This window comes from Accipiter gentilis, chromosome 9, assembly GCF_929443795.1.
Source record: "Accipiter gentilis chromosome 9, bAccGen1.1, whole genome shotgun sequence".
NCBI classification, from domain to species: Eukaryota; Metazoa; Chordata; class Aves; order Accipitriformes; family Accipitridae; genus Astur; species Astur gentilis.
The window spans coordinates 19,731,230-19,799,828 of record NC_064888.1 but is presented as its reverse complement, the minus strand read 5'-3'; positions in this window follow the sequence as shown (position 1 = coordinate 19,799,828).

Below are 68,599 nucleotides of genomic sequence, written 5' to 3'. Positions count from 1 at the left end.
TAGGCTGCAGAGGGATAGTGAAAAACTGCATTAGTTTTCAGGGCTGGCACCTTCCCTGTGGGAGAAGGAGCCGTAAGTTTGCCTTTTCAGAAAAAAGCTTCTGCCGAGAGCGAGCACCGTGACATGCTGAGTCTCTGGGAAAGCAGAGATCCCCAAAGCTGTTGTGCCTGTGGATAGGCTGCAGAGGGATAGTGAATACCAGCAAGATCTTTCAGGGCTAGCGCCTTCCTTGTGGGAGAAGGAGCCAGACGTTTGCCTTCTCAGAAAAAGCTTCTGCCGAGAACGAGCACCGTGACATGCTGAGTCTCTGGGAAAGCAGAGATCCCCAAAGCTGTTGTGCCTGTGGATAGGCTGCAGAGGGATAGTGAAAAACTGCATTAGTTTTCAGGGCTGGCACCTTCCCTGTGGGAGAAGGAGCCAGACGTTTGCCTTTTCAGAAAAAAGCTTCTGCCGAGAGCGAGCACCGTGACATGCTGAGTCTCTGGGAAAGCAGAGATCCCCAAAGCTGTTGTGCCTGTGGATAGGCTGCAGAGGGATAGTGAATACCAGCAAGATCTTTCAGGGCTAGCACCTTCCTTGTGGGAGAAGGAGCCAGACGTTTGCCTTCTCAGAAAAAGCTTCTGCCGAGAACGAGCACCGTGACATGCTGAGTCTCTGGGAAAGCAGAGATCCCCAAAGCTGTTGTGCCTGTGGATAGGCTGCAGAGGGATAGTGAAAAACTGCATTAGTTTTCAGGGCTGGCACCTTCCCTGTGGGAGAAGGAGCCGTAAGTTTGCCTTTTCAGAAAAAAGCTTCTGCCGAGAGCGAGCACCGTGACATGCTGAGTCTCTGGGAAAGCAGAGATCCCCAAAGCTGTTGTGCCTGTGGATAGGCTGCAGAGGGATAGTGAAAAACTGCATTAGTTTTCAGGGCTGGCACCTTCCTTGTGGGAGAAGGAGCCAGACGTTTGCCTTCTCAGAAAAAGCTTCTGCCGAGAACGAGCACCGTGACATGCTGAGTCTCTGGGAAAGCAGAGATCCCCAAAGCTGTTGTGCCTGTGGATAGGCTGCAGAGGGATAGTGAATACCAGCAAGATCGTTCAGGGCTAGCACCTTCCTTGTGGGAGAAGGAGCCAGACGTTTGCCTTCTCAGAAAAAGCTTCTGCCGAGAACGAGCACCGTGACATGCTGAGTCTCTGGGAAAGCAGAGATCCCCAAAGCTGTTGTGCCTGTGGATAGGCTGCAGAGGGATAGTGAAAAACTGCATTAGTTTTCAGGGCTGGCACCTTCCCTGTGGGAGAAGGAGCCAGACGTTTGCCTTTTCAGAAAAAAGCTTCTGCCGAGAGCGAGCACCGTGACATGCTGAGTCTCTGGGAAAGCAGAGATCCCCAAAGCTGTTGTGCCTGTGGATAGGCTGCAGAGGGATAGTGAATACCAGCAAGATCTTTCAGGGCTAGCACCTTCCTTGTGGGAGAAGGAGCCAGACGTTTGCCTTCTCAGAAAAAGCTTCTGCCGAGAACGAGCACCGTGGACATGCTGAGTCTCTGGGAAAGCAGAGGATCCCCCAAAGGCTGGTTGTGCCTTGTGGAGTAGGCTGCAGAGGGGATAGTGAAAAACTGCATTAGTTTTCAGGGCTGGCACCTTCCCTGTGGGAGAAGGAGCCGTAAGTTTGCCTTTTCAGAAAAAAGCTTCTGCCGAGAGCGAGCACCGTGACATGCTGAGTCTCTGGGAAAGCAGAGATCCCCAAAGCTGTTGTGCCTGTGGATAGGCTGCAGAGGGATAGTGAAAAACTGCATTAGTTTTCAGGCTGGCACCTTCCCTGTGGGAGAAGGAGCCCTACGTTTGCCTTTTCAGAAAAAAGCTTCTGCCGAGAGCGAGCACCGTGACATGCTGAGTCTCTGGGAAAGCAGAGATCCCCAAGCTGTTGTGCCTGTGGATAGGCTGCAGAGGGATAGTGAATACCAGCAAGATCGTTCAGGGCTAGCACCTTCCTTGTGGGAGAAGGAGCCAGACGTTTGCCTTCTCAGAAAAAGCTTCTGCCGAGAACGAGCACCGTGACATGCTGAGTCTCTGGGAAAGCAGAGATCCCCAAAAGCTGTTGTGCCTGTGGATAGGCTGCAGAGGGGATAGTGAAAAACTGCATTAGTTTTCAGGGCTGGCACCTTCCCTGTGGGAGAAGGAGCCGTAAGTTTGCCTTTTCAGAAAAAAGCTTCTGCCGAGAGCGAGCACCGTGACATGCTGAGTCTCTGGGAAAGCAGAGATCCCCAAAGCTGTTGTGCCTGTGGATAGGCTGCAGAGGGATAGTGAAAAAACTGCATTAGTTTTCAGGGCTGGCACCTTCCCTGTGGGAGAAGGAGCCAGACGTTTGCCTTTTCAGAAAAAAGCTTCTGCCGAGAGCGAGCACCGTGACATGCTGAGTCTCTGGGAAAGCAGAGATCCCCAAAGCTGTTGTGCCTGTGGATAGGCTGCAGAGGGATAGTGAATACCAGCAAGATCTTTCAGGGCTAGCACCTTCCTTGTGGGAGAAGGAGCCAGACGTTTGCCTTCTCAGAAAAAGCTTCTGCCGAGAACGAGCACCGTGACATGCTGAGTCTCTGGGAAAGCAGAGATCCCCAAAGCTGTTGTGCCTGTGGATAGGCTGCAGAGGGATAGTGAAAAACTGCATTAGTTTTCAGGGCTGGCACCTTCCCTGTGGGAGAAGGAGCCGTAAGTTTGCCTTTTCAGAAAAAAGCTTCTGCCGAGAGCGAGCACCGTGACATGCTGAGTCTCTGGGAAAGCAGAGATCCCCAAAGCTGTTGTGCCTGTGGATAGGCTGCAGAGGGGATAGTGAATACCAGCAAGATCTTTTCAGGGCTAGCACCTTCCTTGTGGGAGAAGGAGCCAGACGTTTGCCTTCTCAGAAAAAGCTTCTGCCGAGAACGAGCACCGTGACATGCTGAGTCTCTGGGAAAGCAGAGATCCCCCAAAGCTGTTGTGCCTGTGGATAGGCTGCAGAGGGATAGTGAAAAACTGCATTAGTTTTCAGGGCTGGCACCTTCCCTGTGGGAGAAGGAGCCAGACGTTTGCCTTTTCAGAAAAAAGCTTCTGCCGAGAGCGAGCACCGTGACATGCTGAGTCTCTGGGAAAGCAGAGATCCCCAAAGCTGTTGTGCCTGTGGATAGGCTGCAGAGGGATAGTGAATACCAGCAAGATCTTTCAGGGCTAGCACCTTCCTTGTGGGAGAAGGAGCCAGACGTTTGCCTTCTCAGAAAAAGCTTCTGCCGAGAACGAGCACCGTGACATGCTGAGTCCTGGGAAAGCAGAGATCCCCAAAGCTGTTGTGCCTGTGGATAGGCTGCAGAGGGATAGTGAAAAACTGCATTAGTTTTCAGGGCTGGCACCTTCCCTGTGGGAGAAGGAGCCGTAAGTTTGCCTTTTCAGAAAAAAGCTTCTGCCGAGAGCGAGCACCGTGACATGCTGAGTCTCTGGGAAAGCAGAGATCCCCAAAGCTGTTGTGCCTGTGGATAGGCTGCAGAGGGATAGTGAAAAACTGCATTAGTTTTCAGGGCTGGCACCTTCCCTGTGGGAGAAGGAGCCCTACGTTTGCCTTTTCAGAAAAAAGCTTCTGCCGAGAGCGAGCACCGTGACATGCTGAGTCTCTGGGAAAGCAGAGATCCCCAAAGCTGTTGTGCCTGTGGATAGGCTGCAGAGGGATAGTGAATACCAGCAAGATCGTTCAGGGCTAGCACCTTCCTTGTGGGAGAAGGAGCCAGACGTTTGCCTTCTCAGAAAAAGCTTCTGCCGAGAACGAGCACCGTGACATGCTGAGTCTCTGGGAAAGCAGAGATCCCCAAAGCTGTTGTGCCTGTGGATAGGCTGCAGAGGGATAGTGAAAAACTGCATTAGTTTTCAGGGCTGGCACCTTCCCTGTGGGAGAAGGAGCCGTAAGTTTGCCTTTTCAGAAAAAAGCTTCTGCCGAGAGCGAGCACCGTGACATGCTGAGTCTCTGGGAAAGCAGAGATCCCCAAAGCTGTTGTGCCTGTGGATAGGCTGCAGAGGGATAGTGAATACCAGCAAGATCTTTCAGGGCTAGCACCTTCCTCTGTGGGAGAAGGAGCCAGACGTTTGCCTTCTCAGAAAAAGCTTCTGCCGAGAACGAGCACCGTGACATGCTGAGTCTCTGGGAAAGCAGAGATCCCCAAAGCTGTTGTGCCTGTGGATAGGCTGCAGAGGGATAGTGAAAAACTGCATTAGTTTTCAGGGCTGGCACCTTCCCTGTGGGAGAAGGAGCCGTACGTTTGCCTTTTCAGAAAAAAGCTTCTGCCGAGAGCGAGCACCGTGACATGCTGAGTCTCTGGGAAAGCAGAGATCCCCAAAGCTGTTGTGCCTGTGGATAGGCTGCAGAGGGATAGTGAATACCAGCAAGATCTTTCAGGGCTAGCACCTTCCTTGTGGGAGAAGGAGCCAGACGTTTGCCTTCTCAGAAAAAGCTTCTGCCGAGATCGAGCACCGTGACATGCTGAGTCTCTGGGAAAGCAGAGATCCCCAAAGCTGTTGTGCCTGTGGATAGGCTGCAGAGGGATAGTGAAAAACTGCATTAGTTTTTCAGGGCTGGCACCTTCCCTGTGGGAGAAGGAGCCCTACGTTTGCCTTTTCAGAAAAAAGCTTCTGCCGAGAGCGAGCACCGTGACATGCTGAGTCTCTGGGAAAGCAGAGATCCCCAAAGCTGTTGTGCCTGTGGATAGGCTGCAGAGGGATAGTGAATACCAGCAAGATCTTCAGGGCTAGCACCTTCCTTGTGGGAGAAGGAGCCAGACGTTTGCCTTCTCAGAAAAAGCTTCTGCCGAGAACGAGCACCGTGACATGCTGAGTCTCTGGGAAAGCAGAGATCCCCAAAGCTGTTGTGCCTGTGGATAGGCTGCAGAGGGATAGTGAAAAACTGCATTAGTTTTCAGGGCTGGCACCTTCCCTGTGGGAGAAGGAGCCGTACGTTTGCCTTTTCAGAAAAAAGCTTCTGCCGAGAGCGAGCACCGTGACATGCTGAGTCTCTGGGAAAGCAGAGATCCCCAAAGCTGTTGTGCCTGTGGATAGGCTGCAGAGGGATAGTGAAAAACTGCATTAGTTTTCAGGGCTGGCACCTTCCCTGTGGGAGAAGGAGCCGTACGTTTTGCCTTTTCAGAAAAAAGCTTCTGCCGAGAGCGAGCACCGTGACATGCTGAGTCTCTGGGAAAGCAGAGATCCCCCAAAGCTGTTGTGCCTGTGGATAGGCTGCAGAGGGATAGTGAAAAACTGCATTAGTTTTCAGGGCTGGCACCTTCCCTGTGGGAGAAGGAGCCAGACCGTTTGCCTTTTCAGAAAAAAGCTTCTGCCGAGAGCGAGCACCGTGACATGCTGAGTCTCTGGGAAAGCAGAGATCCCCCAAAGCTGTTGTGCCTGTGGATAGGCTGCAGAGGGATAGTGAATACCAGCAAGATCTTTCAGGGCTAGCACCTTCCTTGTGGGAGAAGGAGCCAGGACGTTTGCCTTCTCAGAAAAAGCTTCTGCCGAGAACGAGCACCGTGACATGCTGAGTCTCTGGGAAAGCAGAGATCCCCAAAGCTGTTGTGCCTGTGGATAGGCTGCAGAGGGATAGTGAAAAACTGCATTAGTTTTCAGGGCTGGCACCTTCCCTGTGGGAGAAGGAGCCGTAAGTTTGCCTTTTCAGAAAAAAGCTTCTGCCGAGAGCGAGCACCGTGACATGCTGAGTCTCTGGGAAAGCAGAGATCCCCAAAGCTGTTGTGCCTGTGGATAGGCTGCAGAGGGATAGTGAATACCAGCAAGATCTTTCAGGGCTAGCGCCTTCCTTGTGGGAGAAGGAGCCAGACGTTTGCCTTCTCAGAAAAAGCTTCTGCCGAGAACGAGCACCGTGACATGCTGAGTCTCTGGGAAAGCAGAGATCCCCAAAGCTGTTGTGCCTGTGGATAGGCTGCAGAGGGATAGTGAAAAACTGCATTAGGTTTCAGGGCTAGCACCTTCCCTGTGGGAGAAGGAGCCAGACGTTTGCCTTTTCAGAAAAAAGCTTCTGCCGAGAGCGAGCACCGTGACATGCTGAGTCTCTGGGAAAGCAGAGATCCCCAAAGCTGTTGTGCCTGTGGATAGGCTGCAGAGGGATAGTGCATACCAGCAAGATCTTTCAGGGCTAGCACCTTCCTTGTGGGAGAAGGAGCCAGACGTTTGCCTTCTCAGAAAAAGCTTCTGCCGAGAACGAGCACCGTGACATGCTGAGTCTCTGGGAAAGCAGAGATCCCCAAAGCTGTTGTGCCTGTGGATAGGCTGCAGAGGGATAGTGAAAAACTGCATTAGTTTTCAGGGCTGGCACCTTCCCTGTGGGAGAAGGAGCCGTAAGTTTGCCTTTCAGAAAAAAGCTTCTGCCGAGAGCGAGCACCGTGACATGCTGAGTCTCTGGGAAAGCAGAGATCCCCAAAGCTGTTGTGCCTGTGGATAGGCTGCAGAGGGATAGTGAATACCAGCAAGATCTTTCAGGGCTAGCACCTTCCTTGTGGGAGAAGGAGCCAGACGTTTGCCTTCTCAGAAAAAGCTTCTGCCGAGAACGAGCACCGTGACATGCTGAGTCTCTGGGAAAGCAGAGATCCCCAAAGCTGTTGTGCCTGTGGATAGGCTGCAGAGGGATAGTGAAAAACTGCATTAGTTTTCAGGGCTGGCACCTTCCCTGTGGGAGAAGGAGCCGTAAGTTTGCCTTTTCAGAAAAAAGCTTCTGCCGAGAGCGAGCACCGTGACATGCTGAGTCTCTGGGAAAGCAGAGATCCCCAAAGCTGTTGTGCCTGTGGATAGGCTGCAGAGGGATAGTGAAAAACTGCATTAGTTTTCAGGGCTGGCACCTTCCCTGTGGGAGAAGGAGCCGTACGTTTGCCTTTTCAGAAAAAAGCTTCTGCCGAGAGCGAGCACCGTGACATGCTGAGTCTCTGGGAAAGCAGAGATCCCCAAAGCTGTTGTGCCTGTGGATAGGCTGCAGAGGGATAGTGAATACCAGCAAGATCTTTCAGGGCTAGCACCTTCCTTGTGGGAGAAGGAGCCAGACGTTTGCCTTCTCAGAAAAAGCTTCTGCCGAGAACGAGCACCGTGACATGCTGAGTCTCTGGGAAAGCAGAGATCCCCAAAGCTGTTGTGCCTGTGGATAGGCTGCAGAGGGATAGTGAAAAACTGCATTAGTTTTCAGGGCTGGCACCTTCCCTGTGGGAGAAGGAGCCGTAAGTTTGCCTTTTCAGAAAAAAGCTTCTGCTGAGAGCGAGCACCGTGACATGCTGAGTCTCTGGGAAAGCAGAGATCCCCAAAGCTGTTGTGCCTGTGGATAGGCTGCAGAGGGATAGTGAAAAACTGCATTAGTTTTCAGGGCTGGCACCTTCCCTGTGGGAGAAGGAGCCGTACGTTTGCCTTTTCAGAAAAAAGCTTCTGCCGAGAGCGAGCACCGTGACATGCTGAGTCTCTGGGAAAGCAGAGATCCCCAAAGCTGTTGTGCCTGTGGATAGGCTGCAGAGGGATAGTGAATACCAGCAAGATCTTTCAGGGCTAGCACCTTCCTTGTGGGAGAAGGAGCCAGACGTTTGCCTTCTCAGAAAAAGCTTCTGCCGAGAACGAGCACCGTGACATGCTGAGTCTCTGGGAAAGCAGAGATCCCCAAAGCTGTTGTGCCTGTGGATAGGCTGCAGAGGGATAGTGAAAAACTGCATTAGTTTTCAGGGCTGGCACCTTCCCTGTGGGAGAAGGAGCCGTAAGTTTGCCTTTTCAGAAAAAAGCTTCTGCCGAGAGCGAGCACCGTGACATGCTGAGTCTCTGGGAAAGCAGAGATCCCCAAAGCTGTTGTGCCTGTGGATAGGCTGCAGAGGGATAGTGAAAAACTGCATTAGTTTTCAGGGCTGGCACCTTCCCTGTGGGAGAAGGAGCCGTACGTTTGCCTTTTCAGAAAAAAGCTTCTGCCGAGAGCGAGCACCGTGACATGCTGAGTCTCTGGGAAAGCAGAGATCCCCAAAGCTGTTGTGCCTGTGGATAGGCTGCAGAGGGATAGTGAATACCAGCAAGATCTTTCAGGGCTAGCACCTTCCTTGTGGGAGAAGGAGCCAGACGTTTGCCTTCTCAGAAAAAGCTTCTGCCGAGAACGAGCACCGTGACATGCTGAGTCTCTGGGAAAGCAGAGATCCCCAAAGCTGTTGTGCCTGTGGATAGGCTGCAGAGGGATAGTGAAAAACTGCATTAGTTTTCAGGGCTGGCACCTTCCCTGTGGGAGAAGGAGCCGTAAGTTTGCCTTTTCAGAAAAAAGCTTCTGCCGAGAGCGAGCACCGTGACATGCTGAGTCTCTGGGAAAGCAGAGATCCCCAAAGCTGTTGTGCCTGTGGATAGGCTGCAGAGGGATAGTGAATACCAGCAAGATCTTTCAGGGCTAGCACCTTCCTTGTGGGAGAAGGAGCCAGACGTTTGCCTTCTCAGAAAAAGCTTCTGCCGAGAACGAGCACCGTGACATGCTGAGTCTCTGGGAAAGCAGAGATCCCCAAAGCTGTTGTGCCTGTGGATAGGCTGCAGAGGGATAGTGAAAAACTGCATTAGTTTTCAGGGCTGGCACCTTCCCTGTGGGAGAAGGAGCCGTAAGTTTGCCTTTTCAGAAAAAAGCTTCTGCCGAGAGCGAGCACCGTGACATGCTGAGTCTCTGGGAAAGCAGAGATCCCCAAAGCTGTTGTGCCTGTGGATAGGCTGCAGAGGGATAGTGAATACCAGCAAGATCTTTCAGGGCTAGCACCTTCCTTGTGGGAGAAGGAGCCAGACGTTTGCCTTCTCAGAAAAAGCTTCTGCCGAGAACGAGCACCGTGACATGCTGAGTCTCTGGGAAAGCAGAGATCCCCAAAGCTGTTGTGCCTGTGGATAGGCTGCAGAGGGATAGTGAAAAACTGCATTAGTTTTCAGGGCTGGCACCTTCCCTGTGGGAGAAGGAGCCGTACGTTTGCCTTTTCAGAAAAAAGCTTCTGCCGAGAGCGAGCACCGTGACATGCTGAGTCTCTGGGAAAGCAGAGATCCCCAAAGCTGTTGTGCCTGTGGATAGGCTGCAGAGGGATAGTGAATACCAGCAAGATCTTTCAGGGCTAGCACCTTCCTTGTGGGAGAAGGAGCCAGACGTTTGCCTTCTCAGAAAAAGCTTCTGCCGAGAACGAGCACCGTGACATGCTGAGTCTCTGGGAAAGCAGAGATCCCAAAAGCTGTTGTGCCTGTGGATAGGCTGCAGAGGGATAGTGAATACCAGCAAGATCTTTCAGGGCTAGCACCTTCCTTGTGGGAGAAGGAGCCAGACGTTTGCCTTCTCAGAAAAAGCTTCTGCCGAGAACGAGCACCGTGACATGCTGAGTCTCTGGGAAAGCAGAGATCCCCAAAGCTGTTGTGCCTGTGGATAGGCTGCAGAGGGATAGTGAAAAACTGCATTAGTTTTCAGGGCTGGCACCTTCCCTGTGGGAGAAGGAGCCGTAAGTTTGCCTTTTCAGAAAAAAGCTTCTGCCGAGAGCGAGCACCGTGACATGCTGAGTCTCTGGGAAAGCAGAGATCCCCAAAGCTGTTGTGCCTGTGGATAGGCTGCAGAGGGATAGTGAATACCAGCAAGATCTTTCAGGGCTAGCACCTTCCTTGTGGGAGAAGGAGCCAGACGTTTGCCTTCTCAGAAAAAGCTTCTGCCGAGAACGAGCACCGTGACATGCTGAGTCTCTGGGAAAGCAGAGATCCCCAAAGCTGTTGTGCCTGTGGATAGGCTGCAGAGGGATAGTGAAAAACTGCATTAGTTTTCAGGGCTGGCACCTTCCCTGTGGGAGAAGGAGCCGTAAGTTTGCCTTTTCAGAAAAAAGCTTCTGCCGAGAGCGAGCACCGTGACATGCTGAGTCTCTGGGAAAGCAGAGATCCCCAAAGCTGTTGTGCCTGTGGATAGGCTGCAGAGGGATAGTGAATACCAGCAAGATCTTTCAGGGCTAGCACCTTCCTTGTGGGAGAAGGAGCCAGACGTTTGCCTTCTCAGAAAAAGCTTCTGCCGAGAACGAGCACCGTGACATGCTGAGTCTCTGGGAAAGCAGAGATCCCCAAAGCTGTTGTGCCTGTGGATAGGCTGCAGAGGGATAGTGAAAAACTGCATTAGTTTTCAGGGCTGGCACCTTCCCTGTGGGAGAAGGAGCCGTAAGTTTGCCTTTTCAGAAAAAAGCTTCTGCCGAGAGCGAGCACCGTGACATGCTGAGTCTCTGGGAAAGCAGAGATCCCCAAAGCTGTTGTGCCTGTGGATAGGCTGCAGAGGGATAGTGAATACCAGCAAGATCTTTCAGAGCTAGCACCTTCCTTGTGGGAGAAGGAGCCAGACGTTTGCCTTCTCAGAAAAAGCTTCTGCCGAGAACGAGCACCGTGACATGCTGAGTCTCTGGGAAAGCAGAGATCCCCAAAGCTGTTGTGCCTGTGGATAGGCTGCAGAGGGATAGTGAAAAACTGCATTAGTTTTCAGGGCTGGCACCTTCCCTGTGGGAGAAGGAGCCGTAAGTTTGCCTTTTCAGAAAAAAGCTTCTGCCGAGAGCGAGCACCGTGACATGCTGAGTCTCTGGGAAAGCAGAGATCCCCAAAGCTGTTGTGCCTGTGGATAGGCTGCAGAGGGATAGTGAAAAACTGCATTAGTTTTCAGGGCTGGCACCTTCCCTGTGGGAGAAGGAGCCGTACGTTTGCCTTTTCAGAAAAAAGCTTCTGCCGAGAGCGAGCACCGTGACATGCTGAGTCTCTGGGAAAGCAGAGATCCCCAAAGCTGTTGTGCCTGTGGATAGGCTGCAGAGGGATAGTGAATACCAGCAAGATCTTTCAGGGCTAGCACCTTCCTTGTGGGAGAAGGAGCCAGACGTTTGCCTTCTCAGAAAAAGCTTCTGCCGAGAACGAGCACCGTGACATGCTGAGTCTCTGGGAAAGCAGAGATCCCCAAAGCTGTTGTGCCTGTGGATAGGCTGCAGAGGGATAGTGAAAAACTGCATTAGTTTTCAGGGCTGGCACCTTCCCTGTGGGAGAAGGAGCCGTAAGTTTGCCTTTTCAGAAAAAAGCTTCTGCCGAGAGCGAGCACCGTGACATGCTGAGTCTCTGGGAAAGCAGAGATCCCCAAAGCTGTTGTGCCTGTGGATAGGCTGCAGAGGGATAGTGAAAAACTGCATTAGTTTTCAGGGCTGGCACCTTCCCTGTGGGAGAAGGAGCCGTACGTTTGCCTTTTCAGAAAAAAGCTTCTGCCGAGAGCGAGCACCGTGACATGCTGAGTCTCTGGGAAAGCAGAGATCCCCAAAGCTGTTGTGCCTGTGGATAGGCTGCAGAGGGATAGTGAATACCAGCAAGATCTTTCAGGGCTAGCACCTTCCTTGTGGGAGAAGGAGCCAGACGTTTGCCTTCTCAGAAAAAGCTTCTGCCGAGAACGAGCACCGTGACATGCTGAGTCTCTGGGAAAGCAGAGATCCCCAAAGCTGTTGTGCCTGTGGATAGGCTGCAGAGGGATAGTGAAAAACTGCATTAGTTTTCAGGGCTGGCACCTTCCCTGTGGGAGAAGGAGCCGTAAGTTTGCCTTTTCAGAAAAAAGCTTCTGCCGAGAGCGAGCACCGTGACATGCTGAGTCTCTGGGAAAGCAGAGATCCCCAAAGCTGTTGTGCCTGTGGATAGGCTGCAGAGGGATAGTGAATACCAGCAAGATCTTTCAGGGCTAGCACCTTCCTTGTGGGAGAAGGAGCCAGACGTTTGCCTTCTCAGAAAAAGCTTCTGCCGAGAACGAGCACCGTGACATGCTGAGTCTCTGGGAAAGCAGAGATCCCCAAAGCTGTTGTGCCTGTGGATAGGCTGCAGAGGGATAGTGAAAAACTGCATTAGTTTTCAGGGCTGGCACCTTCCCTGTGGGAGAAGGAGCCGTAAGTTTGCCTTTTCAGAAAAAAGCTTCTGCCGAGAGCGAGCACCGTGACATGCTGAGTCTCTGGGAAAGCAGAGATCCCCAAAGCTGTTGTGCCTGTGGATAGGCTGCAGAGGGATAGTGAAAAACTGCATTAGTTTTCAGGGCTGGCACCTTCCCTGTGGGAGAAGGAGCCGTACGTTAGCCTTTTCAGAAAAAAGCTTCTGCCGAGAGCGAGCACCGTGACATGCTGAGTCTCTGGGAAAGCAGAGATCCCCAAAGCTGTTGTGCCTGTGGATAGGCTGCAGAGGGATAGTGAATACCAGCAAGATCTTTCAGGGCTAGCACCTTCCTTGTGGGAGAAGGAGCCAGACGTTTGCCTTCTCAGAAAAAGCTTCTGCCGAGAACGAGCACCGTGACATGCTGAGTCTCTGGGAAAGCAGAGATCCCCAAAGCTGTTGTGCCTGTGGATAGGCTGCAGAGGGATAGTGAAAAACTGCATTAGTTTTCAGGGCTGGCACCTTCCCTGTGGGAGAAGGAGCCGTAAGTTTGCCTTTTCAGAAAAAAGCTTCTGCCGAGAGCGAGCACCGTGACATGCTGAGTCTCTGGGAAAGCAGAGATCCCCAAAGCTGTTGTGCCTGTGGATAGGCTGCAGAGGGATAGTGAAAAACTGCATTAGTTTTCAGGGCTGGCACCTTCCCTGTGGGAGAAGGAGCCGTACGTTTGCCTTTTCAGAAAAAAGCTTCTGCCGAGAGCGAGCACCGTGACATGCTGAGTCTCTGGGAAAGCAGAGATCCCCAAAGCTGTTGTGCCTGTGGATAGGCTGCAGAGGGATAGTGAATACCAGCAAGATCTTTCAGGGCTAGCACCTTCCTTGTGGGAGAAGGAGCCAGACGTTTGCCTTCTCAGAAAAAGCTTCTGCCGAGAACGAGCACCGTGACATGCTGAGTCTCTGGGAAAGCAGAGATCCCAAAAGCTGTTGTGCCTGTGGATAGGCTGCAGAGGGATAGTGAATACCAGCAAGATCTTTCAGGGCTAGCACCTTCCTTGTGGGAGAAGGAGCCAGACGTTTGCCTTCTCAGAAAAAGCTTCTGCCGAGAACGAGCACCGTGACATGCTGAGTCTCTGGGAAAGCAGAGATCCCCAAAGCTGTTGTGCCTGTGGATAGGCTGCAGAGGGATAGTGAAAAACTGCATTAGTTTTCAGGGCTGGCACCTTCCCTGTGGGAGAAGGAGCCGTAAGTTTGCCTTTTCAGAAAAAAGCTTCTGCCGAGAGCGAGCACCGTGACATGCTGAGTCTCTGGGAAAGCAGAGATCCCCAAAGCTGTTGTGCCTGTGGATAGGCTGCAGAGGGATAGTGAATACCAGCAAGATCTTTCAGGGCTAGCACCTTCCTTGTGGGAGAAGGAGCCAGACGTTTGCCTTCTCAGAAAAAGCTTCTGCCGAGAACGAGCACCGTGACATGCTGAGTCTCTGGGAAAGCAGAGATCCCCAAAGCTGTTGTGCCTGTGGATAGGCTGCAGAGGGATAGTGAAAAACTGCATTAGTTTTCAGGGCTGGCACCTTCCCTGTGGGAGAAGGAGCCGTAAGTTTGCCTTTTCAGAAAAAAGCTTCTGCCGAGAGCGAGCACCGTGACATGCTGAGTCTCTGGGAAAGCAGAGATCCCCAAAGCTGTTGTGCCTGTGGATAGGCTGCAGAGGGATAGTGAATACCAGCAAGATCTTTCAGGGCTAGCACCTTCCTTGTGGGAGAAGGAGCCAGACGTTTGCCTTCTCAGAAAAAGCTTCTGCCGAGAACGAGCACCGTGACATGCTGAGTCTCTGGGAAAGCAGAGATCCCCAAAGCTGTTGTGCCTGTGGATAGGCTGCAGAGGGATAGTGAAAAACTGCATTAGTTTTCAGGGCTGGCACCTTCCCTGTGGGAGAAGGAGCCGTAAGTTTGCCTTTTCAGAAAAAAGCTTCTGCCGAGAGCGAGCACCGTGACATGCTGAGTCTCTGGGAAAGCAGAGATCCCCAAAGCTGTTGTGCCTGTGGATAGGCTGCAGAGGGATAGTGAAAAACTGCATTAGTTTTCAGGGCTGGCACCTTCCCTGTGGGAGAAGGAGCCGTACGTTTGCCTTTTCAGAAAAAAGCTTCTGCCGAGAGCGAGCACCGTGACATGCTGAGTCTCTGGGAAAGCAGAGATCCCCAAAGCTGTTGTGCCTGTGGATAGGCTGCAGAGGGATAGTGAATACCAGCAAGATCTTTCAGGGCTAGCACCTTCCTTGTGGGAGAAGGAGCCAGACGTTTGCCTTCTCAGAAAAAGCTTCTGCCGAGAACGAGCACCGTGACATGCTGAGTCTCTGGGAAAGCAGAGATCCCCAAAGCTGTTGTGCCTGTGGATAGGCTGCAGAGGGATAGTGAAAAACTGCATTAGTTTTCAGGGCTGGCACCTTCCCTGTGGGAGAAGGAGCCAGACGTTTGCCTTTTCAGAAAAAAGCTTCTGCCGAGAGCGAGCACCGTGACATGCTGAGTCTCTGGGAAAGCAGAGATCCCCAAAGCTGTTGTGCCTGTGGATAGGCTGCAGAGGGATAGTGAATACCAGCAAGATCTTTCAGGGCTAGCACCTTCCTTGTGGGAGAAGGAGCCAGACGTTTGCCTTCTCAGAAAAAGCTTCTGCCGAGAACGAGCACCGTGACATGCTGAGTCTCTGGGAAAGCAGAGATCCCCAAAGCTGTTGTGCCTGTGGATAGGCTGCAGAGGGATAGTGAAAAACTGCATTAGTTTTCAGGGCTGGCACCTTCCCTGTGGGAGAAGGAGCCGTAAGTTTGCCTTTTCAGAAAAAAGCTTCTGCCGAGAGCGAGCACCGTGACATGCTGAGTCTCTGGGAAAGCAGAGATCCCCAAAGCTGTTGTGCCTGTGGATAGGCTGCAGAGGGATAGTGAATACCAGCAAGATCTTTCAGGGCTAGCACCTTCCTTGTGGGAGAAGGAGCCAGACGTTTGCCTTCTCAGAAAAAGCTTCTGCCGAGAACGAGCACCGTGACATGCTGAGTCTCTGGGAAAGCAGAGATCCCCAAAGCTGTTGTGCCTGTGGATAGGCTGCAGAGGGATAGTGAAAAACTGCATTAGTTTTCAGGGCTGGCACCTTCCCTGTGGGAGAAGGAGCCGTAAGTTTGCCTTTTCAGAAAAAAGCTTCTGCCGAGAGCGAGCACCGTGACATGCTGAGTCTCTGGGAAAGCAGAGATCCCCAAAGCTGTTGTGCCTGTGGATAGGCTGCAGAGGGATAGTGAAAAACTGCATTAGTTTTCAGGGCTGGCACCTTCCCTGTGGGAGAAGGAGCCGTACGTTTGCCTTTTCAGAAAAAAGCTTCTGCCGAGAGCGAGCACCGTGACATGCTGAGTCTCTGGGAAAGCAGAGATCCCCAAAGCTGTTGTGCCTGTGGATAGGCTGCAGAGGGATAGTGAATACCAGCAAGATCTTTCAGGGCTAGCACCTTCCTTGTGGGAGAAGGAGCCAGACGTTTGCCTTCTCAGAAAAAGCTTCTGCCGAGAACGAGCACCGTGACATGCTGAGTCTCTGGGAAAGCAGAGATCCCCAAAGCTGTTGTGCCTGTGGATAGGCTGCAGAGGGATAGTGAAAAACTGCATTAGTTTTCAGGGCTGGCACCTTCCCTGTGGGAGAAGGAGCCGTAAGTTTGCCTTTTCAGAAAAAAGCTTCTGCCGAGAGCGAGCACCGTGACATGCTGAGTCTCTGGGAAAGCAGAGATCCCCAAAGCTGTTGTGCCTGTGGATAGGCTGCAGAGGGATAGTGAAAAACTGCATTAGTTTTCAGGGCTGGCACCTTCCCTGTGGGAGAAGGAGCCGTACGTTTGCCTTTTCAGAAAAAAGCTTCTGCCGAGAGCGAGCACCGTGACATGCTGAGTCTCTGGGAAAGCAGAGATCCCCAAAGCTGTTGTGCCTGTGGATAGGCTGCAGAGGGATAGTGAATACCAGCAAGATCTTTCAGGGCTAGCACCTTCCTTGTGGGAGAAGGAGCCAGACGTTTGCCTTCTCAGAAAAAGCTTCTGCCGAGAACGAGCACCGTGACATGCTGAGTCTCTGGGAAAGCAGAGATCCCAAAAGCTGTTGTGCCTGTGGATAGGCTGCAGAGGGATAGTGAATACCAGCAAGATCTTTCAGGGCTAGCACCTTCCTTGTGGGAGAAGGAGCCAGACGTTTGCCTTCTCAGAAAAAGCTTCTGCCGAGAACGAGCACCGTGACATGCTGAGTCTCTGGGAAAGCAGAGATCCCCAAAGCTGTTGTGCCTGTGGATAGGCTGCAGAGGGATAGTGAAAAACTGCATTAGTTTTCAGGGCTGGCACCTTCCCTGTGGGAGAAGGAGCCGTAAGTTTGCCTTTTCAGAAAAAAGCTTCTGCCGAGAACGAGCACCGTGACATGCTGAGTCTCTGGGAAAGCAGAGATCCCCAAGCTGTTGTGCCTGTGGATAGGCTGCAGAGGGATAGTGAATACCAGCAAGATCTTTCAGGGCTAGCACCTTCCTTGTGGGAGAAGGAGCCAGACGTTTGCCTTCTCAGAAAAAGCTTCTGCCGAGAACGAGCACCGTGACATGCTGAGTCTCTGGGAAAGCAGAGATCCCCAAAGCTGTTGTGCCTGTGGATAGGCTGCAGAGGGATAGTGAAAAACTGCATTAGTTTTCAGGGCTGGCACCTTCCCTGTGGGAGAAGGAGCCGTAAGTTTGCCTTTTCAGAAAAAAGCTTCTGCCGAGAGCGAGCACCGTGACATACTGAGTCTCTGGGAAAGCAGAGATCCCCAAAGCTGTTGTGCCTGTGGATAGGCTGCAGAGGGATAGTGAATACCAGCAAGATCTTTCAGGGCTAGCACCTTCCTTGTGGGAGAAGGAGCCAGACGTTTGCCTTCTCAGAAAAAGCTTCTGCCGAGAACGAGCACCGTGACATGCTGAGTCTCTGGGAAAGCAGAGATCCCCAAAGCTGTTGTGCCTGTGGATAGGCTGCAGAGGGATAGTGAAAAACTGCATTAGTTTTCAGGGCTGGCACCTTCCCTGTGGGAGAAGGAGCCGTAAGTTTGCCTTTTCAGAAAAAAGCTTCTGCCGAGAGCGAGCACCGTGACATGCTGAGTCTCTGGGAAAGCAGAGATCCCCAAAGCTGTTGTGCCTGTGGATAGGCTGCAGAGGGATAGTGAATACCAGCAAGATCTTTCAGGGCTAGCACCTTCCTTGTGGGAGAAGGAGCCAGACGTTTGCCTTCTCAGAAAAAGCTTCTGCCGAGAACGAGCACCGTGACATGCTGAGTCTCTGGGAAAGCAGAGATCCCCAAAGCTGTTGTGCCTGTGGATAGGCTGCAGAGGGATAGTGAAAAACTGCATTAGTTTTCAGGGCTGGCACCTTCCCTGTGGGAGAAGGAGCCGTAAGTTTGCCTTTTCAGAAAAAAGCTTCTGCCGAGAGCGAGCACCGTGACATGCTGAGTCTCTGGGAAAGCAGAGATCCCCAAAGCTGTTGTGCCTGTGGATAGGCTGCAGAGGGATAGTGAAGACCAGCAAGATCTTTCAGGGCTAGCACCTTCCTTGTGGGAGAAGGAGCCAGACGTTTGCCTTCTCAGAAAAAGCTTCTGCCGAGAACGAGCACCGTGACATGCTGAGTCTCTGGGAAAGCAGAGATCCCCAAAGCTGTTGTGCCTGTGGATAGGCTGCAGAGGGATAGTGAAAAACTGCATTAGTTTTCAGGGCTGGCACCTTCCCTGTGGGAGAAGGAGCCGTACGTTTGCCTTTTCAGAAAAAAGCTTCTGCCGAGAGCGAGCACCGTGACATGCTGAGTCTCTGGGAAAGCAGAGATCCCCAAAGCTGTTGTGCCTGTGGATAGGCTGCAGAGGGATAGTGAATACCAGCAAGATCTTTCAGGGCTAGCACCTTCCTTGTGGGAGAAGGAGCCAGACGTTTGCCTTCTCAGAAAAAGCTTCTGCCGAGAACGAGCACCGTGACATGCTGAGTCTCTGGGAAAGCAGAGATCCCAAAAGCTGTTGTGCCTGTGGATAGGCTGCAGAGGGATAGTGAATACCAGCAAGATCTTTCAGGGCTAGCACCTTCCTTGTGGGAGAAGGAGCCAGACGTTTGCCTTCTCAGAAAAAGCTTCTGCCGAGAACGAGCACCGTGACATGCTGAGTCTCTGGGAAAGCAGAGATCCCCAAAGCTGTTGTGCCTGTGGATAGGCTGCAGAGGGATAGTGAAAAACTGCATTAGTTTTCAGGGCTGGCACCTTCCCTGTGGGAGAAGGAGCCGTAAGTTTGCCTTTTCAGAAAAAAGCTTCTGCCGAGAGCGAGCACCGTGACATGCTGAGTCTCTGGGAAAGCAGAGATCCCCAAAGCTGTTGTGCCTGTGGATAGGCTGCAGAGGGATAGTGAATACCAGCAAGATCTTTCAGGGCTAGCACCTTCCTTGTGGGAGAAGGAGCCAGACGTTTGCCTTCTCAGAAAAAGCTTCTGCCGAGAACGAGCACCGTGACATGCTGAGTCTCTGGGAAAGCAGAGATCCCCAAAGCTGTTGTGCCTGTGGATAGGCTGCAGAGGGATAGTGAAAAACTGCATTAGTTTTCAGGGCTGGCACCTTCCCTGTGGGAGAAGGAGCCGTAAGTTTGCCTTTTCAGAAAAAAGCTTCTGCCGAGAGCGAGCACCGTGACATGCTGAGTCTCTGGGAAAGCAGAGATCCCCAAAGCTGTTGTGCCTGTGGATAGGCTGCAGAGGGATAGTGAATACCAGCAAGATCTTTCAGGGCTAGCACCTTCCTTGTGGGAGAAGGAGCCAGACGTTTGCCTTCTCAGAAAAAGCTTCTGCCGAGAACGAGCACCGTGACATGCTGAGTCTCTGGGAAAGCAGAGATCCCCAAAGCTGTTGTGCCTGTGGATAGGCTGCAGAGGGATAGTGAAAAACTGCATTAGTTTTCAGGGCTGGCACCTTCCCTGTGGGAGAAGGAGCCGTACGTTTGCCTTTTCAGAAAAAAGCTTCTGCCGAGAGCGAGCACCGTGACATGCTGAGTCTCTGGGAAAGCAGAGATCCCCAAAGCTGTTGTGCCTGTGGATAGGCTGCAGAGGGATAGTGAATACCAGCAAGATCTTTCAGGGCTAGCACCTTCCTTGTGGGAGAAGGAGCCAGACGTTTGCCTTCTCAGAAAAAGCTTCTGCCGAGAACGAGCACCGTGACATGCTGAGTCTCTGGGAAAGCAGAGATCCCCAAAGCTGTTGTGCCTGTGGATAGGCTGCAGAGGGATAGTGAAAAACTGCATTAGTTTTCAGGGCTGGCACCTTCCCTGTGGGAGAAGGAGCCCTAAGTTTGCCTTTTCAGAAAAAAGCTTCTGCCGAGAGCGAGCACCGTGACATGCTGAGTCTCTGGGAAAGCAGAGATCCCCAAAGCTGTTGTGCCTGTGGATAGGCTGCAGAGGGATAGTGAAAAACTGCATTAGTTTTCAGGGCTGGCACCTTCCCTGTGGGAGAAGGAGCCGTACGTTTGCCTTTTCAGAAAAAAGCTTCTGCCGAGAGCGAGCACCGTGACATGCTGAGTCTCTGGGAAAGCAGAGATCCCCAAAGCTGTTGTGCCTGTGGATAGGCTGCAGAGGGATAGTGAATACCAGCAAGATCTTTCAGGGCTAGCACCTTCCTTGTGGGAGAAGGAGCCAGACGTTTGCCTTCTCAGAAAAAGCTTCTGCCGAGAACGAGCACCGTGACATGCTGAGTCTCTGGGAAAGCAGAGATCCCAAAAGCTGTTGTGCCTGTGGATAGGCTGCAGAGGGATAGTGAATACCAGCAAGATCTTTCAGGGCTAGCACCTTCCTTGTGGGAGAAGGAGCCAGACGTTTGCCTTCTCAGAAAAAGCTTCTGCCGAGAACGAGCACCGTGACATGCTGAGTCTCTGGGAAAGCAGAGATCCCCAAAGCTGTTGTGCCTGTGGATAGGCTGCAGAGGGATAGTGAAAAACTGCATTAGTTTTCAGGGCTGGCACCTTCCCTGTGGGAGAAGGAGCCGTAAGTTTGCCTTTTCAGAAAAAAGCTTCTGCCGAGAGCGAGCACTGTGACATGCTGAGTCTCTGGGAAAGCAGAGATCCCCAAAGCTGTTGTGCCTCTGGATAGGCTGCAGAGGGATAGTGAATACCAGCAAGATCGTTCAGGGCTAGCACCTTCCTTGTGGGAGAAGGAGCCAGACGTTTGCCTTCTCAGAAAAAGCTTCTGCCGAGAACGAGCACCGTGACATGCTGAGTCTCTGGGAAAGCAGAGATCCCCAAAGCTGTTGTGCCTGTGGATAGGCTGCAGAGGGATAGTGAAAAACTGCATTAGTTTTCAGGGCTGGCACCTTCCCTGTGGGAGAAGGAGCCGTAAGTTTGCCTTTTCAGAAAAAAGCTTCTGCCGAGAGCGAGCACCGTGACATGCTGAGTCTCTGGGAAAGCAGAGATCCCCAAAGCTGTTGTGCCTGTGGATAGGCTGCAGAGGGATAGTGAATACCAGCAAGATCTTTCAGGGCTAGCACCTTCCTTGTGGGAGAAGGAGCCAGACGTTTGCCTTCTCAGAAAAAGCTTCTGCCGAGAACGAGCACCGTGACATGCTGAGTCTCTGGGAAAGCAGAGATCCCCAAAGCTGTTGTGCCTGTGGATAGGCTGCAGAGGGATAGTGAAAAACTGCATTAGTTTTCAGGGCTGGCACCTTCCCTGTGGGAGAAGGAGCCGTAAGTTTGCCTTTTCAGAAAAAAGCTTCTGCCGAGAGCGAGCACCGTGACATGCTGAGTCTCTGGGAAAGCAGAGATCCCCAAAGCTGTTGTGCCTGTGGATAGGCTGCAGAGGGATAGTGAATACCAGCAAGATCTTTCAGGGCTAGCACCTTCCTTGTGGGAGAAGGAGCCAGACGTTTGCCTTCTCAGAAAAAGCTTCTGCCGAGAACGAGCACCGTGACATGCTGAGTCTCTGGGAAAGCAGAGATCCCCAAAGCTGTTGTGCCTGTGGATAGGCTGCAGAGGGATAGTGAAAAACTGCATTAGTTTTCAGGGCTGGCACCTTCCCTGTGGGAGAAGGAGCCGTAAGTTTGCCTTTTCAGAAAAAAGCTTCTGCCGAGAGCGAGCACCGTGACATGCTGAGTCTCTGGGAAAGCAGAGATCCCCAAAGCTGTTGTGCCTGTGGATAGGCTGCAGAGGGATAGTGAAAAACTGCATTAGTTTTCAGGGCTGGCACCTTCCCTGTGGGAGAAGGAGCCGTACGTTTGCCTTTTCAGAAAAAAGCTTCTGCCGAGAGCGAGCACCGTGACATGCTGAGTCTCTGGGAAAGCAGAGATCCCCAAAGCTGTTGTGCCTGTGGATAGGCTGCAGAGGGATAGTGAATACCAGCAAGATCTTTCAGGGCTAGCACCTTCCTTGTGGGAGAAGGAGCCAGACGTTTGCCTTCTCAGAAAAAGCTTCTGCCGAGAGCGAGCACCGTGACATGCTGAGTCTCTGGGAAAGCAGAGATCCCCAAAGCTGTTGTGCCTGTGGATAGGCTGCAGAGGGATAGTGAATACCAGCAAGATCTTTCAGGGCTAGCACCTTCCTTGTGGGAGAAGGAGCCAGACGTTTGCCTTCTCAGAAAAAGCTTCTGCCGAGAACGAGCACCGTGACATGCTGAGTCTCTGGGAAAGCAGAGATCCCAAAAGCTGTTGTGCCTGTGGATAGGCTGCAGAGGGATAGTGAATACCAGCAAGATCTTTCAGGGCTAGCACCTTCCTTGTGGGAGAAGGAGCCAGACGTTTGCCTTCTCAGAAAAAGCTTCTGCCGAGAACGAGCACCGTGACATGCTGAGTCTCTGGGAAAGCAGAGATCCCCAAAGCTGTTGTGCCTGTGGATAGGCTGCAGAGGGATAGTGAAAAACTGCATTAGTTTTCAGGGCTGGCACCTTCCCTGTGGGAGAAGGAGCCGTAAGTTTGCCTTTTCAGAAAAAAGCTTCTGCCGAGAGCGAGCACTGTGACATGCTGAGTCTCTGGGAAAGCAGAGATCCCCAAAGCTGTTGTGCCTCTGGATAGGCTGCAGAGGGATAGTGAATACCAGCAAGATCGTTCAGGGCTAGCACCTTCCTTGTGGGAGAAGGAGCCAGACTTTTGCCTTCTCAGAAAAAGCTTCTGCCGAGAACGAGCACCGTGACATGCTGAGTCTCTGGGAAAGCAGAGATCCCCAAAGCTGTTGTGCCTGTGGATAGGCTGCAGAGGGATAGTGAAAAACTGCATTAGTTTTCAGGGCTGGCACCTTCCCTGTGGGAGTAGGAGCCGTAAGTTTGCCTTTTCAGAAAAAAGCTTCTGCCGAGAGCGAGCACCGTGACATGCTGAGTCTCTGGGAAAGCAGAGATCCCCAAAGCTGTTGTGCCTGTGGATAGGCTGCAGAGGGATAGTGAATACCAGCAAGATCTTTCAGGGCTAGCACCTTCCTTGTGGGAGAAGGAGCCAGACGTTTGCCTTCTCAGAAAAAGCTTCTGCCGAGAACGAGCACCGTGACATGCTGAGTCTCTGGGAAAGCAGAGATCCCCAAAGCTGTTGTGCCTGTGGATAGGCTGCAGAGGGATAGTGAAAAACTGCATTAGTTTTCAGGGCTGGCACCTTCCCTGTGGGAGAAGGAGCCGTAAGTTTGCCTTTTCAGAAAAAAGCTTCTGCCGAGAGCGAGCACCGTGACATGCTGAGTCTCTGGGAAAGCAGAGATCCCCAAAGCTGTTGTGCCTGTGGATAGGCTGCAGAGGGATAGTGAATACCAGCAAGATCTTTCAGGGCTAGCACCTTCCTTGTGGGAGAAGGAGCCAGACGTTTGCCTTCTCAGAAAAAGCTTCTGCCGAGAACGAGCACCGTGACATGCTGAGTCTCTGGGAAAGCAGAGATCCCCAAAGCTGTTGTGCCTGTGGATAGGCTGCAGAGGGATAGTGAAAAACTGCATTAGTTTTCAGGGCTGGCACCTTCCCTGTGGGAGAAGGAGCCGTACGTTTGCCTTTTCAGAAAAAAGCTTCTGCCGAGAGCGAGCACCGTGACATGCTGAGTCTCTGGGAAAGCAGAGATCCCCAAAGCTGTTGTGCCTGTGGATAGGCTGCAGAGGGATAGTGAATACCAGCAAGATCTTTCAGGGCTAGCACCTTCCTTGTGGGAGAAGGAGCCAGACGTTTGCCTTCTCAGAAAAAGCTTCTGCCGAGAACGAGCACCGTGACATGCTGAGTCTCTGGGAAAGCAGAGATCCCCAAAGCTGTTGTGCCTGTGGATAGGCTGCAGAGGGATAGTGAAAAACTGCATTAGTTTTCAGGGCTGGCACCTTCCCTGTGGGAGAAGGAGCCGTAAGTTTGCCTTTTCAGAAAAAAGCTTCTGCCGAGAGCGAGCACCGTGACATGCTGAGTCTCTGGGAAAGCAGAGATCCCCAAAGCTGTTGTGCCTGTGGATAGGCTGCAGAGGGATAGTGAATACCAGCAAGATCTTTCAGGGCTAGCACCTTCCTTGTGGGAGAAGGAGCCAGACGTTTGCCTTCTCAGAAAAAGCTTCTGCCGAGAACGAGCACCGTGACATGCTGAGTCTCTGGGAAAGCAGAGATCCCCAAAGCTGTTGTGCCTGTGGATAGGCTGCAGAGGGATAGTGAAAAACTGCATTAGTTTTCAGGGCTGGCACCTTCCCTGTGGGAGAAGGAGCCGTAAGTTTGCCTTTTCAGAAAAAAGCTTCTGCCGAGAGCGAGCACCGTGACATGCTGAGTCTCTGGGAAAGCAGAGATCCCCAAAGCTGTTGTGCCTGTGGATAGGCTGCAGAGGGATAGTGAAAAACTGCATTAGTTTTCAGGGCTGGCACCTTCCCTGTGGGAGAAGGAGCCGTACGTTTGCCTTTTCAGAAAAAAGCTTCTGCCGAGAGCGAGCACCGTGACATGCTGAGTCTCTGGGAAAGCAGAGATCCCCAAAGCTGTTGTGCCTGTGGATAGGCTGCAGAGGGATAGTGAATACCAGCAAGATCTTTCAGGGCTAGCACCTTCCTTGTGGGAGAAGGAGCCAGACGTTTGCCTTCTCAGAAAAAGCTTCTGCCGAGAACGAGCACCGTGACATGCTGAGTCTCTGGGAAAGCAGAGATCCCCAAAGCTGTTGTGCCTGTGGATAGGCTGCAGAGGGATAGAGAAAAACTGCATTAGTTTTCAGGGCTGGCACCTTCCCTGTGGGAGAAGGAGCCGTAAGTTTGCCTTTTCAGAAAAAAGCTTCTGCCGAGAGCGAGCACCGTGACATGCTGAGTCTCTGGGAAAGCAGAGATCCCCAAAGCTGTTGTGCCTGTGGATAGGCTGCAGAGGGATAGTGAATACCAGCAAGATCTTTCAGGGCTAGCACCTTCCTTGTGGGAGAAGGAGCCAGACGTTTGCCTTCTCAGAAAAAGCTTCTGCCGAGAACGAGCACCGTGACATGCTGAGTCTCTGGGAAAGCAGAGATCCCCAAAGCTGTTGTGCCTGTGGATAGGCTGCAGAGGGATAGTGAAAAACTGCATTAGTTTTCAGGGCTGGCACCTTCCCTGTGGGAGAAGGAGCCGTAAGTTTGCCTTTTCAGAAAAAAGCTTCTGCCGAGAGCGAGCACCGTGACATGCTGAGTCTCTGGGAAAGCAGAGATCCCCAAAGCTGTTGTGCCTGTGGATAGGCTGCAGAGGGATAGTGAATACCAGCAAGATCTTTCAGGGCTAGCACCTTCCTTGTGGGAGAAGGAGCCAGACGTTTGCCTTCTCAGAAAAAGCTTCTGCCGAGAACGAGCACCGTGACATGCTGAGTCTCTGGGAAAGCAGAGATCCCCAAAGCTGTTGTGCCTGTGGATAGGCTGCAGAGGGATAGTGAAAAACTGCATTAGTTTTCAGGGCTGGCACCTTCCCTGTGGGAGAAGGAGCCGTACGTTTGCCTTTTCAGAAAAAAGCTTCTGCCGAGAGCGAGCACCGTGACATGCTGAGTCTCTGGGAAAGCAGAGATCCCCAAAGCTGTTGTGCCTGTGGATAGGCTGCAGAGGGATAGTGAATACCAGCAAGATCTTTCAGGGCTAGCACCTTCCTTGTGGGAGAAGGAGCCAGACGTTTGCCTTCTCAGAAAAAGCTTCTGCCGAGAACGAGCACCGTGACATGCTGAGTCTCTGGGAAAGCAGAGATCCCAAAAGCTGTTGTGCCTGTGGATAGGCTGCAGAGGGATAGTGAATACCAGCAAGATCTTTCAGGGCTAGCACCTTCCTTGTGGGAGAAGGAGCCAGACGTTTGCCTTCTCAGAAAAAGCTTCTGCCGAGAACGAGCACCGTGACATGCTGAGTCTCTGGGAAAGCAGAGATCCCCAAAGCTGTTGTGCCTGTGGATAGGCTGCAGAGGGATAGTGAAAAACTGCATTAGTTTTCAGGGCTGGCACCTTCCCTGTGGGAGAAGGAGCCGTACGTTTGCCTTTTCAGAAAAAAGCTTCTGCCGAGAGCGAGCACCGTGACATGCTGAGTCTCTGGGAAAGCAGAGATCCCCAAAGCTGTTGTGCCTGTGGATAGGCTGCAGAGGGATAGTGAAAAACTGCTTTAGTTTTCAGGGCTGGCACCTTCCCTGTGGGAGAAGGAGCCGTACGTTTGCCTTTTCAGAAAAAAGCTTCTGCCGAGAGCGAGCACCGTGACATGCTGAGTCTCTGGGAAAGCAGAGATCCCCAAAGCTGTTGTGCCTGTGGATAGGCTGCAGAGGGATAGTGAATACCAGCAAGATCTTTCAGGGCTGGCACCTTCCCTGTGGGAGAAGGAGCCGTAAGTTTGCCTTTTCAGAAAAAAGCTTCTGCCGAGAGCGAGCACCGTGACATGCTGAGTCTCTGGGAAAGCAGAGATCCCCAAAGCTGTTGTGCCTGTGGATAGGCTGCAGAGGGATAGTGAAAAACTGCATTAGTTTTCAGGGCTGGCACCTTCCCTGTGGGAGAAGGAGCCGTACGTTTGCCTTTTCAGAAAAAAGCTTCTGCCGAGAGCGAGCACCGTGACATGCTGAGTCTCTGGGAAAGCAGAGATCCCCAAAGCTGTTGTGCCTGTGGATAGGCTGCAGAGGGATAGTGAATACCAGCAAGATCTTTCAGGGCTAGCACCTTCCTTGTGGGAGAAGGAGCCAGACGTTTGCCTTCTCAGAAAAAGCTTCTGCCGAGAACGAGCACCGTGACATGCTGAGTCTCTGGGAAAGCAGAGATCCCAAAAGCTGTTGTGCCTGTGGATAGGCTGCAGAGGGATAGTGAATACCAGCAAGATCTTTCAGGGCTAGCACCTTCCTTGTGGGAGAAGGAGCCAGACGTTTGCCTTCTCAGAAAAAGCTTCTGCCGAGAACGAGCACCGTGACATGCTGAGTCTCTGGGAAAGCAGAGATCCCCAAAGCTGTTGTGCCTGTGGATAGGCTGCAGAGGGATAGTGAAAAACTGCATTAGTTTTCAGGGCTGGCACCTTCCCTGTGGGAGAAGGAGCCGTAAGTTTGCCTTTTCAGAAAAAAGCTTCTGCCGAGAGCGAGCACCGTGACATGCTGAGTCTCTGGGAAAGCAGAGATCCCCAAAGCTGTTGTGCCTGTGGATAGGCTGCAGAGGGATAGTGAAAAACTGCATTAGTTTTCAGGGCTGGCACCTTCCCTGTGGGAGAAGGAGCCGTACGTTTGCCTTTTCAGAAAAAAGCTTCTGCCGAGAGCGAGCACCGTGACATGCTGAGTCTCTGGGAAAGCAGAGATCCCCAAAGCTGTTGTGCCTGTGGATAGGCTGCAGAGGGATAGTGAATACCAGCAAGATCTTTCAGGGCTAGCACCTTCCTTGTGGGAGAAGGAGCCAGACGTTTGCCTTCTCAGAAAAAGCTTCTGCCGAGAACGAGCACCGTGACATGCTGAGTCTCTGGGAAAGCAGAGATCCCCAAAGCTGTTGTGCCTGTGGATAGGCTGCAGAGGGATAGTGAATACCAGCAAGATCTTTCAGGGCTAGCACCTTCCTTGTGGGAGAAGGAGCCAGACGTTTGCCTTCTCAGAAAAAGCTTCTGCCGAGAACGAGCAGCGTGACATGCTGAGTCTCTGGGAAAGCAGAGATCCCCAAAGCTGTTGTGCCTGTGGATAGGCTGCAGAGGGATAGTGAAAAACTGCATTAGTTTTCAGGGCTGGCACCTTCCCTGTGGGAGAAGGAGCCGTAAGTTTGCCTTTTCAGAAAAAAGCTTCTGCCGAGAGCGAGCACCGTGACATGCTGAGTCTCTGGGAAAGCAGAGATCCCCAAAGCTGTTGTGCCTGTGGATAGGCTGCAGAGGGATAGTGAAAAACTGCATTAGTTTTCAGGGCTGGCACCTTCCCTGTGGGAGAAGGAGCCGTACGTTTGCCTTTTCAGAAAAAAGCTTCTGCCGAGAGCGAGCACCGTGACATGCTGAGTCTCTGGGAAAGCAGAGATCCCCAAAGCTGTTGTGCCTGTGGATAGGCTGCAGAGGGATAGTGAATACCAGCAAGATCTTTCAGGGCTAGCACCTTCCTTGTGGGAGAAGGAGCCAGACGTTTGCCTTCTCAGAAAAAGCTTCTGCCGAGAACGAGCACCGTGACATGCTGAGTCTCTGGGAAAGCAGAGATCCCCAAAGCTGTTGTGCCTGTGGATAGGCTGCAGAGGGATAGTGAAAAACTGCATTAGTTTTCAGGGCTGGCACCTTCCCTGTGGGAGAAGGAGCCGTAAGTTTGCCTTTTCAGAAAAAAGCTTCTGCCGAGAGCGAGCACTGTGACATGCTGAGTCTCTGGGAAAGCAGAGATCCCCAAAGCTGTTGTGCCTCTGGATAGGCTGCAGAGGGATAGTGAATACCAGCAAGATCGTTCAGGGCTAGCACCTTCCTTGTGGGAGAAGGAGCCAGACGTTTGCCTTCTCAGAAAAAGCTTCTGCCGAGAACGAGCACCGTGACATGCTGAGTCTCTGGGAAAGCAGAGATCCCCAAAGCTGTTGTGCCTGTGGATAGGCTGCAGAGGGATAGTGAAAAACTGCATTAGTTTTCAGGGCTGGCACCTTCCCTGTGGGAGAAGGAGCCGTAAGTTTGCCTTTTCAGAAAAAAGCTTCTGCCGAGAGCGAGCACCGTGACATGCTGAGTCTCTGGGAAAGCAGAGATCCCCAAAGCTGTTGTGCCTGTGGATAGGCTGCAGAGGGATAGTGAATACCAGCAAGATCTTTCAGGGCTAGCACCTTCCTTGTGGGAGAAGGAGCCAGACGTTTGCCTTCTCAGAAAAAGCTTCTGCCGAGAACGAGCACCGTGACATGCTGAGTCTCTGGGAAAGCAGAGATCCCCAAAGCTGTTGTGCCTGTGGATAGGCTGCAGAGGGATAGTGAAAAACTGCATTAGTTTTCAGGGCTGGCACCTTCCCTGTGGGAGAAGGAGCCGTAAGTTTGCCTTTTCAGAAAAAAGCTTCTGCCGAGAGCGAGCACCGTGACATGCTGAGTCTCTGGGAAAGCAGAGATCCCCAAAGCTGTTGTGCCTGTGGATAGGCTGCAGAGGGATAGTGAATACCAGCAAGATCTTTCAGGGCTAGCACCTTCCTTGTGGGAGAAGGAGCCAGACGTTTGCCTTCTCAGAAAAAGCTTCTGCCGAGAACGAGCACCGTGACATGCTGAGTCTCTGGGAAAGCAGAGATCCCCAAAGCTGTTGTGCCTGTGGATAGGCTGCAGAGGGATAGTGAAAAACTGCATTAGTTTTCAGGGCTGGCACCTTCCCTGTGGGAGAAGGAGCCGTAAGTTTGCCTTTTCAGAAAAAAGCTTCTGCCGAGAGCGAGCACCGTGACATGCTGAGTCTCTGGGAAAGCAGAGATCCCCAAAGCTGTTGTGCCTGTGGATAGGCTGCAGAGGGATAGTGAAAAACTGCATTAGTTTTCAGGGCTGGCACCTTCCCTGTGGGAGAAGGAGCCGTACGTTTGCCTTTTCAGAAAAAAGCTTCTGCCGAGAGCGAGCACCGTGACATGCTGAGTCTCTGGGAAAGCAGAGATCCCCAAAGCTGTTGTGCCTGTGGATAGGCTGCAGAGGGATAGTGAATACCAGCAAGATCTTTCAGGGCTAGCACCTTCCTTGTGGGAGAAGGAGCCAGACGTTTGCCTTCTCAGAAAAAGCTTCTGCCGAGAACGAGCACCGTGACATGCTGAGTCTCTGGGAAAGCAGAGATCCCCAAAGCTGTTGTGCCTGTGGATAGGCTGCAGAGGGATAGTGAAAAACTGCATTAGTTTTCAGGGCTGGCACCTTCCCTGTGGGAGAAGGAGCCAGACGTTTGCCTTTTCAGAAAAAAGCTTCTGCCGAGAGCGAGCACCGTGACATGCTGAGTCTCTGGGAAAGCAGAGATCCCCAAAGCTGTTGTGCCTGTGGATAGGCTGCAGAGGGATAGTGAATACCAGCAAGATCTTTCAGGGCTAGCACCTTCCTTGTGGGAGAAGGAGCCAGACGTTTGCCTTCTCAGAAAAAGCTTCTGCCGAGAACGAGCACCGTGACATGCTGAGTCTCTGGGAAAGCAGAGATCCCCAAAGCTGTTGTGCCTGTGGATAGGCTGCAGAGGGATAGTGAAAAACTGCATTAGTTTTCAGGGCTGGCACCTTCCCTGTGGGAGAAGGAGCCGTAAGTTTGCCTTTTCAGAAAAAAGCTTCTGCCGAGAGCGAGCACCGTGACATGCTGAGTCTCTGGGAAAGCAGAGATCCCCAAAGCTGTTGTGCCTGTGGATAGGCTGCAGAGGGATAGTGAATACCAGCAAGATCTTTCAGGGCTAGCACCTTCCTTGTGGGAGAAGGAGCCAGACGTTTGCCTTCTCAGAAAAAGCTTCTGCCGAGAACGAGCACCGTGACATGCTGAGTCTCTGGGAAAGCAGAGATCCCCAAAGCTGTTGTGCCTGTGGATAGGCTGCAGAGGGATAGTGAAAAACTGCATTAGTTTTCAGGGCTGGCACCTTCCCTGTGGGAGAAGGAGCCGTACGTTTGCCTTTTCAGAAAAAAGCTTCTGCCGAGAGCGAGCACCGTGACATGCTGAGTCTCTGGGAAAGCAGAGATCCCCAAAGCTGTTGTGCCTGTGGATAGGCTGCAGAGGGATAGTGAATACCAGCAAGATCTTTCAGGGCTAGCACCTTCCTTGTGGGAGAAGGAGCCAGACGTTTGCCTTCTCAGAAAAAGCTTCTGCCGAGAACGAGCACCGTGACATGCTGAGTCTCTGGGAAAGCAGAGATCCCAAAAGCTGTTGTGCCTGTGGATAGGCTGCAGAGGGATAGTGAATACCAGCAAGATCTTTCAGGGCTAGCACCTTCCTTGTGGGAGAAGGAGCCAGACGTTTGCCTTCTCAGAAAAAGCTTCTGCCGAGAACGAGCACCGTGACATGCTGAGTCTCTGGGAAAGCAGAGATCCCCAAAGCTGTTGTGCCTGTGGATAGGCTGCAGAGGGATAGTGAAAAACTGCATTAGTTTTCAGGGCTGGCACCTTCCCTGTGGGAGAAGGAGCCGTAAGTTTGCCTTTTCAGAAAAAAGCTTCTGCCGAGAGCGAGCACCGTGACATGCTGAGTCTCTGGGAAAGCAGAGATCCCCAAAGCTGTTGTGCCTGTGGATAGGCTGCAGAGGGATAGTGAATACCAGCAAGATCTTTCAGGGCTAGCACCTTCCTTGTGGGAGAAGGAGCCAGACGTTTGCCTTCTCAGAAAAAGCTTCTGCCGAGAACGAGCACCGTGACATGCTGAGTCTCTGGGAAAGCAGAGATCCCCAAAGCTGTTGTGCCTGTGGATAGGCTGCAGAGGGATAGTGAAAAACTGCATTAGTTTTCAGGGCTGGCACCTTCCCTGTGGGAGAAGGAGCCGTAAGTTTGCCTTTTCAGAAAAAAGCTTCTGCCGAGAGCGAGCACCGTGACATGCTGAGTCTCTGGGAAAGCAGAGATCCCCAAAGCTGTTGTGCCTGTGGATAGGCTGCAGAGGGATAGTGAATACCAGCAAGATCTTTCAGGGCTAGCACCTTCCTTGTGGGAGAAGGAGCCAGACGTTTGCCTTCTCAGAAAAAGCTTCTGCCGAGAACGAGCACCGTGACATGCTGAGTCTCTGGGAAAGCAGAGATCCCCAAAGCTGTTGTGCCTGTGGATAGGCTGCAGAGGGATAGTGAAAAACTGCATTAGTTTTCAGGGCTGGCACCTTCCCTGTGGGAGAAGGAGCCGTAAGTTTGCCTTTTCAGAAAAAAGCTTCTGCCGAGAGCGAGCACCGTGACATGCTGAGTCTCTGGGAAAGCAGAGATCCCCAAAGCTGTTGTGCCTGTGGATAGGCTGCAGAGGGATAGTGAATACCAGCAAGATCTTTCAGGGCTAGCACCTTCCTTGTGGGAGAAGGAGCCAGACGTTTGCCTTCTCAGAAAAAGCTTCTGCCGAGAACGAGCACCGTGACATGCTGAGTCTCTGGGAAAGCAGAGATCCCCAAAGCTGTTGTGCCTGTGGATAGGCTGCAGAGGGATAGTGAAAAACTGCATTAGTTTTCAGGGCTGGCACCTTCCCTGTGGGAGAAGGAGCCGTAAGTTTGCCTTTTCAGAAAAAAGCTTCTGCCGAGAGCGAGCACCGTGACATGCTGAGTCTCTGGGAAAGCAGAGATCCCCAAAGCTGTTGTGCCTGTGGATAGGCTGCAGAGGGATAGTGAAAAACTGCATTAGTTTTCAGGGCTGGCACCTTCCCTGTGGGAGAAGGAGCCGTACGTTTGCCTTTTCAGAAAAAAGCTTCTGCCGAGAGCGAGCACCGTGACATGCTGAGTCTCTGGGAAAGCAGAGATCCCCAAAGCTGTTGTGCCTGTGGATAGGCTGCAGAGGGATAGTGAATACCAGCAAGATCTTTCAGGGCTAGCACCTTCCTTGTGGGAGAAGGAGCCAGACGTTTGCCTTCTCAGAAAAAGCTTCTGCCGAGAACGAGCACCGTGACATGCTGAGTCTCTGGGAAAGCAGAGATCCCCAAAGCTGTTGTGCCTGTGGATAGGCTGCAGAGGGATAGTGAAAAACTGCATTAGTTTTCAGGGCTGGCACCTTCCCTGTGGGAGAAGGAGCCGTAAGTTTGCCTTTTCAGAAAAAAGCTTCTGCTGAGAGCGAGCACCGTGACATGCTGAGTCTCTGGGAAAGCAGAGATCCCCAAAGCTGTTGTGCCTGTGGATAGGCTGCAGAGGGATAGTGAAAAACTGCATTAGTTTTCAGGGCTGGCACCTTCCCTGTGGGAGAAGGAGCCGTACGTTTGCCTTTTCAGAAAAAAGCTTCTGCCGAGAGCGAGCACCGTGACATGCTGAGTCTCTGGGAAAGCAGAGATCCCCAAAGCTGTTGTGCCTGTGGATAGGCTGCAGAGGGATAGTGAATACCAGCAAGATCTTTCAGGGCTAGCACCTTCCTTGTGGGAGAAGGAGCCAGACGTTTGCCTTCTCAGAAAAAGCTTCTGCCGAGAACGAGCACCGTGACATGCTGAGTCTCTGGGAAAGCAGAGATCCCCAAAGCTGTTGTGCCTGTGGATAGGCTGCAGAGGGATAGTGAAAAACTGCATTAGTTTTCAGGGCTGGCACCTTCCCTGTGGGAGAAGGAGCCGTAAGTTTGCCTTTTCAGAAAAAAGCTTCTGCCGAGAGCGAGCACCGTGACATGCTGAGTCTCTGGGAAAGCAGAGATCCCCAAAGCTGTTGTGCCTGTGGATAGGCTGCAGAGGGATAGTGAATACCAGCAAGATCTTTCAGGGCTAGCACCTTCCTTGTGGGAGAAGGAGCCAGACGTTTGCCTTCTCAGAAAAAGCTTCTGCCGAGAACGAGCACCGTGACATGCTGAGTCTCTGGGAAAGCAGAGATCCCCAAAGCTGTTGTGCCTGTGGATAGGCTGCAGAGGGATAGTGAAAAACTGCATTAGTTTTCAGGGCTGGCACCTTCCCTGTGGGAGAAGGAGCCGTAAGTTTGCCTTTTCAGAAAAAAGCTTCTGCCGAGAGCGAGCACCGTGACATGCTGAGTCTCTGGGAAAGCAGAGATCCCCAAAGCTGTTGTGCCTGTGGATAGGCTGCAGAGGGATAGTGAAAAACTGCATTAGTTTTCAGGGCTGGCACCTTCCCTGTGGGAGAAGGAGCCGTACGTTTGCCTTTTCAGAAAAAAGCTTCTGCCGAGAGCGAGCACCGTGACATGCTGAGTCTCTGGGAAAGCAGAGATCCCCAAAGCTGTTGTGCCTGTGGATAGGCTGCAGAGGGATAGTGAATACCAGCAAGATCTTTCAGGGCTAGCACCTTCCTTGTGGGAGAAGGAGCCAGACGTTTGCCTTCTCAGAAAAAGCTTCTGCCGAGAACGAGCACCGTGACATGCTGAGTCTCTGGGAAAGCAGAGATCCCCAAAGCTGTTGTGCCTGTGGATAGGCTGCAGAGGGATAGTGAAAAACTGCATTAGTTTTCAGGGCTGGCACCTTCCCTGTGGGAGAAGGAGCCGTAAGTTTGCCTTTTCAGAAAAAAGCTTCTGCTGAGAGCGAGCACCGTGACATGCTGAGTCTCTGGGAAAGCAGAGATCCCCAAAGCTGTTGTGCCTGTGGATAGGCTGCAGAGGGATAGTGAAAAACTGCATTAGTTTTCAGGGCTGGCACCTTCCCTGTGGGAGAAGGAGCCGTACGTTTGCCTTTTCAGAAAAAAGCTTCTGCCGAGAGCGAGCACCGTGACATGCTGAGTCTCTGGGAAAGCAGAGATCCCCAAAGCTGTTGTGCCTGTGGATAGGCTGCAGAGGGATAGTGAATACCAGCAAGATCTTTCAGGGCTAGCACCTTCCTTGTGGGAGAAGGAGCCAGACGTTTGCCTTCTCAGAAAAAGCTTCTGCCGAGAACGAGCACCGTGACATGCTGAGTCTCTGGGAAAGCAGAGATCCCCAAAGCTGTTGTGCCTGTGGATAGGCTGCAGAGGGATAGTGAAAAACTGCATTAGTTTTCAGGGCTGGCACCTTCCCTGTGGGAGAAGGAGCCGTAAGTTTGCCTTTTCAGAAAAAAGCTTCTGCCGAGAGCGAGCACCGTGACATGCTGAGTCTCTGGGAAAGCAGAGATCCCCAAAGCTGTTGTGCCTGTGGATAGGCTGCAGAGGGATAGTGAAAAACTGCATTAGTTTTCAGGGCTGGCACCTTCCCTGTGGGAGAAGGAGCCGTACGTTTGCCTTTTCAGAAAAAAGCTTCTGCCGAGAGCGAGCACCGTGACATGCTGAGTCTCTGGGAAAGCAGAGATCCCCAAAGCTGTTGTGCCTGTGGATAGGCTGCAGAGGGATAGTGAATACCAGCAAGATCTTTCAGGGCTAGCACCTTCCTTGTGGGAGAAGGAGCCAGACGTTTGCCTTCTCAGAAAAAGCTTCTGCCGAGAACGAGCACCGTGACATGCTGAGTCTCTGGGAAAGCAGAGATCCCCAAAGCTGTTGTGCCTGTGGATAGGCTGCAGAGGGATAGTGAAAAACTGCATTAGTTTTCAGGGCTGGCACCTTCCCTGTGGGAGAAGGAGCCGTAAGTTTGCCTTTTCAGAAAAAAGCTTCTGCTGAGAGCGAGCACCGTGACATGCTGAGTCTCTGGGAAAGCAGAGATCCCCAAAGCTGTTGTGCCTGTGGATAGGCTGCAGAGGGATAGTGAAAAACTGCATTAGTTTTCAGGGCTGGCACCTTCCCTGTGGGAGAAGGAGCCGTACGTTTGCCTTTTCAGAAAAAAGCTTCTGCCGAGAGCGAGCACCGTGACATGCTGAGTCTCTGGGAAAGCAGAGATCCCCAAAGCTGTTGTGCCTGTGGATAGGCTGCAGAGGGATAGTGAATACCAGCAAGATCTTTCAGGGCTAGCACCTTCCGTGTGGGAGAAGGAGCCAGACGTTTGCCTTCTCAGAAAAAGCTTCTGCCGAGAACGAGCACCGTGACATGCTGAGTCTCTGGGAAAGCAGAGATCCCCAAAGCTGTTGTGCCTGTGGATAGGCTGCAGAGGGATAGTGAAAAACTGCATTAGTTTTCAGGGCTGGCACCTTCCCTGTGGGAGAAGGAGCCGTAAGTTTGCCTTTTCAGAAAAAAGCTTCTGCCGAGAGCGAGCACCGTGACATGCTGAGTCTCTGGGAAAGCAGAGATCCCCAAAGCTGTTGTGCCTGTGGATAGGCTGCAGAGGGATAGTGAAAAACTGCATTAGTTTTCAGGGCTGGCACCTTCCCTGTGGGAGAAGGAGCCGTACGTTTGCCTTTTCAGAAAAAAGCTTCTGCCGAGAGCGAGCACCGTGACATGCTGAGTCTCTGGGAAAGCAGAGATCCCCAAAGCTGTTGTGCCTGTGGATAGGCTGCAGAGGGATAGTGAATACCAGCAAGATCTTTCAGGGCTAGCACCTTCCTTGTGGGAGAAGGAGCCAGACGTTTGCCTTCTCAGAAAAAGCTTCTGCCGAGAACGAGCACCGTGACATGCTGAGTCTCTGGGAAAGCAGAGATCCCCAAAGCTGTTGTGCCTGTGGATAGGCTGCAGAGGGATAGTGAAAAACTGCATTAGTTTTCAGGGCTGGCACCTTCCCTGTGGGAGAAGGAGCCGTAAGTTTGCCTTTTCAGAAAAAAGCTTCTGCCGAGAGCGAGCACCGTGACATGCTGAGTCTCTGGGAAAGCAGAGATCCCCAAAGCTGTTGTGCCTGTGGATAGGCTGCAGAGGGATAGTGAATACCAGCAAGATCTTTCAGGGCTAGCACCTTCCTTGTGGGAGAAGGAGCCAGACGTTTGCCTTCTCAGAAAAAGCTTCTGCCGAGAACGAGCACCGTGACATGCTGAGTCTCTGGGAAAGCAGAGATCCCCAAAGCTGTTGTGCCTGTGGATAGGCTGCAGAGGGATAGTGAAAAACTGCATTAGTTTTCAGGGCTGGCACCTTCCCTGTGGGAGAAGGAGCCGTAAGTTTGCCTTTTCAGAAAAAAGCTTCTGCCGAGAGCGAGCACCGTGACATGCTGAGTCTCTGGGAAAGCAGAGATCCCCAAAGCTGTTGTGCCTGTGGATAGGCTGCAGAGGGATAGTGAATACCAGCAAGATCTTTCAGGGCTAGCACCTTCCTTGTGGGAGAAGGAGCCAGACGTTTGCCTTCTCAGAAAAAGCTTCTGCCGAGAACGAGCACCGTGACATGCTGAGTCTCTGGGAAAGCAGAGATCCCCAAAGCTGTTGTGCCTGTGGATAGGCTGCAGAGGGATAGTGAAAAACTGCATTAGTTTTCAGGGCTGGCACCTTCCCTGTGGGAGAAGGAGCCGTACGTTTGCCTTTTCAGAAAAAAGCTTCTGCCGAGAGCGAGCACCGTGACATGCTGAGTCTCTGGGAAAGCAGAGATCCCCAAAGCTGTTGTGCCTGTGGATAGGCTGCAGAGGGATAGTGAATACCAGCAAGATCTTTCAGGGCTAGCACCTTCCTTGTGGGAGAAGGAGCCAGACGTTTGCCTTCTCAGAAAAAGCTTCTGCCGAGAACGAGCACCGTGACATGCTGAGTCTCTGGGAAAGCAGAGATCCCAAAAGCTGTTGTGCCTGTGGATAGGCTGCAGAGGGATAGTGAATACCAGCAAGATCTTTCAGGGCTAGCACCTTCCTTGTGGGAGAAGGAGCCAGACGTTTGCCTTCTCAGAAAAAGCTTCTGCCGAGAACGAGCACCGTGACATGCTGAGTCTCTGGGAAAGCAGAGATCCCCAAAGCTGTTGTGCCTGTGGATAGGCTGCAGAGGGATAGTGAAAAACTGCATTAGTTTTCAGGGCTGGCACCTTCCCTGTGGGAGAAGGAGCCGTAAGTTTGCCTTTTCAGAAAAAAGCTTCTGCCGAGAGCGAGCACCGTGACATGCTGAGTCTCTGGGAAAGCAGAGATCCCCAAAGCTGTTGTGCCTGTGGATAGGCTGCAGAGGGATAGTGAATACCAGCAAGATCTTTCAGGGCTAGCACCTTCCTTGTGGGAGAAGGAGTCAGACGTTTGCCTTCTCAGAAAAAGCTTCTGCCGAGAACGAGCACCGTGACATGCTGAGTCTCTGGGAAAGCAGAGATCCCCAAAGCTGTTGTGCCTGTGGATAGGCTGCAGAGGGATAGTGAAAAACTGCATTAGTTTTCAGGGCTGGCACCTTCCCTGTGGGAGAAGGAGCCGTAAGTTTGCCTTTTCAGAAAAAAGCTTCTGCCGAGAGCGAGCACCGTGACATGCTGAGTCTCTGGGAAAGCAGAGATCCCCAAAGCTGTTGTGCCTGTGGATAGGCTGCAGAGGGATAGTGAATACCAGCAAGATCTTTCAGGGCTAGCACCTTCCTTGTGGGAGAAGGAGCCAGACGTTTGCCTTCTCAGAAAAAGCTTCTGCCGAGAACGAGCACCGTGACATGCTGAGTCTCTGGGAAAGCAGAGATCCCCAAAGCTGTTGTGCCTGTGGATAGGCTGCAGAGGGATAGTGAAAAACTGCATTAGTTTTCAGGGCTGGCACCTTCCCTGTGGGAGAAGGAGCCGTAAGTTTGCCTTTTCAGAAAAAAGCTTCTGCCGAGAGCGAGCACCTTGACATGCTGAGTCTCTGGGAAAGCAGAGATCCCCAAAGCTGTTGTGCCTGTGGATAGGCTGCAGAGGGATAGTGAATACCAGCAAGATCTTTCAGAGCTAGCACCTTCCTTGTGGGAGAAGGAGCCAGACGTTTGCCTTCTCAGAAAAAGCTTCTGCCGAGAACGAGCACCGTGACATGCTGAGTCTCTGGGAAAGCAGAGATCCCCAAAGCTGTTGTGCCTGTGGATAGGCTGCAGAGGGATAGTGAAAAACTGCATTAGTTTTCAGGGCTGGCACCTTCCCTGTGGGAGAAGGAGCCGTAAGTTTGCCTTTTCAGAAAAAAGCTTCTGCCGAGAGCGAGCACCGTGACATGCTGAGTCTCTGGGAAAGCAGAGATCCCCAAAGCTGTTGTGCCTGTGGATAGGCTGCAGAGGGATAGTGAAAAACTGCATTAGTTTTCAGGGCTGGCACCTTCCCTGTGGGAGAAGGAGCCGTACGTTTGCCTTTTCAGAAAAAAGCTTCTGCCGAGAGCGAGCACCGTGACATGCTGAGTCTCTGGGAAAGCAGAGATCCCCAAAGCTGTTGTGCCTGTGGATAGGCTGCAGAGGGATAGTGAATACCAGCAAGATCTTTCAGGGCTAGCACCTTCCTTGTGGGAGAAGGAGCCAGACGTTTGCCTTCTCAGAAAAAGCTTCTGCCGAGAACGAGCACCGTGACATGCTGAGTCTCTGGGAAAGCAGAGATCCCCAAAGCTGTTGTGCCTGTGGATAGGCTGCAGAGGGATAGTGAAAAACTGCATTAGTTTTCAGGGCTGGCACCTTCCCTGTGGGAGAAGGAGCCGTAAGTTTGCCTTTTCAGAAAAAAGCTTCTGCCGAGAGCGAGCACCGTGACATGCTGAGTCTCTGGGAAAGCAGAGATCCCCAAAGCTGTTGTGCCTGTGGATAGGCTGCAGAGGGATAGTGAAAAACTGCATTAGTTTTCAGGGCTGGCACCTTCCCTGTGGGAGAAGGAGCCGTACGTTTGCCTTTTCAGAAAAAAGCTTCTGCCGAGAGCGAGCACCGTGACATGCTGAGTCTCTGGGAAAGCAGAGATCCCCAAAGCTGTTGTGCCTGTGGATAGGCTGCAGAGGGATAGTGAATACCAGCAAGATCTTTCAGGGCTAGCACCTTCCTTGTGGGAGAAGGAGCCAGACGTTTGCCTTCTCAGAAAAAGCTTCTGCCGAGAACGAGCACCGTGACATGCTGAGTCTCTGGGAAAGCAGAGATCCCCAAAGCTGTTGTGCCTGTGGATAGGCTGCAGAGGGATAGTGAAAAACTGCATTAGTTTTCAGGGCTGGCACCTTCCCTGTGGGAGAAGGAGCCGTAAGTTTGCCTTTTCAGAAAAAAGCTTCTGCCGAGAGCGAGCACCGTGACATGCTGAGTCTCTGGGAAAGCAGAGATCCCCAAAGCTGTTGTGCCTGTGGATAGGCTGCAGAGGGATAGTGAATACCAGCAAGATCTTTCAGGGCTAGCACCTTCCTTGTGGGAGAAGGAGCCAGACGTTTGCCTTCTCAGAAAAAGCTTCTGCCGAGAACGAGCACCGTGACATGCTGAGTCTCTGGGAAAGCAGAGATCCCCAAAGCTGTTGTGCCTGTGGATAGGCTGCAGAGGGATAGTGAAAAACTGCATTAGTTTTCAGGGCTGGCACCTTCCCTGTGGGAGAAGGAGCCGTAAGTTTGCCTTTTCAGAAAAAAGCTTCTGCCGAGAGCGAGCACCGTGACATGCTGAGTCTCTGGGAAAGCAGAGATCCCCAAAGCTGTTGTGCCTGTGGATAGGCTGCAGAGGGATAGTGAAAAACTGCATGAGTTTTCAGGGCTGGCACCTTCCCTGTGGGAGAAGGAGCCGTACGTTTGCCTTTTCAGAAAAAAGCTTCTGCCGAGAGCGAGCACCGTGACATGCTGAGTCTCTGGGAAAGCAGAGATCCCCAAAGCTGTTGTGCCTGTGGATAGGCTGCAGAGGGATAGTGAATACCAGCAAGATCTTTCAGGGCTAGCACCTTCCTTGTGGGAGAAGGAGCCAGACGTTTGCCTTCTCAGAAAAAGCTTCTGCCGAGAACGAGCACCGTGACATGCTGAGTCTCTGGGAAAGCAGAGATCCCCAAAGCTGTTGTGCCTGTGGATAGGCTGCAGAGGGATAGTGAAAAACTGCATTAGTTTTCAGGGCTGGCACCTTCCCTGTGGGAGAAGGAGCCGTAAGTTTGCCTTTTCAGAAAAAAGCTTCTGCCGAGAGCGAGCACCGTGACATGCTGAGTCTCTGGGAAAGCAGAGATCCCCAAAGCTGTTGTGCCTGTGGATAGGCTGCAGAGGGATAGTGAAAAACTGCATTAGTTTTCAGGGCTGGCACCTTCCCTGTGGGAGAAGGAGCCGGACGTTTTCCTTTTAAGAAAAAAGCTTCTGCCGAGAGCGAGCACCGTGACATGCTGAGTCTCTGGGAAAGCAGAGATCCCCAAAGCTGTTGTGCCTGTGGATAGGCTGCAGAGGGATAGTGAATACCAGCAAGATCTTTCAGGGCTAGCACCTTCCTTGTGGGAGAAGGAGCCAGACGTTTGCCTTCTCAGAAAAAGCTTCTGCCGAGAACGAGCACCGTGACATGCTGAGTCTCTGGGAAAGCAGAGATCCCAAAAGCTGTTGTGCCTGTGGATAGGCTGCAGAGGGATAGTGAATACCAGCAAGATCTTTCAGGGCTAGCACCTTCCTTGTGGGAGAAGGAGCCAGACGTTTGCCTTCTCAGAAAAAGCTTCTGCCGAGAACGAGCACCGTGACATGCTGAGTCTCTGGGAAAGCAGAGATCCCCAAAGCTGTTGTGCCTGTGGATAGGCTGCAGAGGGATAGTGAAAAACTGCATTAGTTTTCAGGGCTGGCACCTTCCCTGTGGGAGAAGGAGCCGTAAGTTTGCCTTTTCAGAAAAAAGCTTCTGCCGAGAGCGAGCACCGTGACATGCTGAGTCTCTGGGAAAGCAGAGATCCCCAAAGCTGTTGTGCCTGTGGATAGGCTGCAGAGGGATAGTGAATACCAGCAAGATCTTTCAGGGCTAGCACCTTCCTTGTGGGAGAAGGAGCCAGACGTTTGCCTTCTCAGAAAAAGCTTCTGCCGAGAACGAGCACCGTGACATGCTGAGTCTCTGGGAAAGCAGAGATCCCCAAAGCTGTTGTGCCTGTGGATAGGCTGCAGAGGGATAGTGAAAAACTGCATTAGTTTTCAGGGCTGGCACCTTCCCTGTGGGAGAAGGAGCCGTAAGTTTGCCTTTTCAGAAAAAAGCTTCTGCCGAGAGCGAGCACCGTGACATGCTGAGTCTCTGGGAAAGCAGAGATCCCCAAAGCTGTTGTGCCTGTGGATAGGCTGCAGAGGGATAGTGAATACCAGCAAGATCTTTCAGGGCTAGCACCTTCCTTGTGGGAGAAGGAGCCAGACGTTTGCCTTCTCAGAAAAAGCTTCTGCCGAGAACGAGCACCGTGACATGCTGAGTCTCTGGGAAAGCAGAGATCCCCAAAGCTGTTGTGCCTGTGGATAGGCTGCAGAGGGATAGTGAAAAACTGCATTAGTTTTCAGGGCTGGCACCTTCCCTGTGGGAGAAGGAGCCGTAAGTTTGCCTTTTCAGAAAAAAGCTTCTGCCGAGAGCGAGCACCGTGACATGCTGAGTCTCTGGGAAAGCAGAGATCCCCAAAGCTGTTGTGCCTGTGGATAGGCTGCAGAGGGATAGTGAAAAACTGCATTAGTTTTCAGGGCTGGCACCTTCCCTGTGGGAGAAGGAGCCGTACGTTTGCCTTTTCAGAAAAAAGCTTCTGCCGAGAGCGAGCACCGTGACATGCTGAGTCTCTGGGAAAGCAGAGATCCCCAAAGCTGTTGTGCCTGTGGATAGGCTGCAGAGGGATAGTGAATACCAGCAAGATCTTTCAGGGCTAGCACCTTCCTTGTGGGAGAAGGAGCCAGACGTTTGCCTTCTCAGAAAAAGCTTCTGCCGAGAACGAGCACCGTGACATGCTGAGTCTCTGGGAAAGCAGAGATCCCCAAAGCTGTTGTGCCTGTGGATAGGCTGCAGAGGGATAGTGAAAAACTGCATTAGTTTTCAGGGCTGGCACCTTCCCTGTGGGAGAAGGAGCCGTAAGTTTGCCTTTTCAGAAAAAAGCTTCTGCCGAGAGCGAGCACCGTGACATGCTGAGTCTCTGGGAAAGCAGAGATCCCCAAAGCTGTTGTGCCTGTGGATAGGCTGCAGAGGGATAGTGAATACCAGCAAGATCTTTCAGGGCTAGCACCTTCCTTGTGGGAGAAGGAGCCAGACGTTTGCCTTCTCAGAAAAAGCTTCTGCCGAGAACGAGCACCGTGACATGCTGAGTCTCTGGGAAAGCAGAGATCCCCAAAGCTGTTGTGCCTGTGGATAGGCTGCAGAGGGATAGTGAAAAACTGCATTAGTTTTCAGGGCTGGCACCTTCCCTGTGGGAGAAGGAGCCGTAAGTTTGCCTTTTCAGAAAAAAGCTTCTGCCGAGAGCGAGCACCGTGACATGCTGAGTCTCTGGGAAAGCAGAGATCCCCAAAGCTGTTGTGCCTGTGGATAGGCTGCAGAGGGATAGTGAAAAACTGCATTAGTTTTCAGGGCTGGCACCTTCCCTGTGGGAGAAGGAGCCGTACGTTTGCCTTTTCAGAAAAAAGCTTCTGCCGAGAGCGAGCACCGTGACATGCTGAGTCTCTGGGAAAGCAGAGATCCCCAAAGCTGTTGTGCCTGTGGATAGGCTGCAGAGGGATAGTGAATACCAGCAAGATCTTTCAGGGCTAGCACCTTCCTTGTGGGAGAAGGAGCCAGACGTTTGCCTTCTCAGAAAAAGCTTCTGCCGAGAACGAGCACCGTGACATGCTGAGTCTCTGGGAAAGCAGAGATCCCCAAAGCTGTTGTGCCTGTGGATAGGCTGCAGAGGGATAGTGAAAAACTGCATTAGTTTTCAGGGCTGGCACCTTCCCTGTGGGAGAAGGAGCCGTAAGTTTGCCTTTTCAGAAAAAAGCTTCTGCCGAGAGCGAGCACCGTGACATGCTGAGTCTCTGGGAAAGCAGAGATCCCCAAAGCTGTTGTGCCTGTGGATAGGCTGCAGAGGGATAGTGAAAAACTGCATTAGTTTTCAGGGCTGGCACCTTCCCTGTGGGAGAAGGAGCCGTACGTTTGCCTTTTCAGAAAAAAGCTTCTGCCGAGAGCGAGCACCGTGACATGCTGAGTCTCTGGGAAAGCAGAGATCCCCAAAGCTGTTGTGCCTGTGGATAGGCTGCAGAGGGATAGTGAATACCAGCAAGATCTTTCAGGGCTAGCACCTTCCTTGTGGGAGAAGGAGCCAGACGTTTGCCTTCTCAGAAAAAGCTTCTGCCGAGAACGAGCACCGTGACATGCTGAGTCTCTGGGAAAGCAGAGATCCCAAAAGCTGTTGTGCCTGTGGATAGGCTGCAGAGGGATAGTGAATACCAGCAAGATCTTTCAGGGCTAGCACCTTCCTTGTGGGAGAAGGAGCCAGACGTTTGCCTTCTCAGAAAAAGCTTCTGCCGAGAACGAGCACCGTGACATGCTGAGTCTCTGGGAAAGCAGAGATCCCCAAAGCTGTTGTGCCTGTGGATAGGCTGCAGAGGGATAGTGAAAAACTGCATTAGTTTTCAGGGCTGGCACCTTCCCTGTGGGAGAAGGAGCCGTAAGTTTGCCTTTTCAGAAAAAAGCTTCTGCCGAGAGCGAGCACCGTGACATGCTGAGTCTCTGGGAAAGCAGAGATCCCCAAGCTGTTGTGCCTGTGGATAGGCTGCAGAGGGATAGTGAATACCAGCAAGATCTTTCAGGGCTAGCACCTTCCTTGTGGGAGAAGGAGCCAGACGTTTGCCTTCTCAGAAAAAGCTTCTGCCGAGAACGAGCACCGTGACATGCTGAGTCTCTGGGAAAGCAGAGATCCCCAAAGCTGTTGTGCCTGTGGATAGGCTGCAGAGGGATAGTGAAAAACTGCATTAGTTTTCAGGGCTGGCACCTTCCCTGTGGGAGAAGGAGCCGTAAGTTTGCCTTTTCAGAAAAAAGCTTCTGCCGAGAGCGAGCACCGTGACATACTGAGTCTCTGGGAAAGCAGAGATCCCCAAAGCTGTTGTGCCTGTGGATAGGCTGCAGAGGGATAGTGAATACCAGCAAGATCTTTCAGGGCTAGCACCTTCCTTGTGGGAGAAGGAGCCAGACGTTTGCCTTCTCAGAAAAAGCTTCTGCCGAGAACGAGCACCGTGACATGCTGAGTCTCTGGGAAAGCAGAGATCCCCAAAGCTGTTGTGCCTGTGGATAGGCTGCAGAGGGATAGTGAAAAACTGCATTAGTTTTCAGGGCTGGCACCTTCCCTGTGGGAGAAGGAGCCGTAAGTTTGCCTTTTCAGAAAAAAGCTTCTGCCGAGAGCGAGCACCGTGACATGCTGAGTCTCTGGGAAAGCAGAGATCCCCAAAGCTGTTGTGCCTGTGGATAGGCTGCAGAGGGATAGTGAATACCAGCAAGATCTTTCAGGGCTAGCACCTTCCTTGTGGGAGAAGGAGCCAGACGTTTGCCTTCTCAGAAAAAGCTTCTGCCGAGAACGAGCACCGTGACATGCTGAGTCTCTGGGAAAGCAGAGATCCCCAAAGCTGTTGTGCCTGTGGATAGGCTGCAGAGGGATAGTGAAAAACTGCATTAGTTTTCAGGGCTGGCACCTTCCCTGTGGGAGAAGGAGCCGTAAGTTTGCCTTTTCAGAAAAAAGCTTCTGCCGAGAGCGAGCACCGTGACATGCTGAGTCTCTGGGAAAGCAGAGATCCCCAAAGCTGTTGTGCCTGTGGATAGGCTGCAGAGGGATAGTGAAGACCAGCAAGATCTTTCAGGGCTAGCACCTTCCTTGTGGGAGAAGGAGCCAGACGTTTGCCTTCTCAGAAAAAGCTTCTGCCGAGAACGAGCACCGTGACATGCTGAGTCTCTGGGAAAGCAGAGATCCCCAAAGCTGTTGTGCCTGTGGATAGGCTGCAGAGGGATAGTGAAAAACTGCATTAGTTTTCAGGGCTGGCACCTTCCCTGTGGGAGAAGGAGCCGTACGTTTGCCTTTTCAGAAAAAAGCTTCTGCCGAGAGCGAGCACCGTGACATGCTGAGTCTCTGGGAAAGCAGAGATCCCCAAAGCTGTTGTGCCTGTGGATAGGCTGCAGAGGGATAGTGAATACCAGCAAGATCTTTCAGGGCTAGCACCTTCCTTGTGGGAGAAGGAGCCAGACGTTTGCCTTCTCAGAAAAAGCTTCTGCCGAGAACGAGCACCGTGACATGCTGAGTCTCTGGGAAAGCAGAGATCCCAAAAGCTGTTGTGCCTGTGGATAGGCTGCAGAGGGATAGTGAATACCAGCAAGATCTTTCAGGGCTAGCACCTTCCTTGTGGGAGAAGGAGCCAGACGTTTGCCTTCTCAGAAAAAGCTTCTGCCGAGAACGAGCACCGTGACATGCTGAGTCTCTGGGAAAGCAGAGATCCCCAAAGCTGTTGTGCCTGTGGATAGGCTGCAGAGGGATAGTGAAAAACTGCATTAGTTTTCAGGGCTGGCACCTTCCCTGTGGGAGAAGGAGCCGTAAGTTTGCCTTTTCAGAAAAAAGCTTCTGCCGAGAGCGAGCACCGTGACATGCTGAGTCTCTGGGAAAGCAGAGATCCCCAAAGCTGTTGTGCCTGTGGATAGGCTGCAGAGGGATAGTGAATACCAGCAAGATCTTTCAGGGCTAGCACCTTCCTTGTGGGAGAAGGAGCCAGACGTTTGCCTTCTCAGAAAAAGCTTCTGCCGAGAACGAGCACCGTGACATGCTGAGTCTCTGGGAAAGCAGAGATCCCCAAAGCTGTTGTGCCTGTGGATAGGCTGCAGAGGGATAGTGAAAAACTGCATTAGTTTTCAGGGCTGGCACCTTCCCTGTGGGAGAAGGAGCCGTAAGTTTGCCTTTTCAGAAAAAAGCTTCTGCCGAGAGCGAGCACCGTGACATGCTGAGTCTCTGGGAAAGCAGAGATCCCCAAAGCTGTTGTGCCTGTGGATAGGCTGCAGAGGGATAGTGAATACCAGCAAGATCTTTCAGGGCTAGCACCTTCCTTGTGGGAGAAGGAGCCAGACGTTTGCCTTCTCAGAAAAAGCTTCTGCCGAGAACGAGCACCGTGACATGCTGAGTCTCTGGGAAAGCAGAGATCCCCAAAGCTGTTGTGCCTGTGGATAGGCTGCAGAGGGATAGTGAAAAACTGCATTAGTTTTCAGGGCTGGCACCTTCCCTGTGGGAGAAGGAGCCGTACGTTTGCCTTTTCAGAAAAAAGCTTCTGCCGAGAGCGAGCACCGTGACATGCTGAGTCTCTGGGAAAGCAGAGATCCCCAAAGCTGTTGTGCCTGTGGATAGGCTGCAGAGGGATAGTGAATACCAGCAAGATCTTTCAGGGCTAGCACCTTCCTTGTGGGAGAAGGAGCCAGACGTTTGCCTTCTCAGAAAAAGCTTCTGCCGAGAACGAGCACCGTGACATGCTGAGTCTCTGGGAAAGCAGAGATCCCCAAAGCTGTTGTGCCTGTGGATAGGCTGCAGAGGGATAGTGAAAAACTGCATTAGTTTTCAGGGCTGGCACCTTCCCTGTGGGAGAAGGAGCCCTAAGTTTGCCTTTTCAGAAAAAAGCTTCTGCCGAGAGCGAGCACCGTGACATGCTGAGTCTCTGGGAAAGCAGAGATCCCCAAAGCTGTTGTGCCTGTGGATAGGCTGCAGAGGGATAGTGAAAAACTGCAGTAGTTTTCAGGGCTGGCACCTTCCCTGTGGGAGAAGGAGCCGTACGTTTGCCTTTTCAGAAAAAAGCTTCTGCCGAGAGCGAGCACCGTGACATGCTGAGTCTCTGGGAAAGCAGAGATCCCCAAAGCTGTTGTGCCTGTGGATAGGCTGCAGAGGGATAGTGAATACCAGCAAGATCTTTCAGGGCTAGCACCTTCCTTGTGGGAGAAGGAGCCAGACGTTTGCCTTCTCAGAAAAAGCTTCTGCCGAGAACGAGCACCGTGACATGCTGAGTCTCTGGGAAAGCAGAGATCCCAAAAGCTGTTGTGCCTGTGGATAGGCTGCAGAGGGATAGTGAATACCAGCAAGATCTTTCAGGGCTAGCACCTTCCTTGTGGGAGAAGGAGCCAGACGTTTGCCTTCTCAGAAAAAGCTTCTGCCGAGAACGAGCACCGTGACATGCTGAGTCTCTGGGAAAGCAGAGATCCCCAAAGCTGTTGTGCCTGTGGATAGGCTGCAGAGGGATAGTGAAAAACTGCATTAGTTTTCAGGGCTGGCACCTTCCCTGTGGGAGAAGGAGCCGTAAGTTTGCCTTTTCAGAAAAAAGCTTCTGCCGAGAGCGAGCACTGTGACATGCTGAGTCTCTGGGAAAGCAGAGATCCCCAAAGCTGTTGTGCCTCTGGATAGGCTGCAGAGGGATAGTGAATACCAGCAAGATCGTTCAGGGCTAGCACCTTCCTTGTGGGAGAAGGAGCCAGACGTTTGCCTTCTCAGAAAAAGCTTCTGCCGAGAACGAGCACCGTGACATGCTGAGTCTCTGGGAAAGCAGAGATCCCCAAAGCTGTTGTGCCTGTGGATAGGCTGCAGAGGGATAGTGAAAAACTGCATTAGTTTTCAGGGCTGGCACCTTCCCTGTGGGAGAAGGAGCCGTAAGTTTGCCTTTTCAGAAAAAAGCTTCTGCCGAGAGCGAGCACCGTGACATGCTGAGTCTCTGGGAAAGCAGAGATCCCCAAAGCTGTTGTGCCTGTGGATAGGCTGCAGAGGGATAGTGAATACCAGCAAGATCTTTCAGGGCTAGCACCTTCCTTGTGGGAGAAGGAGCCAGACGTTTGCCTTCTCAGAAAAAGCTTCTGCCGAGAACGAGCACCGTGACATGCTGAGTCTCTGGGAAAGCAGAGATCCCCAAAGCTGTTGTGCCTGTGGATAGGCTGCAGAGGGATAGTGAAAAACTGCATTAGTTTTCAGGGCTGGCACCTTCCCTGTGGGAGAAGGAGCCGTAAGTTTGCCTTTTCAGAAAAAAGCTTCTGCCGAGAGCGAGCACCGTGACATGCTGAGTCTCTGGGAAAGCAGAGATCCCCAAAGCTGTTGTGCCTGTGGATAGGCTGCAGAGGGATAGTGAATACCAGCAAGATCTTTCAGGGCTAGCACCTTCCTTGTGGGAGAAGGAGCCAGACGTTTGCCTTCTCAGAAAAAGCTTCTGCCGAGAACGAGCACCGTGACATGCTGAGTCTCTGGGAAAGCAGAGATCCCCAAAGCTGTTGTGCCTGTGGATAGGCTGCAGAGGGATAGTGAAAAACTGCATTAGTTTTCAGGGCTGGCACCTTCCCTGTGGGAGAAGGAGCCGTAAGTTTGCCTTTTCAGAAAAAAGCTTCTGCCGAGAGCGAGCACCGTGACATGCTGAGTCTCTGGGAAAGCAGAGATCCCCAAAGCTGTTGTGCCTGTGGATAGGCTGCAGAGGGATAGTGAAAAACTGCATTAGTTTTCAGGGCTGGCACCTTCCCTGTGGGAGAAGGAGCCGTACGTTTGCCTTTTCAGAAAAAAGCTTCTGCCGAGAGCGAGCACCGTGACATGCTGAGTCTCTGGGAAAGCAGAGATCCCCAAAGCTGTTGTGCCTGTGGATAGGCTGCAGAGGGATAGTGAATACCAGCAAGATCTTTCAGGGCTAGCACCTTCCTTGTGGGAGAAGGAGCCAGACGTTTGCCTTCTCAGAAAAAGCTTCTGCCGAGAGCGAGCACCGTGACATGCTGAGTCTCTGGGAAAGCAGAGATCCCCAAAGCTGTTGTGCCTGTGGATAGGCTGCAGAGGGATAGTGAATACCAGCAAGATCTTTCAGGGCTAGCACCTTCCTTGTGGGAGAAGGAGCCAGACGTTTGCCTTCTCAGAAAAAGCTTCTGCCGAGAACGAGCACCGTGACATGCTGAGTCTCTGGGAAAGCAGAGATCCCAAAAGCTGTTGTGCCTGTGGATAGGCTGCAGAGGGATAGTGAATACCAGCAAGATCTTTCAGGGCTAGCACCTTCCTTGTGGGAGAAGGAGCCAGACGTTTGCCTTCTCAGAAAAAGCTTCTGCCGAGAACGAGCACCGTGACATGCTGAGTCTCTGGGAAAGCAGAGATCCCCAAAGCTGTTGTGCCTGTGGATAGGCTGCAGAGGGATAGTGAAAAACTGCATTAGTTTTCAGGGCTGGCACCTTCCCTGTGGGAGAAGGAGCCGTAAGTTTGCCTTTTCAGAAAAAAGCTTCTGCCGAGAGCGAGCACTGTGACATGCTGAGTCTCTGGGAAAGCAGAGATCCCCAAAGCTGTTGTGCCTCTGGATAGGCTGCAGAGGGATAGTGAATACCAGCAAGATCTTTCAGGGCTAGCACCTTCCTTGTGGGAGAAGGAGCCAGACTTTTGCCTTCTCAGAAAAAGCTTCTGCCGAGAACGAGCACCGTGACATGCTGAGTCTCTGGGAAAGCAGAGATCCCCAAAGCTGTTGTGCCTGTGGATAGGCTGCAGAGGGATAGTGAAAAACTGCATTAGTTTTCAGGGCTGGCACCTTCCCTGTGGGAGAAGGAGCCGTAAGTTTGCCTTTTCAGAAAAAAGCTTCTGCCGAGAGCGAGCACCGTGACATGCTGAGTCTCTGGGAAAGCAGAGATCCCCAAAGCTGTTGTGCCTGTGGATAGGCTGCAGAGGGATAGTGAATACCAGCAAGATCTTTCAGGGCTAGCACCTTCCTTGTGGGAGAAGGAGCCAGACGTTTGCCTTCTCAGAAAAAGCTTCTGCCGAGAACGAGCACCGTGACATGCTGAGTCTCTGGGAAAGCAGAGATCCCCAAAGCTGTTGTGCCTGTGGATAGGCTGCAGAGGGATAGTGAAAAACTGCATTAGTTTTCAGGGCTGGCACCTTCCCTGTGGGAGAAGGAGCCGTAAGTTTGCCTTTTCAGAAAAAAGCTTCTGCCGAGAGCGAGCACCGTGACATGCTGAGTCTCTGGGAAAGCAGAGATCCCCAAAGCTGTTGTGCCTGTGGATAGGCTGCAGAGGGATAGTGAATACCAGCAAGATCTTTCAGGGCTAGCACCTTCCTTGTGGGAGAAGGAGCCAGACGTTTGCCTTCTCAGAAAAAGCTTCTGCCGAGAACGAGCACCGTGACATGCTGAGTCTCTGGGAAAGCAGAGATCCCCAAAGCTGTTGTGCCTGTGGATAGGCTGCAGAGGGATAGTGAAAAACTGCATTAGTTTTCAGGGCTGGCACCTTCCCTGTGGGAGAAGGAGCCGTACGTTTGCCTTTTCAGAAAAAAGCTTCTGCCGAGAGCGAGCACCGTGACATGCTGAGTCTCTGGGAAAGCAGAGATCCCCAAAGCTGTTGTGCCTGTGGATAGGCTGCAGAGGGATAGTGAATACCAGCAAGATCTTTCAGGGCTAGCACCTTCCTTGTGGGAGAAGGAGCCAGACGTTTGCCTTCTCAGAAAAAGCTTCTGCCGAGAACGAGCACCGTGACATGCTGAGTCTCTGGGAAAGCAGAGATCCCCAAAGCTGTTGTGCCTGTGGATAGGCTGCAGAGGGATAGTGAAAAACTGCATTAGTTTTCAGGGCTGGCACCTTCCCTGTGGGAGAAGGAGCCGTAAGTTTGCCTTTTCAGAAAAAAGCTTCTGCCGAGAGCGAGCACCGTGACATGCTGAGTCTCTGGGAAAGCAGAGATCCCCAAAGCTGTTGTGCCTGTGGATAGGCTGCAGAGGGATAGTGAATACCAGCAAGATCTTTCAGGGCTAGCACCTTCCTTGTGGGAGAAGGAGCCAGACGTTTGCCTTCTCAGAAAAAGCTTCTGCCGAGAACGAGCACCGTGACATGCTGAGTCTCTGGGAAAGCAGAGATCCCCAAAGCTGTTGTGCCTGTGGATAGGCTGCAGAGGGATAGTGAAAAACTGCATTAGTTTTCAGGGCTGGCACCTTCCCTGTGGGAGAAGGAGCCGTAAGTTTGCCTTTTCAGAAAAAAGCTTCTGCCGAGAGCGAGCACCGTGACATGCTGAGTCTCTGGGAAAGCAGAGATCCCCAAAGCTGTTGTGCCTGTGGATAGGCTGCAGAGGGATAGTGAAAAACTGCATTAGTTTTCAGGGCTGGCACCTTCCCTGTGGGAGAAGGAGCCGTACGTTTGCCTTTTCAGAAAAAAGCTTCTGCCGAGAGCGAGCACCGTGACATGCTGAGTCTCTGGGAAAGCAGAGATCCCCAAAGCTGTTGTGCCTGTGGATAGGCTGCAGAGGGATAGTGAATACCAGCAAGATCTTTCAGGGCTAGCACCTTCCTTGTGGGAGAAGGAGCCAGACGTTTGCCTTCTCAGAAAAAGCTTCTGCCGAGAACGAGCACCGTGACATGCTGAGTCTCTGGGAAAGCAGAGATCCCCAAAGCTGTTGTGCCTGTGGATAGGCTGCAGAGGGATAGTGAAAAACTGCATTAGTTTTCAGGGCTGGCACCTTCCCTGTGGGAGAAGGAGCCGTAAGTTTGCCTTTTCAGAAAAAAGCTTCTGCCGAGAGCGAGCACCGTGACATGCTGAGTCTCTGGGAAAGCAGAGATCCCCAAAGCTGTTGTGCCTGTGGATAGGCTGCAGAGGGATAGTGAATACCAGCAAGATCTTTCAGGGCTAGCACCTTCCTTGTGGGAGAAGGAGCCAGACGTTTGCCTTCTCAGAAAAAGCTTCTGCCGAGAACGAGCACCGTGACATGCTGAGTCTCTGGGAAAGCAGAGATCCCCAAAGCTGTTGTGCCTGTGGATAGGCTGCAGAGGGATAGTGAAAAACTGCATTAGTTTTCAGGGCTGGCACCTTCCCTGTGGGAGAAGGAGCCGTAAGTTTGCCTTTTCAGAAAAAAGCTTCTGCCGAGAGCGAGCACCGTGACATGCTGAGTCTCTGGGAAAGCAGAGATCCCCAAAGCTGTTGTGCCTGTGGATAGGCTGCAGAGGGATAGTGAATACCAGCAAGATCTTTCAGGGCTAGCACCTTCCTTGTGGGAGAAGGAGCCAGACGTTTGCCTTCTCAGAAAAAGCTTCTGCCGAGAACGAGCACCGTGACATGCTGAGTCTCTGGGAAAGCAGAGATCCCCAAAGCTGTTGTGCCTGTGGATAGGCTGCAGAGGGATAGTGAAAAACTGCATTAGTTTTCAGGGCTGGCACCTTCCCTGTGGGAGAAGGAGCCGTACGTTTGCCTTTTCAGAAAAAAGCTTCTGCCGAGAGCGAGCACCGTGACATGCTGAGTCTCTGGGAAAGCAGAGATCCCCAAAGCTGTTGTGCCTGTGGATAGGCTGCAGAGGGATAGTGAATACCAGCAAGATCTTTCAGGGCTAGCACCTTCCTTGTGGGAGAAGGAGCCAGACGTTTGCCTTCTCAGAAAAAGCTTCTGCCGAGAACGAGCACCGTGACATGCTGAGTCTCTGGGAAAGCAGAGATCCCAAAAGCTGTTGTGCCTGTGGATAGGCTGCAGAGGGATAGTGAATACCAGCAAGATCTTTCAGGGCTAGCACCTTCCTTGTGGGAGAAGGAGCCAGACGTTTGCCTTCTCAGAAAAAGCTTCTGCCGAGAACGAGCACCGTGACATGCTGAGTCTCTGGGAAAGCAGAGATCCCCAAAGCTGTTGTGCCTGTGGATAGGCTGCAGAGGGATAGTGAAAAACTGCATTAGTTTTCAGGGCTGGCACCTTCCCTGTGGGAGAAGGAGCCGTAAGTTTGCCTTTTCAGAAAAAAGCTTCTGCCGAGAGCGAGCACCGTGACATGCTGAGTCTCTGGGAAAGCAGAGATCCCCAAAGCTGTTGTGCCTGTGGATAGGCTGCAGAGGGATAGTGAATACCAGCAAGATCTTTCAGGGCTAGCACCTTCCTTGTGGGAGAAGGAGCCAGACGTTTGCCTTCTCAGAAAAAGCTTCTGCCGAGAACGAGCACCGTGACATGCTGAGTCTCTGGGAAAGCAGAGATCCCCAAAGCTGTTGTGCCTGTGGATAGGCTGCAGAGGGATAGTGAAAAACTGCATTAGTTTTCAGGGCTGGCACCTTCCCTGTGGGAGAAGGAGCCGTAAGTTTGCCTTTTCAGAAAAAAGCTTCTGCCGAGAGCGAGCACCGTGACATGCTGAGTCTCTGGGAAAGCAGAGATCCCCAAAGCTGTTGTGCCTGTGGATAGGCTGCAGAGGGATAGTGAATACCAGCAAGATCTTTCAGGGCTAGCACCTTCCTTGTGGGAGAAGGAGCCAGACGTTTGCCTTCTCAGAAAAAGCTTCTGCCGAGAACGAGCACCGTGACATGCTGAGTCTCTGGGAAAGCAGAGATCCCCAAAGCTGTTGTGCCTGTGGATAGGCTGCAGAGGGATAGTGAAAAACTGCATGAGTTTTCAGGGCTGGCACCTTCCCTGTGGGAGAAGGAGCCGTAAGTTTGCCTTTTCAGAAAAAAGCTTCTGCCGAGAGCGAGCACCGTGACATGCTGAGTCTCTGGGAAAGCAGAGATCCCAAAAGCTGTTGTGCCTGTGGATAGGCTGCAGAGGGATAGTGAATACCAGCAAGATCTTTCAGGGCTAGCACCTTCCTTGTGGGAGAAGGAGCCAGACGTTTGCCTTCTCAGAAAAAGCTTCTGCCGAGAACGAGCACCGTGACATGCTGAGTCTCTGGGAAAGCAGAGATCCCCAAAGCTGTTGTGCCTGTGGATAGGCTGCAGAGGGATAGTGAAAAACTGCATTAGTTTTCAGGGCTGGCACCTTCCCTGTGGGAGAAGGAGCCGTAAGTTTGCCTTTTCAGAAAAAAGCTTCTGCCGAGAGCGAGCACCGTGACATGCTGAGTCTCTGGGAAAGCAGAGATCCCCAAAGCTGTTGTGCCTGTGGATAGGCTGCAGAGGGATAGTGAATACCAGCAAGATCTTTCAGGGCTAGCACCTTCCTTGTGGGAGAAGGAGCCAGACGTTTGCCTTCTCAGAAAAAGCTTCTGCCGAGAACGAGCACCGTGACATGCTGAGTCTCTGGGAAAGCAGAGATCCCCAAAGCTGTTGTGCCTGTGGATAGGCTGCAGAGGGATAGTGAAGACCAGCAAGATCTTTCAGGGCTGGCACCTTCCTTGTGGGAGAAGGAGCCGTAAGTTTGCCTTTTCAGAAAAAAGCTTCTGCCGAGAGCGAGCACCGTGACATGCTGAGTCTCTGGGAAAGCAGAGATCCCCAAAGCTGTTGTGCCTGTGGATAGGCTGCAGAGGGATAGTGAATACCAGCAAGATCTTTCAGGGCTAGCACCTTCCTTGTGGGAGAAGGAGCCAGACGTTTGCCTTCTCAGAAAAAGCTTCTGCCGAGAACGAGCACCGTGACATGCTGAGTCTCTGGGAAAGCAGAGATCCCCAAAGCTGTTGTGCCTGTGGATAGGCTGCAGAGGGGTAGTGAAGACCAGCAAGATCTTTCAGGGCTGGCACCTTCCTTGTGGGAGAAGGAGCCAGACGTTTGCCTTTTCAGAAAAAAGCTTCTGCCGAGAGCGAGCACTGTGACATGCTGAGTCTCTGGGAAAGCAGAGATCCCCAAAGCTGTTGTGCCTGTGGATAGGCTGCAGAGGGATAGTGAAAAACTGCATTAGTTTTCAGGGCTGGCACCTTCCCTGTGGGAGAAGGAGCCGTACGTTTGCCTTTTCAGAAAAAAGCTTCTGCCGAGAGCGAGCACCGTGACATGCTGAGTCTCTGGGAAAGCAGAGATCCCCAAAGCTGTTGTGCCTGTGGATAGGCTGCAGAGGGATAGTGAATACCAGCAAGATCTTTCAGGGCTAGCACCTTCCTTGTGGGAGAAGGAGCCAGACGTTTGCCTTCTCAGAAAAAGCTTCTGCCGAGAACGAGCACCGTGACATGCTGAGTCTCTGGGAAAGCAGAGATCCCCAAAGCTGTTGTGCCTGTGGATAGGCTGCAGAGGGATAGTGAATACCAGCAAGATCTTTCAGGGCTAGCACCTTCCTTGTGGGAGAAGGAGCCAGACGTTTGCCTTCTCAGAAAAAGCTTCTGCCGAGAACGAGCACCGTGACATGCTGAGTCTCTGGGAAAGCAGAGATCCCCAAAGCTGTTGTGCCTGTGGATAGGCTGCAGAGGGATAGTGAAAAACTGCATTAGTTTTCAGGGCTGGCACCTTCCCTGTGGGAGAAGGAGCCGTAAGTTTGCCTTTTCAGAAAAAAGCTTCTGCCGAGAGCGAGCACCGTGACATGCTGAGTCTCTGGGAAAGCAGAGATCCCCAAAGCTGTTGTGCCTGTGGATAGGCTGCAGAGGGATAGTGAATACCAGCAAGATCTTTCAGGGCTAGCACCTTCCTTGTGGGAGAAGGAGCCAGACGTTTGCCTTCTCAGAAAAAGCTTCTGCCGAGAACGAGCACCGTGACATGCTGAGTCTCTGGGAAAGCAGAGATCCCCAAAGCTGTTGTGCCTGTGGATAGGCTGCAGAGGGATAGTGAATACCAGCAAGATCTTTCAGGGCTGGCACCTTCCTTGTGGGAGAAGGAGCCGTAAGTTTGCCTTTTCAGAAAAAAGCTTCTGCCGAGAGCGAGCACCGTGACATGCTGAGTCTCTGGGAAAGCAGAGATCCCCAAAGCTGTTGTGCCTGTGGATAGGCTGCAGAGGGATAGTGAATACCAGCAAGATCTTTCAGGGCTAGCACCTTCCTTGTGGGAGAAGGAGCCAGACGTTTGCCTTCTCAGAAAAAGCTTCTGCCGAGAACGAGCACCGTGACATGCTGAGTCTCTGGGAAAGCAGAGATCCCCAAAGCTGTTGTGCCTGTGGATAGGCTGCAGAGGGATAGTGAAAAACTGCATTAGTTTTCAGGGCTGGCACCTTCCCTGTGGGAGAAGGAGCCGTAAGTTTGCCTTTTCAGAAAAAAGCTTCTGCCGAGAGCGAGCACCGTGACATGCTGAGTCTCTGGGAAAGCAGAGATCCCCAAAGCTGTTGTGCCTGTGGATAGGCTGCAGAGGGATAGTGAATACCAGCAAGATCTTTCAGGGCTAGCACCTTCCTTGTGGGAGAAGGAGCCAGACGTTTGCCTTCTCAGAAAAAGCTTCTGCCGAGAACGAGCACCGTGACATGCTGAGTCTCTGGGAAAGCAGAGATCCCCAAAGCTGTTGTGCCTGTGGATAGGCTGCAGAGGGATAGTGAAAAACTGCATTAGTTTTCAGGGCTGGCACCTTCCCTGTGGGAGAAGGAGCCGTAAGTTTGCCTTTTCAGAAAAAAGCTTCTGCCGAGAGCGAGCACCGTGACATGCTGAGTCTCTGGGAAAGCAGAGATCCCCAAAGCTGTTGTGCCTGTGGATAGGCTGCAGAGGGATAGTGAAGACCAGCAAGATCTTTCAGGGCTGGCACCTTCCTTGTGGGAGAAGGAGCCGTAAGTTTGCCTTTTCAGAAAAAAGCTTCTGCCGAGAGCGAGCACCGTGACATGCTGAGTCTCTGGGAAAGCAGAGATCCCCAAAGCTGTTGTGCCTGTGGATAGGCTGCAGAGGGATAGTGAATACCAGCAAGATCTTTCAGGGCTAGCACCTTCCTTGTGGGAGAAGGAGCCAGACGTTTGCCTTCTCAGAAAAAGCTTCTGCCGAGAACGAGCACCGTGACATGCTGAGTCTCTGGGAAAGCAGAGATCCCCAAAGCTGTTGTGCCTGTGGATAGGCTGCAGAGGGATAGTGAAAAACTGCATTAGTTTTCAGGGCTGGCACCTTCCCTGTGGGAGAAGGAGCCGTAAGTTTGCCTTTTCAGAAAAAAGCTTCTGCCGAGAGCGAGCACCGTGACATGCTGAGTCTCTGGGAAAGCAGAGATCCCCAAAGCTGTTGTGCCTGTGGATAGGCTGCAGAGGGATAGTGAATACCAGCAAGATCTTTCAGGGCTAGCACCTTCCTTGTGGGAGAAGGAGCCAGACGTTTGCCTTCTCAGAAAAAGCTTCTGCCGAGAACGAGCACCGTGACATGCTGAGTCTCTGGGAAAGCAGAGATCCCCAAAGCTGTTGTGCCTGTGGATAGGCTGCAGAGGGATAGTGAAGACCAGCAAGATCTTTCAGGGCTGGCACCTTCCTTGTGGGAGAAGGAGCCAGACGTTTGCCTTTTCAGAAAAAAGCTTCTGCCGAGAGCGATCACTGTGACATGCTGAGTCTCTGGGAAAGCAGAGATCCCCAAAGCTGTTGTGCCTGTGGATAGGCTGCAGAGGGATAGTGAAAAACTGCATTAGTTTTCAGGGCTGGCACCTTCCCTGTGGGAGAAGGAGCCGTACGTTTGCCTTTTCAGAAAAAAGCTTCTGCCGAGAGCGAGCACCGTGACATGCTGAGTCTCTGGGAAAGCAGAGATCCCCAAAGCTGTTGTGCCTGTGGATAGGCTGCAGAGGGATAGTGAATACCAGCAAGATCGTTCAGGGCTAGCACCTTCCTTGTGGGAGAAGGAGCCAGACGTTTGCCTTCTCAGAAAAAGCTTCTGCCGAGAACGAGCACCGTGACATGCTGAGTCTCTGGGAAAGCAGAGATCCCAAAAGCTGTTGTGCCTGTGGATAGGCTGCAGAGGGATAGTGAAAAACTGCATTAGTTTTCAGGGCTGGCACCTTCCCTGTGGGAGAAGGAGCCGTAAGTTTGCCTTTTCAGAAAAAAGCTTCTGCCGAGAGCGAGCACCGTGACATGCTGAGTCTCTGGGAAAGCAGAGATCCCCAAAGCTGTTGTGCCTGTGGATAGGCTGCAGAGGGATAGTGAATACCAGCAAGATCTTTCAGGGCTAGCACCTTCCTTGTGGGAGAAGGAGCCAGACGTTTGCCTTCTCAGAAAAAGCTTCTGCCGAGAACGAGCACCGTGACATGCTGAGTCTCTGGGAAAGCAGAGATCCCCAAAGCTGTTGTGCCTGTGGATAGGCTGCAGAGGGATAGTGAAAAACTGCATTAGTTTTCAGGGCTGGCACCTTCCCTGTGGGAGAAGGAGCCGTAAGTTTGCCTTTTCAGAAAAAAGCTTCTGCCGAGAGCGAGCACCGTGACATGCTGAGTCTCTGGGAAAGCAGAGATCCCCAAAGCTGTTGTGCCTGTGGATAGGCTGCAGAGGGATAGTGAAAAACTGCATTAGTTTTCAGGGCTGGCACCTTCCCTGTGGGAGAAGGAGCCGTAAGTTTGCCTTTTCAGAAAAAAGCTTCTGCCGAGAGCGAGCACCGTGACAGGCTGAGTCTCTGGGAAAGCAGAGATCCCCAAAGCTGTTGTGCCTGTGGATAGGCTGCAGAGGGATAGTGAATACCAGCAAGATCTTTCAGGGCTAGCACCTTCCTTGTGGGAGAAGGAGCCAGACGTTTGCCTTCTCAGAAAAAGCTTCTGCCGAGAGCGAGCACCGTGACATGCTGAGTCTCTGGGAAAGCAGAGATCCCCAAAGCTGTTGTGCCTGTGGATAGGCTGCAGAGGGATAGTGAATACCAGCAAGATCTTTCAGGGCTAGCACCTTCCTTGTGGGAGAAGGAGCCAGACGTTTGCCTTCTCAGAAAAAGCTTCTGCCGAGAACGAGCACCGTGACATGCTGAGTCTCTGGGAAAGCAGAGATCCCCAAAGCTGTTGTGCCTGTGGATAGGCTGCAGAGGGATAGTGAAAAACTGCATTAGTTTTCAGGGCTGGCACCTTCCCTGTGGGAGAAGGAGCCGTAAGTTTGCCTTTTCAGAAAAAAGCTTCTGCCGAGAGCGAGCACCGTGACATGCTGAGTCTCTGGGAAAGCAGAGATCCCCAAAGCTGTTGTGCCTGTGGATAGGCTGCAGAGGGATAGTGAATACCAGCAAGATCTTTCAGGGCTAGCACCTTCCTTGTGGGAGAAGGAGCCAGACGTTTGCCTTCTCAGAAAAAGCTTCTGCCGAGAACGAGCACCGTGACATGCTGAGTCTCTGGGAAAGCAGAGATCCCCAAAGCTGTTGTGCCTGTGGATAGGCTGCAGAGGGATAGTGAAGACCAGCAAGATCTTTCAGGGCTGGCACCTTCCTTGTGGGAGAAGGAGCCAGACGTTTGCCTTTTCAGAAAAAAGCTTCTGCCGAGAGCGATCACTGTGACATGCTGAGTCTCTGGGAAAGCAGAGATCCCCAAAGCTGTTGTGCCTGTGGATAGGCTGCAGAGGGATAGTGAAAAACTGCATTAGTTTTCAGGGCTGGCACCTTCCCTGTGGGAGAAGGAGCCGTACGTTTGCCTTTTCAGAAAAAAGCTTCTGCCGAGAGCGAGCACCGTGACATGCTGAGTCTCTGGGAAAGCAGAGATCCCCAAAGCTGTTGTGCCTGTGGATAGGCTGCAGAGGGATAGTGAATACCAGCAAGATCGTTCAGGGCTAGCACCTTCCTTGTGGGAGAAGGAGCCAGACGTTTGCCTTCTCAGAAAAAGCTTCTGCCGAGAACGAGCACCGTGACATGCTGAGTCTCTGGGAAAGCAGAGATCCCAAAAGCTGTTGTGCCTGTGGATAGGCTGCAGAGGGATAGTGAAAAACTGCATTAGTTTTCAGGGCTGGCACCTTCCCTGTGGGAGAAGGAGCCGTAAGTTTGCCTTTTCAGAAAAAAGCTTCTGCCGAGAGCGAGCACCGTGACATGCTGAGTCTCTGGGAAAGCAGAGATCCCCAAAGCTGTTGTGCCTGTGGATAGGCTGCAGAGGGATAGTGAATACCAGCAAGATCTTTCAGGGCTAGCACCTTCCTTGTGGGAGAAGGAGCCAGACGTTTGCCTTCTCAGAAAAAGCTTCTGCCGAGAACGAGCACCGTGACATGCTGAGTCTCTGGGAAAGCAGAGATCCCCAAAGCTGTTGTGCCTGTGGATAGGCTGCAGAGGGATAGTGAAAAACTGCATTAGTTTTCAGGGCTGGCACCTTCCCTGTGGGAGAAGGAGCCGTAAGTTTGCCTTTTCAGAAAAAAGCTTCTGCCGAGAGCGAGCACCGTGACATGCTGAGTCTCTGGGAAAGCAGAGATCCCCAAAGCTGTTGTGCCTGTGGATAGGCTGCAGAGGGATAGTGAAAAACTGCATTAGTTTTCAGGGCTGGCACCTTCCCTGTGGGAGAAGGAGCCGTAAGTTTGCCTTTTCAGAAAAAAGCTTCTGCCGAGAGCGAGCACCGTGACAGGCTGAGTCTCTGGGAAAGCAGAGATCCCCAAAGCTGTTGTGCCTGTGGATAGGCTGCAGAGGGATAGTGAATACCAGCAAGATCTTTCAGGGCTAGCACCTTCCTTGTGGGAGAAGGAGCCAGACGTTTGCCTTCTCAGAAAAAGCTTCTGCTGAGAACGAGCACCGTGACATGCTGAGTCTCTGGGAAAGCAGAGATCCCCAAAGCTGTTGTGCCTGTGGATAGGCTGCAGAGGGATAGTGAAGACCAGCAAGATCTTTCAGGGCTAGCACCTTCCTTGTGGGAGAAGGAGCCAGACGTTTGCCTTCTCAGAAAAAGCTTCTGCCGAGAACGAGCACCGTGACATGCTGAGTCTCTGGGAAAGCAGAGATCCCCAAAGCTGTTGTGCCTGTGGATAGGCTGCAGAGTGATAGTGAAAAACTGCATTAGTTTTCAGGGCTGGCACCTTCCCTGTGGGAGAAGGAGCCGTAAGTTTGCCTTTTCAGAAAAAAGCTTCTGCCGAGAGCGAGCACCGTGACATGCTGAGTCTCTGGGAAAGCAGAGATCCCCAAAGCTGTTGTGCCTGTGGATAGGCTGCAGAGGGATAGTGAATACCAGCAAGATCTTTCAGGGCTAGCACCTTCCTTGTGGGAGAAGGAGCCAGACGTTTGCCTTCTCAGAAAAAGCTTCTGCCGAGAACGAGCACCGTGACATGCTGAGTCTCTGGGAAAGCAGAGATCCCCAAAGCTGTTGTGCCTGTGGATAGGCTGCAGAGGGATAGTGAAAAACTGCATTAGTTTTCAGGGCTGGCACCTTCCCTGTGGGAGAAGGAGCCGTAAGTTTGCCTTTTCAGAAAAAAGCTTCTGCCGAGAGCGAGCACCGTGACATGCTGAGTCTCTGGGAAAGCAGAGATCCCCAAAGCTGTTGTGCCTGTGGATAGGCTGCAGAGGGATAGTGAATACCAGCAAGATCTTTCAGGGCTAGCACCTTCCTTGTGGGAGAAGGAGCCAGACGTTTGCCTTCTCAGAAAAAGCTTCTGCCGAGAACGAGCACCGTGACATGCTGAGTCTCTGGGAAAGCAGAGATCCCCAAAGCTGTTGTGCCTGTGGATAGGCTGCAGAGGGGTAGTGAAGACCAGCAAGATCTTTCAGGGCTGGCACTTTCCTTGTGGGAGAAGGAGCCAGACGTTTGCCTTTTCAGAAAAAAGCTTCTGCCGAGAGCGAGCACTGTGACATGCTGAGTCTCTGGGAAAGCAGAGATCCCCAAAGCTGTTGTGCCTGTGGATAGGCTGCAGAGGGATAGTGAAAAACTGCATTAGTTTTCAGGGCTGGCACCTTCCCTGTGGGAGAAGGAGCCGTACGTTTGCCTTTTCAGAAAAAAGCTTCTGCCGAGAGCGAGCACCGTGACATGCTGAGTCTCTGGGAAAGCAGAGATCCCCAAAGCTGTTGTGCCTGTGGATAGGCTGCAGAGGGATAGTGAATACCAGCAAGATCGTTCAGGGCTAGCACCTTCCTTGTGGGAGAAGGAGCCAGACGTTTGCCTTCTCAGAAAAAGCTTCTGCCGAGAACGAGCACCGTGACATGCTGAGTCTCTGGGAAAGCAGAGATCCCCAGTGCTGTTATGGCTGTGGATAAGCTGCAGGCGGATAGTGAAAAACTGCATTAGTTTTCAGGGCTGGCACCTTCCCTGTGGGAGAAGGAGCCGTAAGTTTGCCTTTTCAGAAAAAAGCTTCTGCCGAGAGCGAGCACCGTGACATGCTGAGTCTCTGGGAAAGCAGAGATCCCCAAAGCTGTTGTGCCTGTGGATAGGCTGCAGAGGGATAGTGAAAAACTGCATTAGTTTTCAGGGCTGGCACCTTCCCTGTGGGAGAAGGAGCCGTAAGTTTGCCTTTTCAGAAAAAAGCTTCTGCCGAGAGCGAGCACCGTGACATGCTGAGTCTCTGGGAAAGCAGAGATCCCCAAAGCTGTTGTGCCTGTGGATAGGCTGCAGAGGGATAGTGAATACCAGCAAGATCTTTCAGGGCTAGCACCTTCCTTGTGGGAGAAGGAGCCAGACGTTTGCCTTCTCAGAAAAAGCTTCTGCCGAGAACGAGCACCATGACATGCTGAGTCTCTGGGAAAGCAGAGATCCCCAAAGCTGTTGTGCCTGTGGATAGGCTGCAGAGGGATAGTGAAGACCAGCAAGATCTTTCAGGGCTGGCACCTTCCTTGTGGGAGAAGGAGCCAGACGTTTGCCTTCTCAGAAAAAGCTTCTGCCGAGAACGAGCACCGTGACATGCTGAGTCTCTGGGAAAGCAGAGATCCCCAAAGCTGTTGTGCCTGTGGATAGGCTGCAGAGGGATAGTGAAAAACTGCATTAGTTTTCAGGGCTGGCACCTTCCCTGTGGGAGAAGGAGCCGTAAGTTTGCCTTTTCAGAAAAAAGCTTCTGCCGAGAGCGAGCACCGTGACATGCTGAGTCTCTGGGAAAGCAGAGATCCCCAAAGCTGTTGTGCCTGTGGATAGGCTGCAGAGGGATAGTGAATACCAGCAAGATCTTTCAGGGCTAGCACCTTCCTTGTGGGAGAAGGAGCCAGACGTTTGCCTTCTCAGAAAAAGCTTCTGCCGAGAACGAGCACCGTGACATGCTGAGTCTCTGGGAAAGCAGAGATCCCCATAGATGTTGTGCCTGTGGATAGGCTGCAGAGGGATAGTGAAAAACTGCATTAGTTTTCAGGGCTGGCACCTTCCCTGTGGGAGAAGGAGCCGTAAGTTTGCCTTTTCAGAAAAAAGCTTCTGCCGAGAGCGAGCACCGTGACATGCTGAGTCTCTGGGAAAGCAGAGATCCCCAAAGCTGTTGTGCCTGTGGATAGGCTGCAGAGGGATAGTGAATACCAGCAAGATCTTTCAGGGCTAGCACCTTCCTTGTGGGAGAAGGAGCCAGACGTTTGCCTTCTCAGAAAAAGCTTCTGCTGAGAACGAGCACCGTGACATGCTGAGTCTCTGGGAAAGCAGAGATCCCCAAAGCTGTTGTGCCTGTGGATAGGCTGCAGAGGGATAGTGAAAAACTGCATTAGTTTTCAGGGCTGGCACCTTCCCTGTGGGAGAAGGAGCCGTAAGTTTGCCTTTTCAGAAAAAAGCTTCTGCCGAGAGAGAGCACCGTGACATGCTGAGTCTCTGGGAAAGCAGAGATCCCCAAAGCTGTTGTGCCTGTGGATAGGCTGCAGAGGGATAGTGAATACCAGCAAGATCTTTCAGGGCTAGCACCTTCCTTGTGGGAGAAGGAGCCAGACGTTTGCCTTCTCAGAAAAAGCTTCTGCCGAGAACGAGCACCGTGACATGCTGAGTCTCTGGGAAAGCAGAGATCCCCAAAGCTGTTGTGCCTGTGGATAGGCTGCAGAGGGATAGTGAAAAACTGCATTAGTTTTCAGGGCTGGCACCTTCCCTGTGGGAGAAGGAGCCGTAAGTTTGCCTTTTCAGAAAAAAGCTTCTGCCGAGAGTGAGCACCGTGACATGCTGAGTCTCTGGGAAAGCAGAGATCCCCAAAGCTGTTGTGCCTGTGGATAGGCTGCAGAGGGATAGTGAATACCAGCAAGATCTTTCAGGGCTAGCACCTTCCTTGTGGGAGAAGGAGCCAGACGTTTGCCTTCTCAGAAAAAGCTTCTGCCGAGAACGAGCACCGTGACATGCTGAGTCTCTGGGAAAGCAGAGATCCCCAAAGCTGTTGTGCCTGTGGATAGGCTGCAGAGGGATAGTGAAAAACTGCATTAGTTTTCAGGGCTGCCACCTTCCCTGTGGGAGAAGGAGCCGTAAGTTTGCCTTTTCAGAAAAAAGCTTCTGCCGAGAGCGAGCACCGTGACATGCTGAGTCTCTGGGAAAGCAGAGATCCCCAAAGCTGTTGTGCCTGTGGATAGGCTGCAGAGGGATAGTGAAAAACTGCATTAGTTTTCAGGGCTGGCACCTTCCCTGTGGGAGAAGGAGCCAGACGTTTGCCTTCTCAGAAAAAGCTTCTGCCGAGAACGAGCACCGTGACATGCTGAGTCTCTGGGAAAGCAGAGATCCCCAGTGCTGTTATGGCTGTGGATAAGCTGCAGGCGGATAGTGAAAAACTGCATTAGTTTTCAGGGCTGGCACCTTCCCTGTGGGAGAAGGAGCCGTAAGTTTGCCTTTTCAGAAAAAAGCTTCTGCCGAGAGCGAGCACCGTGACATGCTGAGTCTCTGGGAAAGCAGAGATCCCCAAAGCTGTTGTGCCTGTGGATAGGCTGCAGAGGGATAGTGAAAAACTGCATTAGTTTTCAGGGCTGGCACCTTCCCTGTGGGAGAAGGAGCCGTAAGTTTGCCTTTTCAGAAAAAAGCTTCTGCCGAGAGCGAGCACCGTGACATGCTGAGTCTCTGGGAAAGCAGAGATCCCCAAAGCTGTTGTGCCTGTGGATAGGCTGCAGAGGGATAGTGAATACCAGCAAGATCTTTCAGGGCTAGCACCTTCCTTGTGGGAGAAGGAGCCAGACGTTTGCCTTCTCAGAAAAAGCTTCTGCCGAGAACGAGCACCATGACATGCTGAGTCTCTGGGAAAGCAGAGATCCCCAAAGCTGTTGTGCCTGTGGATAGGCTGCAGAGGGATAGTGAAGACCAGCAAGATCTTTCAGGGCTGGCACCTTCCTTGTGGGAGAAGGAGCCAGACGTTTGCCTTCTCAGAAAAAGCTTCTGCCGAGAACGAGCACCGTGACATGCTGAGTCTCTGGGAAAGCAGAGATCCCCAAAGCTGTTGTGCCTGTGGATAGGCTGCAGAGGGATAGTGAAAAACTGCATTAGTTTTCAGGGCTGGCACCTTCCCTGTGGGAGAAGGAGCCGTAAGTTTGCCTTTTCAGAAAAAAGCTTCTGCCGAGAGCGAGCACCGTGACATGCTGAGTCTCTGGGAAAGCAGAGATCCCCAAAGCTGTTGTGCCTGTGGATAGGCTGCAGAGGGATAGTGAATACCAGCAAGATCTTTCAGGGCTAGCACCTTCCTTGTGGGAGAAGGAGCCAGACGTTTGCCTTCTCAGAAAAAGCTTCTGCCGAGAACGAGCACCGTGACATGCTGAGTCTCTGGGAAAGCAGAGATCCCCATAAATGTTGTGCCTGTGGATAGGCTGCAGAGGGATAGTGAAAAACTGCATTAGTTTTCAGGGCTGGCACCTTCCCTGTGGGAGAAGGAGCCGTAAGTTTGCCTTTTCAGAAAAAAGCTTCTGCCGAGAGCGAGCACCGTGACATGCTGAGTCTCTGGGAAAGCAGAGATCCCCAAAGCTGTTGTGCCTGTGGATAGGCTGCAGAGGGATAGTGAATACCAGCAAGATCTTTCAGGGCTAGCACCTTCCTTGTGGGAGAAGGAGCCAGACGTTTGCCTTCTCAGAAAAAGCTTCTGCTGAGAACGAGCACCGTGACATGCTGAGTCTCTGGGAAAGCAGAGATCCCCAAAGCTGTTGTGCCTGTGGATAGGCTGCAGAGGGATAGTGAAAAACTGCATTAGTTTTCAGGGCTGGCACCTTCCCTGTGGGAGAAGGAGCCGTAAGTTTGCCTTTTCAGAAAAAAGCTTCTGCCGAGAGTGAGCACCGTGACATGCTGAGTCTCTGGGAAAGCAGAGATCCCCAAAGCTGTTGTGCCTGTGGATAGGCTGCAGAGGGATAGTGAATACCAGCAAGATCTTTCAGGGCTAGCACCTTCCTTGTGGGAGAAGGAGCCAGACGTTTGCCTTCTCAGAAAAAGCTTCTGCCGAGAACGAGCACCGTGACATGCTGAGTCTCTGGGAAAGCAGAGATCCCCAAAGCTGTTGTGCCTGTGGATAGGCTGCAGAGGGATAGTGAAAAACTGCATTAGTTTTCAGGGCTGGCACCTTCCCTGTGGGAGAAGGAGCCGTAAGTTTGCCTTTTCAGAAAAAAGCTTCTGCCGAGAGTGAGCACCGTGACATGCTGAGTCTCTGGGAAAGCAGAGATCCCCAAAGCTGTTGTGCCTGTGGATAGGCTGCAGAGGGATAGTGAATACCAGCAAGATCTTTCAGGGCTAGCACCTTCCTTGTGGGAGAAGGAGCCAGACGTTTGCCTTCTCAGAAAAAGCTTCTGCCGAGAACGAGCACCGTGACATGCTGAGTCTCTGGGAAAGCAGAGATCCCCAAAGCTGTTGTGCCTGTGGATAGGCTGCAGAGGGATAGTGAAAAACTGCATTAGTTTTCAGGGCTGCCACCTTCCCTGTGGGAGAAGGAGCCGTAAGTTTGCCTTTTCAGAAAAAAGCTTCTGCCGAGAGCGAGCACCGTGACATGCTGAGTCTCTGGGAAAGCAGAGATCCCCAAAGCTGTTGTGCCTGTGGATAGGCTGCAGAGGGATAGTGAAAAACTGCATTAGTTTTCAGGGCTGGCACCTTCCCTGTGGGAGAAGGAGCCAGACGTTTGCCTTTTCAGAAAAAAGCTTCTGCCGAGAACGAGCACCGTGACATGCTGAGTCTCTGGGAAAGCAGAGATCCCCAAAGCTGTTGTGCCTGTGGATAGGCTGCAGAGGGATAGTGAAAAACTGCATTAGTTTTCAGGGCTGGCACCTTCCCTGTGGGAGAACGAGCCGTACGTTTGCCTTTTCAGAAAAAAGCTTCTGCCGAGAGCGAGCACCGTGACATGCTGAGTCTCTGGGAAAGCAGAGATCCCCAAAGCTGTTGTGCCTGTGGATAGGCTGCAGAGGGATAGTGAATACCAGCAAGATCTTTCAGGGCTAGCACCTTCCTTGTGGGAGAAGGAGCCAGACGTTTGCCTTCTCAGAAAAAGCTTCTGCCGAGAACGAGCACCGTGACATGCTGAGTCTCTGGGAAAGCAGAGATCCCCAAAGCTGTTGTGCCTGTGGATAGGCTGCAGAGGGATAGTGAATACCAGCAAGATCTTTCAGGGCTAGCACCTTCCTTGTGGGAGAAGGAGCCAGACGTTTGCCTTCTCAGAAAAAGCTTCTGCCGAGAACGAGCACCGTGACATGCTGAGTCTCTGGGAAAGCAGAGATCCCCAAAGCTGTTGTGCCTGTGGATAGGCTGCAGAGGGATAGTGAAGACCAGCAAGATCTTTCAGGGCTGGCACCTTCCCTGTGGGAGAAGGAGCCGTAAGTTTGCCTTTTCAGAAAGAAGCTTCTGCCGAGAGCGAGCACCGTGACATGCTGAGTCTCTGGGAAAGCAGAGATCCCCAAAGCTGTTGTGCCTCTGGATAGGCTGCAGAGGGATAGTGAATACCAGCAAGATCGTTCAGGGCTAGCACCTTCCTTGTGGGAGAAGGAGCCAGACGTTTGCCTTCTCAGAAAAAGCTTCTGCCGAGAACGAGCACCGTGACATGCTGAGTCTCTGGGAAAGCAGAGATCCCCAAAGCTGTTGTGCCTGTGGATAGGCTGCAGAGGGATAGTGAAGACCAGCAAGATCTTTCAGGGCTGGCACCTTCCTTGTGGGAGAAGGAGCCGTAAGTTTGCCTTTTCAGAAAAAAGCTTCTGCCGAGAGCGAGCACCGTGACATGCTGAGTCTCTGGGAAAGCAGAGATCCCCAAAGCTGTTGTGCCTGTGGATAGGCTGCAGAGGGATAGTGAATACCAGCAAGATCTTTCAGGGCTAGCACCTTCCTTGTGGGAGAAGGAGCCAGACGTTTGCCTTCTCAGAAAAAGCTTCTGCCGAGAACGAGCACCGTGACATGCTGAGTCTCTGGGAAAGCAGAGATCCCCAAAGCTGTTGTGCCTGTGGATAGGCTGCAGAGGGGTAGTGAAGACCAGCAAGATCTTTCAGGGCTGGCACCTTCCTTGTGGGAGAAGGAGCCAGACGTTTGCCTTTTCAGAAAAAAGCTTCTGCCGAGAGCGAGCACTGTGACATGCTGAGTCTCTGGGAAAGCAGAGATCCCCAAAGCTGTTGTGCCTGTGGATAGGCTGCAGAGGGATAGTGAAAAACTGCATTAGTTTTCAGGGCTGGCACCTTCCCTGTGGGAGAAGGAGCCGTACGTTTGCCTTTTCAGAAAAAAGCTTCTGCCGAGAGCGAGCACCGTGACATGCTGAGTCTCTGGGAAAGCAGAGATCCCCAAAGCTGTTGTGCCTGTGGATAGGCTGCAGAGGGATAGTGAATACCAGCAAGATCTTTCAGGGCTAGCACCTTCCTTGTGGGAGAAGGAGCCAGACGTTTGCCTTCTCAGAAAAAGCTTCTGCCGAGAACGAGCACCGTGACATGCTGAGTCTCTGGGAAAGCAGAGATCCCCAAAGCTGTTGTGCCTGTGGATAGGCTGCAGAGGGATAGTGAAAAACTGCATTAGTTTTCAGGGCTGGCACCTTCCCTGTGGGAGAAGGAGCCGTAAGTTTGCCTTTTCAGAAAAAAGCTTCTGCCGAGAGCGAGCACCGTGACAGGCTGAGTCTCTGGGAAAGCAGAGATCCCCAAAGCTGTTGTGCCTGTGGATAGGCTGCAGAGGGATAGTGAATACCAGCAAGATCTTTCAGGGCTAGCACCTTCCTTGTGGGAGAAGGAGCCAGACGTTTGCCTTCTCAGAAAAACTTCTGCCGAGAGCGAGCACCGTGACATGCTGAGTCTCTGGGAAAGCAGAGATCCCCAAAGCTGTTGTGCCTGTGGATAGGCTGCAGAGGGATAGTGAATACCAGCAAGATCTTTCAGGGCTAGCACCTTCCTTGTGGGAGAAGGAGCCAGACGTTTGCCTTCTCAGAAAAAGCTTCTGCCGAGAACGAGCACCGTGACATGCTGAGTCTCTGGGAAAGCAGAGATCCCCAAAGCTGTTGTGCCTGTGGATAGGCTGCAGAGGGATAGTGAAAAACTGCATTAGTTTTCAGGGCTGGCACCTTCCCTGTGGGAGAAGGAGCCGTAAGTTTGCCTTTTCAGAAAAAAGCTTCTGCCGAGAGCGAGCACCGTGACATGCTGAGTCTCTGGGAAAGCAGAGATCCCCAAAGCTGTTGTGCCTGTGGATAGGCTGCAGAGGGATAGTGAATACCAGCAAGATCTTTCAGGGCTAGCACCTTCCTTGTGGGAGAAGGAGCCAGACGTTTGCCTTCTCAGAAAAAGCTTCTGCCGAGAACGAGCACCGTGACATGCTGAGTCTCTGGGAAAGCAGAGATCCCCAAAGCTGTTGTGCCTGTGGATAGGCTGCAGAGGGATAGTGAAGACCAGCAAGATCTTTCAGGGCTGGCACCTTCCTTGTGGGAGAAGGAGCCAGACGTTTGCCTTTTCAGAAAAAAGCTTCTGCCGAGAGCGATCACTGTGACATGCTGAGTCTCTGGGAAAGCAGAGATCCCCAAAGCTGTTGTGCCTGTGGATAGGCTGCAGAGGGATAGTGAAAAACTGCATTAGTTTTCA